This window comes from Panthera pardus, unplaced genomic scaffold (assembly GCF_024362965.1).
Source record: "Panthera pardus isolate Hobbes unplaced genomic scaffold, ASM2436296v1 HiC_scaffold_22, whole genome shotgun sequence".
NCBI lineage: Eukaryota > Metazoa > Chordata > Mammalia > Carnivora > Felidae > Panthera > Panthera pardus.
In genome coordinates this window covers 67,181,154-67,253,242 of record NW_026526788.1, presented here as the reverse complement: position 1 = coordinate 67,253,242, position 72,089 = coordinate 67,181,154, and the positions used below count along the sequence as shown (strand labels likewise).

Below are 72,089 nucleotides of genomic sequence, written 5' to 3'. Positions count from 1 at the left end.
GTGTGTTTTGCCTTTCTCTCTTTTTTTCATTAGGTAAACCAGAGGTTTATGTATTTTGTTGTGTTTTTCAAAGAACCAGCATTTGGATATGTTTACCATTTCTGCTGTTTTCTTCTACTTTTTAGTAGAAAAAACACATCAGTGAATTTTTGCCACATCAGCGAATTGATGAGGATCCGGTGGTCTGGGGCCCTGCCAGGACATCCCCTCCGAAGTAAAAGACGAATTATTGTGTCTCGCATCATCTACCACCAAAATGAAACACAACCTTTGCTTGCCCTCTTTGAGTCCTGGAGGCAGCATATTTATTTTACACTTGGGATACTGCTCTGATCCAGTCATGTATCAGGTGACACATAAGGCTGCCAGTTGTGTTATGTTTTTTGTTTTTAAGTAATCTCTATACCCAGAGTGAGGCTCGAACACGTGACCCCGAGATCAAGAGCCGCGCGCTCTACTGACTAAACCCAGCCAGGCGCCCTAAGGCTGCCAGTGTTGAACAAGGCACTGAGACCAGGGGAGGACTCTTCAGTAGGTCCAGGCTGTGGGGCAGGTCACCCTGTTGCTTGGGTCACATGACACAGGAGACCCTATGGTGCTAGAGGGGTTTGTGGAAGGAAAAGATACCGTGCAGAATTTACTATAAGCCGCAGTAGGAGAATCGCAGTAGACACACGTGAATTCTGGAGCAAGCCATGGCATGTACCACAGAGAAGTACACACCATGTGAAAAATAGCCAGGCCCTGCTAGAGACAGAACCTCTGATCCTGCTGACCATGGGATATCAAGTGACTACGTGGCAGAAATGCTCTATTATATTTCTACTCATGTGTAACGAATTATCACAAATGTAACAGCTTAAGGGAACACAAATTTATTAGCTCATAAACACATAGGTCAGAAGTCCAGCGTGGCTCAGATGGGTTCCCCTCTTAGGGTATCATAAGGCCAAAATCAAGATGTTAGCCAGGCTGAGTTTTTTTTTTTTTTTTTCTTCTTCTTTTTGAAGGAGAGAGAGAGAGAGAACAGGGATAGGACAGAAAGAGAATCTTAAGCAGATTTCATACCCAGTGTGGAACCCAACCCACGCCGGGCTTGATCTTAAGACCTTGAGATCATGACCTGAGCTGAAATCAAGAGTTGGCTACTCAGCTGACTGAGTCACCTACGCGCCCCCAGGCTGAGTTCTTTTTTCAACGTTTTTTATTTATTTTCGGGACAGAGAGAGACAGAGCATGAACGGGGGAGGGGCAGAGAGAGAGGGAGACACAGAATCGGAAACAGGCTCCAGGCTCTGAGCCATCAGCCCAGAGCCTGACGCGGGGCTCGAACTCACGGACCGCGAGATCGTGACCTGGCTGAAGTCGGATGCTTAACCGACTGCGCCACCCAGGCGCCCCCCTAGGCTGAGTTCTTATCTGAATTCAGGCTGTTGACCAAATTTAGTTCTTTGTGGGTGTAGGACTGGTTTGTTTCTTTTTTAACATTTTTTTAACATTTACTTTTTTTATAAAATCTTTAAAGGTTTATTTTCAATTGAGAGAGAATATGAGCGGGGGAGGGGCAGAGAGAGAGGGAGGCACAGAATCCGAAGCAGGCTCCAGGCTCTGAGCTGTGAGCACAGAGCCCCACATGGGGCTCGAATTCGTGAGCCGTGAGATCATGACCTGAGCCAAAGTCGGACACTTAACCAACCGAGCCACGCAGGCGCCCCTGTAGGACTGTATTTATTGGCTGTCCACCACGGGCCTCTCTCAGCATGTGAAGGTCACTGCGTTCCTTCTCACGTGGCCCCCCCATCCTCAAGCCAGCAGCACATCGAACTCCTCTCATATTTCAAATCTCTCTCATTTTTTCTTTTGCTGTCAGCCAGATAAAGCTCCCCATTTCGAAAGGCTCAGGTCATGAGAGCAGACCCACCCGAATAATCTTATTTTACCGTCAAATGTGCTATATAACATAACAGAATCACAGGAAGGATATCTTGTCATAGTCACATATTTGCACTAACAATCCTCACTCGAGGGGTTAGGGCAGGACGTCTGGGGAGCCGTTCTGGAACTGGTCCCTACCACCACTGCCCATCATGAGCTGGGTTCTGGTCACGAACTGATGAACTGATTCATGCCCATCATGAACTGATTAGTCAGGGTCCTGGAAGGTGGATGGATGAAATATCGGGCACAAGGAGGTCTCGGGTAGAGGCGTGTGGATGAACCTACGGAAGTGCGCGTTAAGCGTGATGATCATTGAATCATATGAAAGCCACCCCTTCCGGCCGAAAGCATTCACCGTGGAAGAGGCACTGAAGAGCCAAGTACCCAAAATGACTTGGTGTGGGGGGGGGGGGTTGAGATCAGTCAGCCTCTGTCATCGGCCACCCCAGTACTGTCCAGTGAGTGTGTCAGTGAAGTATCCCGAGTTCCAGGGATGGAAGTCATTTATGAAACCACCAACACACGCTCCCAGTCATCGAGACGGATCTAGCTACTGCACTGCTAAATATCCAATGCGCCGCCAACAGAGACCAAAGCTGAGCCCCTGATATAGCATCATCCTCCAAAGAGAGCAATCCCGGGGAGGCAAACGATCTTTGCGGGCCATTATCTGCTTACCACAGATAATGAGGGTCAGTTGCAGCTGTAAGACCAGTTTCAGCAGTGAGGTCTGTAGTTTTCTCTTGCTAACCTTTCTCTTGCCAGTTTTTCCCAAAAAGAAACTACCAAAGTCCTGAAGGAGCTGTGCCAAGATGGGATAAGCAAGTGGAACTGTCAGATACAAGGAGCCGACTGCTGTGGTTGCCATGGTGCACCGCCTGGGTCTCCCTTTCAGGACCCCTCAGCTGCCAGAGCTGTCAGCTTCTGATGGCTCCCAACAGAGTCCCTGTCTGGAATTGCCCCAAACTGAATGAAGTGCTCCCCCCCCCCCGGGAAAGCCCACATCCAATAAATAATCAGTATAGGAGTATAAAGTCCTGGCCCCCTTGCCTTAGGGCGGGACATCCTGAAGAGCCATCCAAGCTCCAGGGCTCCCGATAGAATCAGGAGGGTGAGGCCACTGCAGTGTGGTTCAACTTCCCCTCTGCACAATCCAGCTTCCCTCCCTCCTTACAGATTTTGTTGCTGATAGTACTCCCCAGTAAAACCCCCTGCACACAGATCTCAGTCTGCTGTCTGAGAAACCTGACCAAAGGTACCTGCCTTTGTTTTTTATAGAAGCTGTATAGAATATCTAAATAGGTGCCAGGAAGATTATCTCCAAAATAATGGCTTTGCAATACAATACAGTGAAACCTTGGATTGCGAGTAACTTGTTCTGTGAGTGTTCCACAAGACAAGCAAACATTTCTAATCAATTTTAACTTGATTGACGAGCGATGTCTTGTAATATGAGTAGTACGTGATGTCAAATGTCCCACGATCACAACTGAGCCAATGGTTCTTCTCTTTCTCTCTCTCCCTCTACGGGATTGTGGGTGATCATCTCCCATGCTCAGATGCTCGGTCTCAGGCTGCAGTGTTTGGCAGAAATTAGTGATTTTTCAGAACATTGGAAGGTGCCCACAATTGACATTAAGGTATTTTTTGTTACTTCAAAGCACCAGTGGATAGTCCTTTGCTTTTCCATACAAGAGTAAGCTTAGGAATGCTTTGCTTCATTCTAGGTCAGGCTGCCTGCAGATATAGACCCTTTCTTCTGCTGCCTTATTGCCAGTTATATTAAATACAGTATATGACAAGAGTTTCTTAATACTGAACTGGGGCGCCTGGGTGGCTCAGTCGGTTGAGCATCTGACTTCGGCTCAGGTCATGATCTCATGTTCTGTGAGTTTGAGCCCCGCGTTGGGCCCTGTGCTGACAGCTTGGAGCCTGGAGCCTGCTTCGGATTCTGTGCCTCCCTCTCTCTCTCTTGACCCTCCCCCGTTCATGCTCTGTCTCTCTCTGTCTCAAAAATAAATAAACATTAAAAAAATGTTTAATACTGTACTGTAGTCAACATCCATGCAAGCATATACAATGGCGCAGGAAAAGATCCCATTGAGCCAATAGATAGCAGTGGTTCCATTAATGATAATGAAAGTCTTCCTACATAATAATCCTCTTCTCTCATCTCCCTCACACCAGCCATGAAGGTTTTCAAAGGTAAGTGCAGGTTAATTTGTTTACTTTTCTTTATATTTTGTATTTTCTTTATTATTTTGTATTATATTACAGTATTGTAATCATTTTATATGAATATTTTGGGGTTGTGGGATGAATCATCTGAGTTTCCATTATTTCTTATGGGGAAATTCGCCTTGATATACAAGTGCTTTGGATAACAAGCATGTTTCCAGAACAAATTATGCTCACAAACCAAGGTTTTACTGTACCTCCATTTTTACCATGGCTGCCAGGAAGCTCAGAGCCCCAGCTGAGCAATCACAGCAACCACTTTACATTGGTTTAAATTCCCATTCTGTAGTACCTCTTTTTAAGCCATATTGGAATGTGTTTATTGTAAGCCACCTCAAGCTCTCTATTAAAAGGGGCAGGGTGTATATACATTATAAATAATAACCCACCTTGACGGTAAAACCAGCACACCCTGACTGCTCTTAACACATTAAGCGGTATAATTCTGTGATTAGAGAATTGGCTCCTTCTAGGTTTAGGGCTGAGCTTCTATATTAGGCTGAGCTTGAGCAAGTTACCTAACCTCTCTGATGTGGTGATGACCTAAAAACCATGAAGCTAGCAATACCACCTCACAGGGCTATTGTGAAGATCAATGAAATAACATTTATAAAGCACCTGACACGTGAAGATGCTCAGGTAACGACAGCTGTCAAAGACAGCATCAGCATCAGCACCATCGTCCTTGTCATCAACAAGGACAATAGAGACATGAACAATGAATAGAGAATGGACATTGCTGTTTTAGGCCCCTTTGGGCAAAAGAATGGCAAACAAGCTTTGATGAAGTTACCATGGGATGAAAATAGTTTGGGGCTCCAAATCCTGAAGTAGCTGAGCCCCTGGGAACCCTGAGTTCCCAAGTTCCATCAAAGGGCCATGAGTGGTTCATGTTTGGAGGCCATCATTGATTTTGCAGAAGATAAAATGGTGGCCATGCAACATATTCTAGTCTTCCTGGAGTGATGGTCCGTGGCCTTAATTGGCAGCTGTTCTGACATGTGTGGGGTGGGCTTGGCTCCCTGCTCTGTGCTATCATTGTATCTGGACTTCCCCCATCACCACCCTGCCTGTGATCGCCTCTTGTGGACTACGTCCCCCAGGAGGCTGTGAGCTGCTCTGTGGAGGCAAAGTGTTTTTGTCTTATTCACTATTGTATCCCCTGGATCTAGCACAGCACCTGACAACATAGGAGGTGCCGATTAAATATTTGTTCAACAAATGAATGAGTAATGCCTCCTCCCCACCAGCTCTTTTAATCATCATACCTAACAGGGGGAAAAGAATTAAGTAAATTGGGAAACATTAGCAGGTAGCAATTAAAAACAACAATCATGAACATTATGTGGGAAGGTAAAATAATTATGTGAGAATGTTAAGTGAGTTAAATTCCTTTTGGCCTCTCCTGGAAAACGGGGTCATTACCATCTCTTCTATTTGTTTGTTCTGATGCTTAAATGAGACAGAATAGGTAAAATGTTTAGCATAGTGCCTTCCATGAGCACATATGTATTTGATAAATGGTAGTATTTTTGTTGTTGTCATTTACAATAATAGTGAGAGAAAAAATAGAATAAAAATAATTTTTTCAGGCTGATTATATATAACTAAGAAAACAACAAATTTCCACCATTTCTTTTATTTTTTTTAATATATATTTTTTTTAATTTTTTTTTAACGTTTATTTATTTTTGAGACAGAGAGAGACACAGCATGAATGGGGGAGGGGCAGAGAGAGAGGGAGACACAGAATCGGAAGCAGGCTCCAGGCTCTGAGCCATCAGCCCAGAGCCCGACGTGGGGCTCGAACTCGCGGACCGCGAGATCGTGACCTGAGCTGAAGTCAGACGCTTAACCGACTGAGCCACCCAGGCGCCCCATCCACCATTTCTTTTAACCTAACAATAATATGTTTTCTATAATTTCAAAACTTTTGTGATTAAAGTAACGTAGAGACCTGGGTTTATTACCAGCTCTCCAAGCCTTATTAATAAAGTAAAAATAAGTATTATGCCCTATTTGCTTTATAGGGTTTCAGTGAATTAAATGAATTTCCAAATGTGCAAATGCCTTGAATATAGTCACCTACCTTTTTCAGTTCTTTCTCTCTTCCTTTAATGTTCCCCTCTGGTGTCCTTGTGAAGGGTGTCCTGGCTGCAAGGGAGACCCTGAACAAGAAGGGAGAGTAATTCAAGTAAAAATCTGCGTGGGGCTGGCCATGACCTTGGGGTCAAAGGTGGCCAGAGCTGGAGGGGAGCCAGTGTGTGCCTCCCCTACAGAGGGACCCACAGGAGAACCTTGGAATGACTGCCAAAGAGAGACAAAACCACAGTGCTGGGTCCTGAGTTTGGAAGGGCTTCAGAAAACTACATCAAGACTCAGGACATTCAAAAAAAAAAAATGCTGGGGGCGCCTGGGTGGCTTGGTCAGTGAAGCGTCCGACTTCGGCTCAGGTCATGATCTCACGGTCCGTGGGTTCGAGCCCCGTGTCGGGCTCTGTGCCGACAGCTCAGAGCCTGGAGCCTGTTTCAGATTCTGTGTCTCCCTCTTTCTCTGACCCTCCCCTGTTCATAGTCTGTCTCTCTCTGTCTCAAAAATAAATAAACGTTAAAAAAAATTAAAAAAAAAAAATGCTGGAGGTGAGCAGCCTCTGATCCCCACCTGGACTTACCTGGGGCATTCCCCCACCCCCCTGACCCCCGCATTGTTTGCTCAAACCAACTCAGCTTCCCACCTCTCATACCTAAGCCTCCGATGGCCCCCAGACTATTATTACTACTGGCTGTTTGGATCTGACTGACAGAGGCTTTGGACTCTGTCCACCCCAGTGCCCCAGGCTGAGAAAGACACACGTCTGGCCTCCTTACTTTCTGTGAGTTACTGGAGCCCCAGCAACTGGTCAGCACAGGAAGTTGATTCCTGTCACTGGATTTGTCACTTTCTGACACCAGAATAGCACACATGTTCTGGCCTCTGTATATTCTGCTTACTGCTTCTGAGAACACACAGAAATGGATTAAGGGGCCACTCCTACTTAATGTAAACAGTCACATGTATTTGGAGTCCTTTTGTTTTAAAAGTCCGGCAGCCTCCTTTGCACCTGTTGGCAGAGTATCAACTTGCTTTATGTCATTCACACTGCATGGGAGAGTCAATCAGAGCTTCAGTTACAAAGTCAACAACATTTGGGAAGCCCTGACAGGCACTTTCACTTAATCCTCACAAAAACTCTGCAAGGGAGGTGTTATTATGCACCCCCCCCCCTTTTTCTTAAACAAGAGAACTGGGTCTCAGAGAAATTCAGAAACCTCTGAATTTCTGAACATGGAAGAGCTAGGATTCAAAACTGGGGCTCTGGCCTGCTTAGAGCCTGGCTCTTTCTACTACGCCAGAATTTACACGCAAAATGTTGGCCTTTATTTCATTTTTTCTTTTTCTTTTCTTTCTTTCTTTCTTTTCTTTCTTTCTTTCTTTCTTTCTTTCTTTCTTTCTTTCTTTCTTTCTTTCTTTCTTTCTTTCTTTCTTTCTTTCTTTCTTTCTTTTTTCAAGTAAGCTCTATGCCCAACATGGGGCTTGAACTCACGACCCCAAGATCAAGAGTCTTATGCTCCACTGACTGAACCAGTCAGGTGCCCCAAGAATGTTGGATTTTAAGTGATTGCTTTATAAATTCAATACTTCTAAGGCACCACTGCTGCTCCAAGCACATTAGAATAGATAAAATATTTTAAAAATTAATCTGCTCAAAAGCACAATGAACAAACATCTCCATGGACTACACAAAATGAGTCTGAAAACCAGCATTTTAAGCACATGAAAATATCTAACCCTAAGAAAGAAAGCTAATAAAATCAAAGAATAGGGGGGAAATTTTAGGACAGAGTAAATTAAAATAATGGGATCATCTGACATAAATTTTTATTTAAAAAAAAATTTTTTTTTAACGTTTTATTTATTTTTGAGACAGGGAGAGACAGAGCATGAATAGGGGAGGGTCAGAGAGAGGGAGACACAGAATCTGAAACAGGCTCCAGGCTCTGAGCTGTCAGCACAGAGCCCGACGCGGGGCTCGAACTCACGGACCGCGAGATCGTGACCTGAGCCGAAGTCGGCCGCTTAACCGACTGAGCCACCCAGGCTCCCCTGACATAAATTTTTAAATGACATGTTTAGATGGCATTTTTTCTCATTGTATCGGATCCAGTGGTGCATGATTTCAATTTGTCCCATTCCCAGTGATGTTCATTTTGATCACTTAAGATGGCATCCGGCAGTCTTCTCTATGGTACATCGCTAACTATGTAACTAAGAAGAATTTTGAGGGGAAGCCACTGGGATGCCTTCTGCATTTGTGCAGATGAGAGTCAATGGTGGCTTCAACGGGGATAATGGCAAAATGGCAGAGGAGGGGGCATATGTCATAAAACTCAGCAAGGAAAGTCATATCTAAGCCCTGGAAGCTGCTTGGATCTGAGGAATGAGAAAGGGAGAAGCTAATCACTATAAACATTCTGATCTGGGCAGCGGGGTGATGGAGGTGAGTATGACGCATAGGACAGAGAGCAGGCAGGAAAGATGGCAAGTTCAGTCTATGTGTAGGTTCTTATTTCCAACTTGAGAGTCATTATTCTTATTTTAAATTTATTCTTTATTTTTGAATAGGTAATATATTGGTGTCATAGGAAAACATGAAGAATATACAGAGTATTTAGGGGTGCCTGGGTGGCTCAGTTGGTCAAGTGTCTGACTCTTGATTTCAGCTAAGGTCATGATCTCACCATTCGTGAATTTGGGCCCCTGCATCAGGCTCTGCGCTGACAGAGCAGAGCCTGCTTGGGATTCTCTGTCTCTCTCCTCCTCCATGCCCCTCCCCCACTTGTGGGTCCTCTCTCCTTTAAAATAAATAAATAAACTTAAAAAAAAGAATAGACAGAGTACTTAGGAAAACAATAACAACACGGACACTTCTAAATAATCCATGAGTCAAAGTATAAATCACAAGGGAAATTAGAATATATTTAGACCTGAATGAAAATAAAAGCACCACACATCAAAATTTGTGGGATGCCGTTAAAGTGGTGCTTAGAGGGATATTTATAACTTTAAATGCTCATGTTAGGAAAAAAAGAAATATCTAAAATCAGTGATTTAAGCTTCCATCTTAAGAACCTACTAAAAAAAGAGCAAATTAAATTCAAGGTAATTAAATAGAAGGAAGGAAATAATAAAGAGCAAAAATCAAATAAGAAATGGACAAATGGATAAAATTCAATTAAGCCAAAAACTACTACTATGAAAGGTTCAGTAAAATTGATAAAACTCTAGCTAGAAAAATAGAGAGGATACAAATGATCAATGTTAGAAATGAAAGAGAGGATATCACTACAGATGTACAGACACTAAAAGGGTAACAAAAAAACATCGCTGGTGACAGATGGTGACCATAATTATCATGGGGAGCATTGAATAATGCACAGAACTGTTGAAACACGATGTTGTACATCTGAAACTAATACAATATTTTCTGTCAACCATACTTCAAAAAATTTTAAAAACACATTATAAACAATGTAACGATTTATGACAATAAATTGACAATATGGATGAAAATAGATAAATTTCATTAAAGACACAAATTGCTGACTCAAGAAGAAATAGAATATGTAAATAATCCTATATCTATTAAAGAATTTGAATTCATAATGAGACATCTTCCACAAAAGAAACTCCAAGTTGAGATGGCTTTACTGGTTAATTCTAGCAAACATTAAAGAAAGAAATAATAGTAACCCTATGCAAGCACTTTCAGAAAACAAAGACTAAAGAGATATGTCCAAGCTCATATTATGAGGCTAACATTATTACTCTGATGCCAAAGTTACACAGAGACATTCCAAGAAAAGAAAACTACAAACATCCCTCATGAATATAGATGCAAACACCCTTAACCATGTCCGGAAAGAAAAAGAAAGGCATAGAAATTGGAAATAAAAAAAAGGAAAATTATTCAAGGGGAATGTGATTGTGTGTTTAGAAAATCATAAATAATCTACACAAAAGCTTCTAGAAGTAATGACCACAGGATACAGGTTAATATACAAAAATAAATTATATTTTTATATACCAGCAAAAAAAATTAGAAAATGAAATTCCAGGGGCTCCTGGCTGGCTCAGTCAGAAGAGCGTGTGACTCTTGGTTTAGGGGTCATGAGTTTGAGCCCATGTTGGGTGTAGAGATTACTAAATAAATAAATAAATGAAATTCTAAAAACAACATTTGCAATAGTATTGAAAACACAATATACTTGGGGCGCCTGGGTGGCGCAGTCGGTTAAGCGTCCGACTTCAGCCAGGTCACGATCTCGCGGTCCGTGAGTTCGAGCCCCGCGTCAGGCTCTGTGCTGACAGCTCGGAGTCTGGAGCCTGTTTCCGATTCTGTGTCTCCCTCTCTCTCTGCCCCTCCCCCGTTCATGCTCTGTCTCTCTCTGTCCCAAAAATAAAAATAAAAAAACGTTGAAAAAAAAAAATTTAAAAAAAAAAAAAAAGAAAACACAATATACTTAGTGATAAATTTAATAAAATATGTGCAAGACTGGTACATGGATTACTTGTAAAGATTGATGAGAAAAATTAAAGATCTAAATAAATGAAGAGATATACAAAATTCATGGATCAGAAGAACTCAGAATTATCTTTTTAATTAAAAAAATTTTTTAACATGTATTCATTTTTGAGAGACAGAGACAGAGCCTGAGTGGGGGAGGGGCAGAGAGAGAGGGAGACACAGAATCCCAAGCAGGCTCCAGGCTCCGAGCTGTCGGCACAGAGCCCAACTTGGGCCTTGAAATCAGGATTGGGAGATCATGACCTGAGCTGAAGTTGGACGCTTAACCAACTGAGCCACCCAGGTGCCCCAGATCAATATTTTTTTTAAAAAATATATATTTGTTTTGAGAGAGAGAGAGAGCACGGGTGCTCTCACCCATGAGTTGGGGAGGGGCAGGAAGTGAGGGAGAGAGAGAATCCCAAGCAGGCTCCACGCTGTCAGCATGGGGACTGGAGATCAACACAGGGCTCCATCCCATGAACCGTGAGAGCATGACCTGAGTCAAAATCAAGCGTTGGACACTTAACTGACTGAGCCACCCAGGTGCCCCAAAGACTCAATAGTCTTAAGATGTCAATTATCCCCAAACTGATCCATAGGTTCAATGCAATTCCAATGAAATTTCTAGCAGATTTTTTTGTAGAAATTTCCATTCGGATTGTAAGTTGTATCTAGAAATTAAAAGGACTCAGAATAGACAAAAACAATTTTGACAAAGGAACACATTTGGAGGACCAACACTATAGATTTCAAGAGCTGCTGTTTAGTGGCAATAACCATGACAATGAGGTGTTGGTGTAAGGATAGATACATAGATCAATGGATGAGAACAGAGATAGGCTCATACATCTATGGTCAATGATTTCAGTGGTGTCAAGGTAACTCAGTGAAGGGAAAATACAGTATTTTTAGTACATGGTGCTGGATCAACAGGAGGCCGTATGAAAAAAACAAACCTTGACCTTCACTTCATATCCTATGTAAAAATTAATTCAAGGGGCGCCTGGGTGGCTCAGTCGGTTAAGCGTCCGACTTCGGCTCAGGTCACGATCTCGCGGTATGTGAGTTCGAGCCCCGCGTTGGGCTCTGTGCTGACTGCTCAGAGCCTGGAGCCTGTTTCAGATTCTGTGTCTCCCTCTCTCTCTGACCCTCCCCCGTTCATGCTCTGTCTCTCTCTGTCTCAAAAATAAATAAAAATTAAAAAAAAATTAAAAATAAATTAAAAATAAATAAATAAATAAATAAAAATTAATTCAAAATAAGTCACATACCTAAGTGCAATTGCTGACTATAAAACTTCAAGTGGAAAATATGGGGAAAATCTGTACAAACTTTAAAAATTGGTAAATTAGAATTCATTAAAATGAAAACCTCAGCTTTGCTTCAAAGAAACCATTAAGAGGGGCACCTGGCTGCCTCAGTCGGTACAGCATGTGACTCTTGATCTCTCGGGATTGGTAAGTTTGAGCCCCACGTTGGGTGTAGAGATCACTTAAAAATAAAATCCTAAAAGAAAAAAATTAAAAAAAAAAAAGAATTCTGGAAGAGGCAAATCTAATTTATAGTGACAGAAAGCAGATCGGTGATTCCCTGGCATAGCCATACTATTTAACCATACTAAAATGGGCGTGCAGTGGTAACTCCTTAAATGATTTTAATGTTACATTTTCTGAAGACTTTTCAGTGTTGTATTGGCTCTGAATATAATAAAAAAGACTGTTGAAGTCTTTTGCCTGGTTTAAAAATTAAATTTGGGTTGTGTGTCTTTTCTTCTGATTATATTATAGAATTTCTTTGTATATTGGAATTGAGCCATTTCTTGAACATAAGTATCAGTATATCTTCCCTTGCTGAGCCACTCACTAAATATCAATATATCTTAAATTTGTATTATTCCTTTTGTAAGTGAAGTTGAACACCTTTTCATATGCTTAGGATCTGTTTGTACTTATTTTTTCTGAGAATAGTTTTCATCGCTTGCCCATTCTAAAATCAGGTTTTGGTCTTTTTCTTATAAATGACTAGGAGACTTTTATATATTGTGGAGATTGGCCTTTGACCTTTGGAATACAGTAGCAATTTTTCCCCTAGCTTGTCATTTTATTTGGCTTTGCCTATGGTGTATTTTTTGGCCATGCAGGTTTTTATTATTATTTTTAATGCAATTGAATTTTTGTTTTAATGTAGTTGCTTTGGGTGGCTTTTTTTTTCTTTCTTTTTTTAAGCTTATTTATTTATTTGGCAGGAGGAGGAGGGGGAAGAGAATCCCAAGCTCCCAGGCAGGCTCTGTGTGGTCAGCACAGAGACCGATGTGGGGCTGAAACTCACAAACCATAAGATCATGACCCGAGCCGAAATCAAGAGTCGAATGCTTAGCCAACTGAGCCACCAGGCCCCCCATAATGCAACTGAATTTATCGATCTTTTCTTTTATGATGTGTAGTCGTTTTTAAGTCCAATTTCCCCATTAGATACCAAGGGAAAAAATGATTTTAGACAAGGTCTAGCCATGTTGGACTAAGCCTAAGAAGGGCCTGAGCTTGTGCGGAGGGTTCAAGCCCCTTCTCTGCTACTTATTAGCTGTGGATTCTGGGGCAAGTTACCCTACCTCGCCTTGGCTCAGTCAGTTCTTTCGCCTGCAAACTGGAGATAATGAGGCCTAGTTTAAAGAGTTGTTGTCAGTATGACACGAGATAGTGTATGAAAAGCACCTGGCACGTGCCTAGCACAAACCTTCCCTGCAGGGTTCTTCTGTCTCTCCAAATGCGTGTACACAGAGGTGTGTGTGTGTGTGTATAACAGGTGTACATATATATGTGTATTTGTGAGTGGGAAGAGGCAGGGCCCAGGGCCGCCTGTGGGATTCAGCTAACAGCTCAATCACTCATGGCCTCAAAATAAAAAAGCTGCTCCAAGGGCCCAGGATGATTGTAAATCCCACAGCCCTGGCCCCGGGCCAGAACACTCCTTGCCCACCCTCCGTAACCGCCTCTGCTGATGGCCAGAGCCCTGCTGCCTGACTCTTTCTCCAGGATGGCCTGCACCGTGGATGTCTAAGCGCTAGTAAGCCCCAGGGCATCAAGGGCTCCAGGATGGTCCCGAAGGGTCAGGGGCAGAGGGAGACCACCCCCACCTCTGGGCTGCTTGCCTACTCTGGGGACCTTTCTGGATAAGGAGATTGATCTAGAATCACCAAGTAGATGCACAGCCTGCCTCAGCCACGGGTGCAAATCTCAAGTCCCTCCCACACTGGAGCTCACAGAGCAGTGGGGTACACTTCAGGCCTCAGCTTTTCCGAGAAGGGTCTGGGAATCCCCGTTTTTGCACACCCATTCCTGCTCTTACACTTGGGGTCTCCATTTTTACAAATCCATTTCCAAACAGACCAGCCACCTCCTCCCTGTTGAGCTCTGTAAAGCTGTTTTTCCGTGGCTCTGCTAAAGGTGAGCGGTACACAGACACCTCTGGAGGCCGGCACGAGGCCAGGCAGGTCTCAGTTTCCCCAGCAGTGCCAGTCAGCCCCGCAGGATGTTGATCCCTGGAAAAGATGCCATGGCACCAAGCGCAACCCCCTTCTCACCCCACTGACCAGGAAAGTGGGGTGCTGAGAAGGGAGGCGACTTGCCTGACATCACCCACTTGAGAGGCAGAGGTCTAGAATCCAAAACTACTCTCTTCCTATCTCTGTATTCCTGACATCAGAGCTTAGGCCTTGGCAGTAATAGGAGCTCCAAAGATGGGGGACTGGACTCAAACCCAGGTTTCCTGGTCGCCAGCCCTGGGCTCTTTCTACTCCCCCTAAGTGCCACTGGAAGAGCTTTACACAAAGAAATACTTTGTAAGGTCCTATTTTTTAATGTTTATCTATTTTTGAGAGACAGAGAGAGAGAGAGAGTGTGTGTGTGTGTGCGCATGCACACACAAATGGGGGAGGGGAAGAGAGAGAGGGAGAGACACAGAATCTGAAGCAGGCTCCAGGCTCCCAGCTGTCAGCACGGAGCCCAACATGGGACTAGAACTCACAAACGAGGAGATCATGACCTGAGCTGAAGTCGGATGCTTAACTGACTGAGCCACCCAGGCGCCCCGGCAAGGTCCTATTTGAAGGTGTCTGTCGTAAAATTGTGGCTCTTCCTTCCGTGGAGAGCTGGGGGCCAGGTCCCTTCACCTTGGAACTGGGCCAGGCTTCATGACTTGCTTGACAAACTGAGTAATATGGCCAGGACTCTCAGGGCTAGTTTCCCCTAACATCACACCAGATGTGGGTGCAGGAGTGAAGCCACCTTGGACCCTCCGGGTCAGCCCATCTTCCAGGTAAGTCCCACTTAGGGGACTGCCACTGAGACCATGTCGGGGCAAAGAATCAGATAGCTGAATCCTGCTCGAATTCCTGACCCACAAAACATGAGATATAATAAAACGGTGGCGGTTTTAATCTACTGAGTTTTGGTGTCCTTTGTTACACAGTAGTAGATAACTGTGCAATAACTTTGCATCTCAAACATACCAGTGAAGATCGCAGGTGGCTATTGAGTCCTTCCTAAAAGCAAGTACACACACTCCTGAATTTTATACACTTTGTAAGCATGGATTGCTCTCAAGCTTTTCTTGAGGCTGTCTCTGGCCCCAAATATTACAAATATAACTTGGATGCCAACTGACATAAACAAAATAAACCTAATTCTTACGGAGAAAGCACTATGTGCAAGGCACTTGGTTCTCCCTTAATTCTAGAACCACTTTTTAAGATAGTTTCATGTGGTGTTTCCATTTTACTGGACAAGAAACGGAGACAGAGGTTAACAAACTTGCCCATGACCACACCACTAGAGAACGGCAGGGCTGGGATTCAAAACCCCTGCTCCTTTCCAGAGCCTACATGCAATGTCTCCCTTGGCAGATGAAACTTCCCTGGGACCCTCCCCACATGAGACAACATGCCTGGATGGGCTGCATTGGTGGCACTAGGGACTCTGGGGTCGGTGCTGGAGTGAGGGTCCCAGCACCCCGGGGAGCGCTGCCTCCAGGATGATGAATGAGCACAAACCCCCGGCCCAGCCTTCCTCCATCTGCCCAAGCCCCCTCCTCAGGCCCCTGCCGCAGCTGTCACCATCACAGCCCCCGATCCGATTACAGACCCCAGAGCCCCTGGCTGCCTCCTCCTCCCCTTGCCAGTGCGCACGAGGGCAGAGTCCCATCCTGCCTGGGAACAAGGCTGAAGTCGGAGGACGAATCTGTCAAAGGCACTGCCAGCTGCAGTCGTCCCTGTGGCCCCCGCCCTCTGAGCTCATTCCCAGAGGTCTTAGGCGGCTGGTGCTGAAGAGGGACAGGAATGAGGGCCCTGCAGTGGGGATGTGTGGAATCCCGCAGTTGGCTTTGTTTAGACGTGTAAAACCGCACCAGGCCTGGGCTCTGCACCTGCTGCTAAAGGAAGTCACCTCCTACCTCCCACCCAGTTCACATGTGCATGTGCGCGCACACACGCACAGAGGAAGTCACCTCTACCTCCCACACACACTTGCGGCTCAGGAGACCCAGGCATGGATTAACTCTGGGCTTCACCAGACCCCCGGGCCTGTTCCTCACCCAAGCTTCAGTTCCCTCATCTGTAAAACGTCTCATCAGAGCACCTAGGTCATAGGTTTTCATATACCAGGTCCTTACCAGACGCCTGTTGAGAGAAACCTGTCATCCTCCGAATCCATCTATTCATTGCAGGACCGGACTCCCGCTCTCCTCCACCCTCCGCTCTCCTCCAACCACGGGCTCGACTGGCTTGACCAGAGCTGCTTTTTGTTAGGCCTCCCTTTTTAACCCTGAGGGTCCGCGAGCCACGTTCCTCGAGGTCATGCTTCTGAGGACTGGGGTGGACGTTCAGAGAGGCTTCGAGTATTTAGAAAAATGCATCCAATACTTGGAAATAAAGCAACAAACCTACTGGATGCTTTTTCAAAGCCACATTGGAGCCCTTGGGTCCCCGAAGGGTCATCTGACTCTCTAAGGGCAGGTCACCCATTTTTTTCCACTGATTAGGAAATTGGTAAAATTAGATGCTAACTTACAAAGAAATAGACGACTGGGAAGTTAGAAATGATTCATGTGGTCAGAAAGATAACCCCGAAGGTTATGGTTTAACTGACCTATAGAAGTCTGGGTGTCCTACTGGTTCCCTCACTAATGAGATAAATAAATCTCTAATACACGCTTGCTAACCTGTGTGTGAGAATCATGTTTCCAGCTTCTCAAAATTTATGCTTCAACACAGATCTCGTGTTCTGGGATGCGGCCAGAGTTGGGGTGGAAGCGCCCCTGAGGGTGGAAATTGGGAAGAAGGTTGAAGCCACCGTGGACGATGACAGGCCACAGGATGGAGAGGAAGGCTGAGCTAAAGGCACAGAGCACCTGTGTCCTGAGTAGCGGGAGTGATCGCAGGACGATAGTGCTGGGGCCAGGAGTTCAGTGGTCCCTCTTCCTAAACCTGAGAGAGGAGGTAAGTGAGAAAATGTGTTCTTCATCAAAAGGATTTCAAGGGTGAAAGATCTCAGAGGAAATCATCAGGGGGTAAAAGGAAGTTTCAGGTGTTATGATTGAGGCTGAAGTTTCTGGAAGGCTTGGTGATGAAAGGTTTTTGGAGGAGGTGGAGCAAGTATGGAAGATGAGTTGAGGAATGAGGAGACGGGTCGCCCTCTGGACAGGAAGTAGAGCCATAACGAGGTCTGTGACAGACTGGACGGGCCTAAGGGCTTCCTACCAGAACAGAACAGAACAGAGCCTGGTATGGATTCAGAGGTCAGGCATGCTCAGGTCTGGATTCTGGCTGCCAGGCATGAGCCAGGAGGAAGGGAGGGGCAGTTCTCAGTGGCCAGACCCACACTGGCTAGGCTAGAGACTATCACTGAGCTGGTCCCTTCATCCTGGGTCCTGGCTCTCAGCTTTCAACAAACCCCCAAACCTACCAGTATACAAGGGAGACATCAGGGCGGCGGGGAGTTGTAAGGTCCTCCAGCTCACGTCCTGTAACCCCAGAGCTGCGATTATCCCCCGAATCCCAGAATCCCATGCTCAGAACTGCAGGCAGGCATCAGCCCTCCGCAAGGAGCCTGGAGGTCCCTTCTTAAGGAGGCCAATGAGTCAAGCTGGCTAAGTTTGTAATGACTCTCCCCTCAAGATAGGAATTCCCTAAAGTCCCCAAGTAAAACGGGGAGGTGGCTCAGGGTGGAGGCGACTCTGGTTTATTGTCTCTGTTGCCGCAGCCCCCTAGTTTGGAGGCCTTTCTGTCTCAAGTTCTGCCAGTTTCAGGAACTCCCCCCCCCCCCCCCAACCTCCCACATCCAGAGGCTGTACGCTATTTACCTTAGTTCCGATTAAGTTTCATTTTCTGTTTTGGATAAAAATAAAGCCCTCTCAAAAATAAATAAAACGTTTAAAAAAATATTTTAAAGGGGTGCCCGGGTGGCTCAGTCGGTTGAGCATCCGATTTTCGCTCAGGTCACGATCTCACAGTTTGCGGGCTCGAGCCCTGCGTTGGGCTCCTTGCTGACCGCTCAGAGCCTGGAGCCTGCTTCGGATTCTGTCTCCCTCTCTCTCTGCCCCTCTCCTGCTCACATTCTGTCTGTCTCTCTCTCTCAAAAAAATATATTAAAAAAATATTTTAAAATACATAAATAAAACCCAAAACCATCTGGTGCTTTCCTTTGCATAGATGCCTCAGGAAGATCTCCCTGATTCACAGACCATCCTTTGTTTCAAAGGTCAAAGATTTCAACAGGCCTGACCTTTGAGATCCCTGGCTAACAGGCATCACCTGTGGCCCTCCTGGGCCCTGCCCCAGACCTGCTGATTCGGGTTCTCCGGGGGGGGGCGCGTCGCGGGAAGGCTGGAGAATGTGCATCTTCAACAACCACCCCAGGTGAATCTGACGGTGAGGTAACAGTTCAGATTGGAAGCACTGTTTGCTCATGAGATAGCATACGGGGGCCTGCATACATGTCTAGACAAAGTTCCGGTGAAATTATTCTAGATTCTTACCTAGCCACTGTGTTTATCCCAAGAGTAGGGAAAGCAGGCCCCAGGACACACAGCTTCTCTCGAACACCCACCGCTCCGGGGAGAACCTCGTGAGAGAGAACGGCGGTGAAGATAGAAATAGAGTCCGTGGGAGAAGTCGCTGAGGGCCAGTGTGGGCTGTGGCAGGAAACGGCCCCTGGCAGGTGGCAGGCTTAGCGACGGGGAGTGACCACGTCGCTGTGGACCCAAGAGGAGGAAGGCCCGCTGGGGCCCAGCTGCCACCACTCAGGGATGAGAGGCCACGTGAGGGCAAACAGTTTCTTTGAGGCTCGGTGGCTTTCTTTGGAAAACCAGGGCAACAGCTTTTCTCTCGGGGTCGTAAGGTTCGTCCGCCGTAATGAATATAAATCACTCAGCACAAAGCCTGGCGTATAGGAAGCGCTCAGTAAGTGCCAGCTGTGTGTGTCATCAATCATTCACTCAACAAACATTCACTGGATAAAAATGACAAACAACAAAAGACAGACATGGTCCCAAGGCTCATGGCTCTTACAGAGTAAAAGGTCTCGAATAGATTTCACTTTAAGATAAATAAAAGTTTTCGTTTTGAACGTGACAGGGGGAAATGAAACTATGGGCAAGAGCACAGCTTTCAGAGGACAGAGTTCTCTGCTTTAGATTCAGTCTGTTGGAGCAAGAAAAGACTGTAGAGGTTCCCAAAAAGGGGATGTGACTTCCTGAGACCCCAGAGCCTTCAGCCTTGTAGAACAGACTCGTCACCTTCTCCACCTGCCCCTGCACTACTGTATTTAACAACTTGGTGACCTGGAACTATTCTTAGTTCTATCAACTTCCATATCCTTCTCTACCTCAAATGTCTCAAGTGTCTGCCTAAAACCCCTCCTATATCTGCAAACCACAAAGTGAGGAATAATTAAATGGATTTGAGGACCAAAAGAGAAAAGGGATGGTGTGGTGGGGGTTAAGGGGTCAGTATCACAGTTCTGTTCTTCAGAACTGGAGGGTGAGAACTGAACCCAGGCTCTTCTTTGGGAAAGCTGAGCTCTAAGCAGCATGGTCAGGGAAGGGGGGTGAGGTAGTGGCATCGCTCAATGTGCAACCTTTGCCTTTTAGAAATTGGGAGCAGAGGATAGGATTGTGGGAGGTGAGAGGAGTTAAAGGTTAATGCTAGAGAATTCCAGAACCAAAAGCCCTCAACCAGCACCATACTCTGCAAAAATGCACGTGAGTCATGCAGAGTGAGAGGAATAAGGGGGCACCTGGTTTGGGATTTGCAAATTTGGGTATCACCTGGAAGAGCCTGCATGGCCCAGGATCTTGTTGCAATAAAGCCTTCTGCTTTTACAGCCTGGCGTTTCTGGGGGGCAGAGTGGGATGGAAGTTGGGGGGGGGGGCTGCAGGAAAGGACAAATACTCCACAAATACTCCTCAGACTTGTAGACAGCTCTGAAACCAACTGGTTCAGAGGTGACTCTCACTCTGTATTGTGGCTGGTCAAGCTGCAAGTTTTGGTATCAACTTCATTTTGAGTTTTTCCTCTTTCAGGTAGGCTCCACACCCAACATGTAGCTTGAACTCATGACCTCGAGATCGAAAGTCCCATGTTCTACCGACTGAGCCAGCCAGGAACCCCCTCATTTTGAGTTTTAAAAAGGAAGCCAGAGAGATCTGGTGGACCCTGGATAGACCAGGGTTCTATTCTGAGCTCCACCACTTTGTAACTGGAATTTTTAGGCAAGTTACTTCACCCTCACAAAAGCTCAATTTCCTCTTCTGGAGGTTGGGGTTAACGCCACCCACCTCTGTCCTTAAGCGAGATGATAAAAGGGCCTGTCGGGTACTTAGTAGGTAACTAGTAACTATTAAGTCACACAAACAAGGTTAGCTTGTATGAATCAATATGCAGCAAAGACACAGTCTCTGAAAGACTGTAATCTTCATGCTTCTGCTCAAGGGATCAAGACTGTCACCAGAAATCAAACGTCTCAGCTAAAGGCGGGGGTTAGACACCCCAGGAGCATGTCCACAGGAAAAAGAGAACAAAGGGTCATAGGAAAGGCCTCTTTGGCATCCATGTCAGTAGTTTCACTATCTTGGAGGTTCCTCAGAACCTTCCTCAGAACCCTCCTTCTCAGAACTGAAACACCACACTGCATATTTATCTACTTGTACCTTAAACTCCCATCCATCATAAGGCCATCCATGCTCAGTGCCAGTATTCACAGCAGGGGCAGAAAGTCAGCATCATTCGGGATAAGATTTAGGCCACTGTGCGACCCCAGGTGAGAAACAGAAGGCAGGGCTGTGTGTGCACATTGTGCTCCTGAACACCGTTCATAAGTGGTATACAAACTGGACTTCTGGAACAATCCTAAAGATAGGATTTTCTCCCGGGCTACAGGGGTTCTAATAAGACTTCTAACAAGAAACCAAATCAGCAAGTATTCCCTCTGTGAGTCACTCTGTGAGCAAATTAACAGACCCTAATTCGGACTCAGTCTTGTCAGGAGAGGATTCAGAAATGGTAAAATGAAAAGCAACATAATAAGTGAAGCCGTTTCAAGTAAGGGATGCCGGGTGAGTCAGAAACAGTATGTAAGGAACACTAAGACGATCTCTTTTGGGTGTATATGAGATTCAGAAGGAATGGGCGGAAAAAGTGCTGTTCTGAGAAACAAAGAGGGACTGTTGAAGAAAGGGTTGCCATTTTGTTAGAAGGTCCCGTTAAACAGCTGCTGCATACCTTTCAAAAATAGCAATACAACCTGTTGTTAAGTGCTAGGTACCTTGGCTAAAACATCCAATTTATGACTGAGCTGCAAGCAGTTATCACTTAGCTCATAAACTCCTGTAATAGAGAAATCTCAGGAATATCACATCTCGACCTTCTCATTGCTCCTGGAACTCTACTAATGAGGAATCAGAGAGGAAACTGGTTTGAAAACTAGACCGAGAAAGGCCAAGGAGGGGCTGGCATGTGTCAAGGGCCCCCTCTAGCGGTTCTGGAAATAAATGAAGTAACTCGGGATTTGAGACTTGGAGAAGAAAATAGCAGCATAGACCACACTGACAAAGCCTCAACCTTACCAACCTTTGCAGTCCTCGTTCTACTTCTGAGGAGGTCTGACAGATTCCTGTTGGGAAATTCTCTCCTAGCAAAGGCTTCTGCCTTAGAAGTGGCATGGTCCTTTACAATGTTACATATGGTCTCTGTGAACTTCGTCCCAAATGATTTGGCCTTAAACCCATGTCCTTCAATTTTCCTTTTCTTCTCTTTCACCTATACGTACACTTCCATGTTAGCCGTCTTTATAACCATCATTGTTAACGGCTGAGTAATTTCAGACTTTAATTTCGAGGCTAAGGCTGGACTTGGTATCACTGCACACTTGAAGCGTTTGTGTATTACGTAATCAACATACCAGGCACTGGCCTGAAACCACATGGAATCCATAAGAGAACACTCAAATGCTAATAATGTTCTCTTTGCAATAGACGTTACCAACCAATGCGATGACTGGAGTAAATATATCCACGTTCCCTTTGCAAACCTAACCTCTGTGCTGCCTCGTATCCCTGTGTGGTTTACTGGCTGCCACAAGGGCTCTTACACCCAGGAGACTCTCTGTCTCTAGGAAGGGGAGACTGAGTGCCACATGGTGGCAGATTTATGGAGCAACACTGGCATCTTCCATGCAGAAGACTGGCAGCTAGGAGTAATCCAGTCCCCCTAGGACATTAAGTGAGACAAATGATCAGACTCCACCTAAATAGGTGAAGTCTAAAGAAAAAGGGAGGAGGGTATGGAGGGAAAGGGTAAAGAAAATAAAAGAAGGTGGTGACTCACTCACCCTTAGAATCTGTTACTCTGTATAACGTAGAGGATCAATCAGCACTGTACAAATGTGATACTTCATTTTCATAGTTAACTAGGGAGAACTAAGTCCTCACTTACCGGAAAGTCTGCTCTACCGAGGCAGGCAAGTCAGCTGTTGTGTGTCTTCAGTCATTTGGGCCCCACTTACCTGGGTGTTAACCTGGGCTTCAAATTTTCTCATCTACAAAATTAAAGAATCAGACTAAAAATAAAAAATCTTGTGTCTTTTAGGTCTAAATAATATATCCTATGTGCAAGGTCCTGATATTTTTGGCTGAAAGTGTTGACAAAAAAAGCTATATTTAAGGGCAAATGCTTTACAAAATCTTCAGCTCCTGCCATACTCAATATCCCTTCTAGAAATGTTAACTGAATCAATCTACTTTGTTGAAAATTTCTTCACGTGACCAGAACAAAGGCCGTAACACATTTGTAGGCAAAAGACCAATGAAGCAGATCCCACCATTTTTCCCAGAGGGAAAGGAAAGCTACTGTTTTCTCCCCAAAAAGTATGAAACCTAGGGAACAAGGCAATCACTATTGCTTAATCTTCACACAAAACTAGAGGATAATTTCTAGCTGATTTACATAGAATTAAAAATCAAAAAGGAGAGATCCTCAAACAGGGAAAGAAAAACCTATTTTCCAGGCATTGGGTTAACAGTGTGTTGTCACCAATTTTAACTGCATCGGTTTTAATGCATCGGTTTTCCATTTAGTCTTCCCCTGCTTTATTAACAGGGCAGACTCAGCAGAAACACACAGACTTGGGTGGTTTGTGTTCCAGGATAAGAACTTATGCCTGAGTAAAAGGTAAAGATGAAGAATCCTTAAGACAGAGCATACTTTCCGCACCTTTGTGGCAAGCCTCCCAGCAATGCCATGCTGCTCCCTGTGCAAGGAGACCATCTGCTGGTGACAGTGAAATCTTAATACTGTTCTCTTTTCCTCAACACTGGTATTCTCCCTTTGTCAGAAGCTGACAGTCCTCTATCCAGTTAGGAGAGAAACTCCTTTTAAAAATTAACCAAATGTGGTTTTTTTTTGTGTGTTTCAAGTTTTTATTTAAATTCCAGTTAGTTAATATATAGTATAATATTAGAATTAACCAAATGTTTTTAAAAAGTTATTACTTGGTTGAAAAAAAGAAATCCTTCAAAACTCATCTTTCATCTTTTCTATACTTCTATTATAAAACATTATTCAAAGTAAACTCAGCTTCTATAAATTCCATCATTTTCTTAGAAAATCAGTACTTTCCCACATTTTTCTATTCATTAGAATTAGTGGTTTCTATTCATTAGAATCTTATGTCATCACTAAGATTTAGCAAAGAATATGGATTTTAAAAATATTTACTTTCTATGTTCCATTGTTTAGGTACTTATTGTTACAAACTCACTGGAGTTTCATTATATATTGGATATCCTTGGGGAGATGCTTAAGAACATTAAGTTCTAGAATGATGCTATACATGTAACATCCCTTGCCAAAATCTGTATTATGGAGGTTTCCCATATCAAAGAACAAAGCTATATATCATAAACTATACACCAACCATTTCAACCTCTATATGTAGTGACTCATAATGAATATTCCTGGGGAGATGGCTAAGGAACATTTTAGGAATATTGGAAAGATACTATGCCTACATAACCCTTTAAAAAAATGTTTGTTTTTGAGAGAAAGAGAACACACACACAGGTTTGCACATGAGTAGGGGAGGGTCAAAGAGAGGGAGAGAGAGAATCCCAAGCAGGCTCTGGGATGGAGAGCCCGATATGGGGCTCAATCTCACAAACCATGAGATCATGACCTGAGCTGAAATCAAGAGTCCAACACCTAATGGACTGAGCCATCCATGTGCCCCTTACATAACCCTTTTGAATGGGGACCTACACAGAATATTTCTTACACCCAATTCTGTCAAGGAAGATCAATTATATCATAGCAAAACTATAAACAATATACTGAACATTTAAACTCTAGATTAAGCTAGTCAAAATGAAAACTCAAAGTGAATGTAGATTTTTAATTTAAATTTACAAAACTACTTCCTCATTTTAAAAATGCCTCTTTAGGGGGCACCTGAGTGGCTCAGTTGGTTAAGTGTCTGACTTTGGCTCAGGCCATGATCTCACGGTTTGTGTGTTTGAGCCCCGCATCAGGCTTTGTGCTGCCAGTTCAGAGCCCGGAGCTTGCTTCGTATTCTGTATCTCTCTCTGTCTCTGCCCCTCCCCGCTCACACTCCGTCTCTGTATCTCAAAAAATGAATAAACGCTAAAAAAAAAAAAATTAAAAATACCTCTTTAGGGATTTCTGGCTTCCACTAATGGGAGGAGTAGCTCCTAACAAACCAGCCCTCCTGCAGATGACTATAAACTCTAAGGGGAAAAAAAATCAGCAAGGAAAAATACAAGGTATATATATTGAAGAAGAAGAAGAACTAAAACTGTCTCTGTTTACTGATAACATGATTTGTCCATGTAGAAAACCCCAAAGAATCTACCAAAAAAACCCTACTAGAATAATGGGAGATTTTCAAGGTCATAGGAATAGCCTTGACCGAACTCGAGTGGGGCAGGAGCAGAGAGAGAAGGAGACACAGAATCTGAAGCAGGCTCCAGGCTCTGAGCTGTCAGCACAGAGCCTGAGGCGGGGCTCGAACTCATGAACCATGAGATCATGACTTGAGCCGAAGTTGGATACTTAACTGACTGAGCCACCCAGGTGACCCTCAAGGTCATAGGAATATCCTAATGTGGACTGCACTTAGTGAATTGCTTCCAAAGAATAGAGTTAAATAGAAAAAAAAAAATGTGACTTTACAGGGAAGAAACTGGCAAATGATCTTAGGAAGGTGATTAAGGTAAACATCAAGGTAAAACATGTTAATAATAGGCACCACTGATATGATGTGTTGGGAACACTTCACCCCTGTTGTATTATTTAACACCAGTCTATCTAGGAGAAAAATAATCACAGAAATCCCAAATGGGAGACGTTCTATAAAATACATGAAAAGTACTCCTCAAAACTGTCAAGGTGGGAAAACCAGACTGAGAAACTGTCACAGACCAGAGGAGATATGACAACTAAATGTAATGTACTGTAAATCCCCCTGAGGAATCAGAGAAAAAGGGCATTAGTGGAAAAACTGGCGCAATCTGAATATAATCTGGAGCTTAGATGATAAACTAAATGCACCCATGCTGAGTGACAAATGCACCATGGTAATTGTTATGGGCTGAACTGTGCCCACCCCCCCCTCCATTCATATGTTTAAGTCCTAACCCCCAGTACTGCTGAACTAATGGATGGATAAAACATGGCATATATTCCTAAATGCGATTTCATTCAGCAATAAAAAGGAACAAATTATGGATATGTGCTACAACATGGATGAACCTTAAAAACACGCTAAGTGATGAGGCACCTGGGTGGCTCAGTTAGTTAAGTGACCAACTTTAGCTCAGGTCATGATCTTGCCGTTTGTGAGTTCAAGCCCCGCATTGGGCTCTGTGCTGACAGCTCAGAGCCTAGAGCCTGCTTTGGATTCTGTGTCTCCCTCTCTTCCCCTTCTGTCTCACAGTCTCTCTCTCAAAAATAAATAAACCTGTAAAAACAAAACAAAAACACATGCTAAGTGAAACAAGTCAGTCACAAAAAGGCCCCACACTATAGGATTCTATTTATATGAAATGCCCAAAACAGGCAAATCCATAGTATCAGACAGAAACTCGATTTATGGTTGCCAGGGAATGCAGGGAGGGGGAGGTACAGAGTGAGTACTAATACGTACAGAGTTTCTTTTTAGGGTAATGAAAATGTTCTAAAATTAGACTGTAGAGATGGGTGCCCAATTTTGTGAATATACTAAGAAGTATTCCATCACACAATTTTAACAGGTGGACTTTATAATGTATGAATCTTAGCTCAACAAAGCAGTTTAAAAAACATAATAAAAAAAAAAGACCTCATCTGAGGGGGGGAAAAAAAAGTTTCAAAAATAAAGTTTCCCAAACGTTTACTTAATCAGTAAAACAAGGAAATTTTATGGCTCAATGTTTTGGCTTTAGTGTTCTTAGCTACTCTTAACACTATGTTCCCAAATTCTAGTAAATACATTTTCCTCTTAAATTTAAAGTAATTTTTAAAGGACTGTTACAATGAGTTAAAGCAACTGTTCTAATCCTCACCAAAGGTCATAATCACCTGGGAGAACTTTAGAACCAACAATGACCAGAACCCCACTCCATAAAGATTTCGATTCAACTGGTCTAGGGAAAGATGTCAGTCAGCAGTGTTACTCCAGCAGTTTAAAGCTCTCCCATGGATCTAAGCATGCAGCCAGGATTGGGAATCGCCGATGTATTTTAACAGAATATGAAGCCGTGTTTAAAAAATCTTTTAGGTGAGGGCAGACCTTTTCTTAGGCAAAATAAAAAGCAGATATTTAAGAACAATTCGTTTCTAGTCACATAACTATAAATAAAAAGCCACATAAAATACTAAATTAGTCATAAAACCAATTTAATTGAAGCTATAAAAAAAGAGGCAATATAATTGATAAAATAATTAGCAAAGAATATTTAGCATGTTTCAAAAGATTTAAAACGGGAGCAGGACACTTTACAAAAAGTTGTGTGGGAAATAAAATTCTTAAACTATAAGTAGAAATGTAACATTACAGAGTATCTTATAAAATACAAGGACAGAAATATAAAAGGGCTGTATATGCTCTAAATCTGAAAACTATTAATAGTGACTAGATATTTAGGTTTAAATGTACAGTTCCTGGGAATCAGAATCATATTACTATACACATCTTCCAAACCAGTAGGCAATATTTTCCAATTAACCATGAGTAGTATCATCTTCTACAAAGTCTTTGGCCATCTCTGCTGTGATCACATCAATATGACTAACCTGAAGAATAAATGTTAAAAACAAAGTCTGTTAAATCCTCAAGACAAAATCAATGTTCTCACTGTATAGAGTAATATTTAAAACACATGGCCTATCACCTATAAATTTTATAAATCTAGACAAATGATTCTAAAACACTGACGGTAAGACTTTTTATAATGGTGTTTGTTCAGTACATTTGTTTATAAAATATTCTTCATTTTAATACTCTGAAGATCCAGGTAAGTACTAAGTACTATTGAGCCACATTTTTTCAGTTTTTATTATTTTGCTATTTCAAAGAATCTTGAGGCTGAAGAGATCAAGAAGAGCTACATGGGCAAAATATAAAGGAGTGTATCTAACTGTTAAAAGCTGTGCACTAAATAGACAAGACAGGAAGATATTGTCTCTTAATGCCAATGAAAATAAAATCAATGCAATGGATGCTATAAAACTAATTGCTAAACTTCGTAGCCATTTGAAGGAAAAGCTTTTTCTTTACAAACTCATTGTAAGAGAAGCAATAACCTTCTAGGTTTTCTTTCATGATTTAAGTAACATAAAACAAGAATTTGACAAATATGAACTTAAATTTCATGTAAAAAAAATTTACCTTATTTCTAAACTTTACACCATAGAATTTGTCAGCTGACTCAAGCAGTTCAGGCCTAAAAGTAGTTGTAATAAATTGTGCATGTACGGCAAGTTCCATAATCATATCTGTAAAAAAGAAATAGTAACTTAATAAAACCCTTTTCTCAGATCTGAACATTTAAATATTATTTGATTTTATTTTATGAAAGAGAGAGAGAGAGGGAGGGAGGGAGGGAGAGGGTAGGAGCACATGCGTAAGGGGGGAAGGGGGGCAGAGGGGGAGAGAGGGAGAGAATCCCAAACAGGCTCTATGCTCAGCGTTGATCTTGATGCTTGGATCATGACCTGAACCAAAATCAAGAGTCGGATGCTCAATCCACTAAGCCATCCAGGTGGCCTTAAGCAGATCTGAACATTTAAAAAACTATCTTTACTCTTTACCTAAAATCCAAAACAGCCTGTGATTTTATTTTTCATGCATACATCTGCAAACGTTACCAACTTAATCTTTTAAATTAGGGGTAAATCTTTAGTCCACGAACTTACAGAATATGAAGTAGCAGCTACTTACCAACACAGTATTAAAAACGTCAGAGCAAAACAAGCTTTCTCACAAAAAAAGAACAACCAGGGCACCTGTGTGGCTCAGTCCGTTGGGTATCTGACTTTGGCTCAGGTCGTGATCTCGTGGCTTGTGAGTTTGAGCCCGGAGACGGGCTCTGTGCTGACAGCTCGGAGCCTGGAGCCTGGAGCCTGCTTTGGATTCTGTCTCACTCTCTCTGCCCCTCCCCTGCTCATGCACTGTCTCTAAGATGAACAACAATAACAACAACAACAACAAAAGAACAACCTTCCCCTGCTGCCCACTTCTCCAAAGAGGTTTTGAGTTTACTAAAGATTAAATTTAGGTTTTTAAAATACAGAATCAACACTTTATGCCAGGAGCTATTCAAACATTAAGAAAAGCAATTTTAATATAAGAGACTTCTGTGTAAAGTTTAACTGAAGTTAGGATTTTCAACAGACTCCAAGAAACACGTTGGCTTTTCACAAAACTAAGCTTTGTAAACTAGTCTAAAACTAAATTTTTAAAAACTTTTAAAAGAAATTTTATTTACTGAATATATACCCTGTCTAGTCCCAAGTATGTTAGGCAACAAGAAGTCACAATCAAAAGAGGCAAGCTATCATTGTTAAGTTCTTGTCCAGTATAACCCAAAATTACCTGACACAGCCTTTCTGTGCTGGGCATCCAGAGCCTGGTCAATCTCATCAAACAGGTAAAAAGGAGCTGGGTCACATTTCTGAATGGCAAAAATCAGAGCAAGAGCTACCAAGGATTTCTGTCCACCGGAAAGCTGTTGCATTTCTCTCATTTCGCCTTGTTTTCCTGTAAATGATACCTAAAAAAACCATTTAATTAGTAACCAAAAAGGGTAAAATCATAATCTCCTCCTAAAATTAAGTCACATACAACAATGCACCAATTTAATCTATAAAACATTCTACAAATCCCACTATGGTAGTACTGAGGGAAACTGGATATAAAGGTTTGTTACCCTAATTCCAACTCCAGTGAACTGGTCGACTGATGGGACACTGCTTTGTGACCCAGAACCCCTCTCACTTTCACCGCTTCCTTCTCCTTCATCCTGAGACTGACTGCCCTCCACGTCTCCTTTCTTCATCACCAAAGTAGCTTTGCCACCAGGTACCAATTTCTGGAATACTTCACTGAAGTTCTTAGATACCTTAAAATGAAGGAAGGAATGAATGAATAAGTGTCAATTCAAATATAAATTTTGCTTAGGTGGAACTGCACATATTATTTCTTAAAGCAAAGACAAATATTTAAAAACAATCATAAATACTGTTTAATCTTAAAAACAAGAGTAACAAACTAAATTCTTTTAAGAGCTGTGCAGGATATTCTAGTTACTGTGTTAGAAAACTGTATGCGGGGATTTGTTCATGTGTATTAGATCCACCTATCAGTGGAAAAAAAACCTTTAAAACCTTTACAAACTGAATAATAAACTAAAAGCTGAAGTTTTTGTCTTGTGTACATATTAACTACAAAATAGAAACATACCTGTTTGAAAGTTAACTGAATAGCTTCATATTTTCGAAGTTCAAGTACATTCATCAGTTCCATGATTGATTTGTATCCCCTATCCAATTCTTCTTGTCGTTTTATTAACTTTTCTTTTTGCTCAGAGAAATTTACAAACTGATCTAAAGCTTTTTTGTTAACATGGCTGTACTTCTTCAATTCTGTGTTGCACTGTTCAAGTTTTCGAAACAGCTATAAAGAGGAAAAATGTATAAATAAATTCACATGCAGAGAAATCTGCAACAAGACTTCACATTTAAAACCAAGAAGATTTACCTGTTTGAGGCTCAGCGTCTGGTACTTTTCAAATGCTTCCTGGGGAAGTGACCCAAGTTCACGAATTTTCTTCATGCACTCTTCTTTCTTCTTCAGCAGCATGCCTTGTCGATTTGTCATCTTTTCCAGTTCCTTAGTATCATGATTTATAGCATCCATGTGTTCTTTTTCCATATTTTTCCAGCGTTCCATACTCTTCTGAAGCTCCTTAATTCCAGCTTCTGTTTTATCAATGGAATTGTCCAAATCTAAAATGGGGGAAAAAACCAAATTAGGCCATAATACCTATTTTAAAGCTAGACTGTTATTTAACCAAAGATTTTAATGGCCAAATTTATCAAAATAAGTAGATTTTAGTTTTTCATAATGTTTGTTTAAATTTTACTGTGTAAATCTATGAAACACTTAATTCAGGACAAAATAGGAGTATACATTAGTCACTCAAGTATATTATTTCACATTATTGAATGTTTATGTTTATAAAAAACTAAAAAAATAATTTTCTTCTCAGCAACTAGGTGATAAGAAACTAGTTCGGCTATTTCACACTTCTGGCAATAAAATTAATAATTACAGTCTCTCACAAAATTGTCACAAACATTTTCCAACAAAACAGAGATTACAATTTATAACCAACCCACTAAATTCCATCCACTATAAATTATTTATGCTGATGGAAAACAGAAAAAATATTAGTATATGCTTTTGCCTATTTGGGTATTTCATTGTGTAGTAAACAATTTTATCAAATAATCTAAATTTAACAAACTACAAAAAAATTTAATTTTTTAAAATGTTTACTTGAGAAAGAGCATGTAAGCAGGGAGGGGCAGAGAGAGAGAGAGAGGAAGAGAGAGAATCTGAAGCAGGCTTGTGCTGTCAGTGCAGAGCCCGACAAGGGGCTCAAACTCATGAACCATGAGATCATGACCTGAGCCGAAATCAAGAGGTGGATGCTTAACCAGCTGAACCACCCAGGCACCCCCCCAAAAATCTTTCTACTAAATAAAAATTCACCTTCTGATCGTGCCATAGTATCTTTTACTCTTTTATTGATTGCTTCAAGTTCTGAAGTTGTAGCAGTGAGAACAGTACCCCCTTCTGTCTCTCTCAGTTCATTAAGTTCCTGTAACATAAAAGGAACTTAAAACCATTAAACCACAAAATATGAATTCTGTTAGTTTCAAAATGTTATGACTTCAACAGGTTCTGATAGCGGTTATGTTGAATAAACATTCAGGAGAACTAGAAAGTACACTCTGTATAACTACAAATATTTACAGTATTCATTAAAAGGGGGAAAACAGTAATATAATTAGAAAATTTCTCAGCATGGGACTACTACTGAGAAAACATTAATAACTAACATTTACTGATCACCTAGAATGTGCCAGGATAATCATACACAACAGGCATTACTGTTATGCTTATTTTTCACAAGAGGAAACTGAGGCTTAGTAATATTAAAGTACTTGCTTGCACAAGATCATACATTAGATGGCAGTGCTAGAACTCCAACCCAGGGTAGGGGGGGTCTTTCTGTCCCCAAAGCACATGCTCTCAATCAGAGCCACTTGTGTGTAAGTACTTTCAAAAGGTTACGGTCATCAAAGAACCCTCAAAAAAGAACATACCTGTTCCACTTGGTCCAAGCGTTTTCTCAAATTCTCATTCAGGTATGTCTCCACTCGAGTAATAATACCTTCTAATTTAATTCTTTCATTCAGCAACTGTCTGTTTTCCTAGAAAAAAAAAGTATTATCTGTCTACATAGGAATTCACATTTCCCACACAGGAATGCTGTTTATTTGCTGTCCTCTCCATTACTTGTGTTCAAATGAGCTGCAATCAAGTTTTACATCCTTCTAAAAAGCCCTATATTTTCTTCATTTTTCTCTCTTATCTCTTCAGAATGTGAAGTTTGTGTGCTTGGTTCATTTTTTTTTTCTTTTTAAAGATTTTGTTTTTAAGTTATCTTTATACCTAACATGGAGCTTGAACTCCCAACTCCAAGATCAAGAGTTATATGCTCTACTGACTGAGCCAGCCAGGCACCCCAGCTTGGTTCTTTTTATAAGACATCTGCAAAAAATACTTTACCTACTTTTCATTTTTTGGACTTAGTGTTTACATCTCCATATTCAAAAATCAAATGCTATTAAAATGTTTAATCAAAACAATATTATTACATGCGTAAAAGTGGTCACATCAATAAAGACAGCAAAACTAACAAGTCAATCTTACTAATAATAAATGTACATTAAATAAGATGGAAGAAAATGAAGATTTCTGCATAATCCTAACATACCCAGAATGCTTCAGAAAAACCTATTTACTCTTATGGATATTAGAAGTCCAAGTCTCACATACCTATTTTCTCAAGGTTCCTTTTTTTACAATCCCTTAGTAGCAAGAAAATTTTCACAATAGCCAATTATTAATTAGAATTTCGTCAGTTGTACTTGCCTGCTGAAGTTGACGAATTTCATCATTGAGTGCATCTACTCTCTTCTGATCTTCCAGACTAAGTTGAGAAAGCAAGTCCGTTCCTAGTTCTGCTTTCAATGATTCTCTGGTGGACTCCATAGCATGCAAACTTGCCTCCAAACTTTGTAAGCTACGTTGCTATGTGACAGATCATACATTTACTAATAAAGGTATTAGTCTGTATTACTTACAATAGTGAAAAACTGAGAACAATCTATATTTGATGTTAAAGTGAACTAAATCATATCAACTCAAGTAACTATTAGGTATCCACTAAATTTGAATAGAACTAAATAGCAGTAAGAAAAATATTTATGATATTAATACTAATACAATACTATCAGGGTATGTGGAATAAATCATATTCCATGACCAAATTGTATAAAAATCTTCTTGAATATTAATAAGAACAAAAAGAAAAGACTGCTAGAATGTGTTAGGGTGGTATAGTTGGAAAAATTTTTTAAAAAACTGTTTAGTACTAGTGATCATCTAAACAGTTTTTGTCAAAACTGCTACAAGTTTCTGAGACATACGTATTATCACTTGTAATTCAACAGTAATAGTTTAGTTTCTACCCTGTTTTAATATAATCTGGATAAAATGCAACCACATATTCAACTTCATAAGCAGTGCTTAATAGACAAAAATGATTACTGACAGGACAACCAATATAACACGTGGTCCACCCCAATTCTAAGTAATTAAATCTGTAGTGAATGGGATATACTTACGAACCTTTGGCATAAAGGTTTTCTCTGACTGCTGCCTCTTCTCTTTGAGCATCTTCATTTCTGATAATATGCTATCTCGAGATGCTTTAAATTTCCTTTGCTGCGTCTCTATCTGCTGCATTTGGTTCATCAACTGATCAATTTCATTATTAATCCATATACAAGGCTAAGGAAAATGCGCTCTAAAAACATCTCTTAAAAACACTGTGTATCCCCTTCCTTTTCTTTACCTCCAAATAAAAGTTATTTCCTCAGATTTATGGACCATAACAATGCTGAATTAAATACTACACCAAATGTGTTTAATCATAAAGAAGCTTAAAACATTTCATCCCACCACTTCTCTCTCAAAATAACTTACAGATTTTCCTTAAAGTTACATATAAAATATATATATAAATATATACAAATTTATATATAATTTTACTTACATAATGTTTATAAATTTTATATATTACATATATGTATTTTATATATATTACATATATATATTATATATATTACATATATACAATAAATATATAAATTCTTGGGAAATCCAAGGAGAATCTAAATATTATCTTTTACATCTCTCATTCAAAAAATATTTACTGTGTAATCTATTATGTTTAAATCACCACATAAGGTAGTTATGTATGAAGAGGAGGCCCTGCCCAATGTAGACAAATAATACCACCTCACTGGATTATTAAATACAGAAGGTAGTGGATGTATGCTGTCAATATCCTCCTTTCTTAGTGTTTCCCCATGTTTTCTTTGTGCCAACATCTTACCAAATTTGGGCAGTTCTAAAGATGCTCTACAGACCCTTGCAGAGTCCAGACTAACATATTTATTTACCTTTTTCTCTGTGCTGCTGCTTGCACTGATGACACAGAAGCTATAAAATCACTTAAAAAAACTGCCAGTTTCATTGAAGAATATCCCAATGATTCACTCACTCAGTAAAAATGATTGTTCTTGATGCTGGAATACCTATATATATATTTTTAAGTAATCTCTGCACTCAATGTGGGTCTTGAACTCATGACCCAGAGATGAAGAGTTGGATGTTTTACTGACTGAGCAAGCCAGACACCCATCAAGTACCTACATTTTTCAAATTGTGTGACATAATGTGAAGTACATACTGAGCACTTTTGCCTTACACCAAAGTAGCATGGTTATCTTAAGAAAATGCACAAGTACAACGCTCCTGCTGTGAGCTAAACTAGCCACTCGTTATGGAACACCAGCTTTATTTAAAAGAACGGAGAATACTGTTTACTAAGACTTGGACTTTGACAGCCATTTCCTCCACGAATACTAAATCTGTATCAAATGACTCTGAAGTAGTAAAATCGAATGCACATTTTCAACCCCTATATTTAACTTCTTTGCAGTATAATGGTATTACTGATGCCCCCAACCCTTCTTCCTTGAAGCAATAACCTGGTTTTCCTTCTACAATTCTGATTGATCTTCTTCAGTTTCCTCTGTCCCCTTAAATTTTAGTGTACCTCAGGTTCTTTGCTCTCATAAACAGACTCACTGCTATCACCTATTTAATAGCTAATCAAAGAATCAATGTTAAAATAGTTTTTTCCCCGTCTTCAGGAGTTAATAAGTTTTGACAAATAAGCTTCTATGCTTAAAGAAAAGTCAAATATGAAGAATCTTTTTCTCACTGTATGTCTGTAAGAAAACACACCTAACATGCAAAAGATTATATATTCTAACCCAAACACAGTTCTCCACAGCAACACAGGACAAAAAGATATTTTCAATATTTCTGCGAAGGTTTTCATTGAGCTTTGCTTCAAGCTCACCTAGTTCTTCTTCTGCTTTTCTAACATCTTTCTGCAGTTCAAGTCTAGATTTCCTTGTGTCGTAATAACCTCCAGTGAGAGCACCCCGATGACTGACTTGGTCACCTACAAACAAAGCATAAGAAAGGTAGATATTCTGTATAACAACTTCTTTATTCAATGATAAATTGATTTATAATCAAACAACTATTCTAAAGCTTTGTTTATTTAATGAGAATTAGAAGGGATTTAAGTCAGCCTGAAAAACTTTTCCTTTCCAACTGTTAAAATCTTTGTTTAAAAAATGTGCCTTCTAGGGGCACCTGGGTGGCTCGGTTGGTTAAGCATCTGACTTTAGCTCAGGTCATTATCTATAAGCAGTTCAAGGATGTAGGCCCTGTCTCCGGTTCTGGGCTGACAGCTCAGAGCCTTGGGCCTGCTTCTAATTCTGTGTCTCCTTCTCTCTCTGCCCTTCCCCCACTCATGCTCTGTTTTTCTCTCTCTCTCAAAAATAAACATTAAAAAAAAAAAAAGTGTGCCTTTTAGATGAGTCTGAACATCTGCCAGAAAGGAAAGAAGTGCTAATAAAAACTAATGGGGACATGTCAACAGGACACAGGACTTGGGAGCTTGGAATTCCCACTGGCCATATTTGGGAAAATTTGAACAGCAAACAATAATGGCAATGCAGTAACACAATAAAAAAAAAAAGTCACGAATCACAGTGCTACTTAAAAAATAAAAAAAAAAAGGGAAGAGGTTCTTCTTTACAGAAGAGTGACAATTAGTAAATACAGAAACCTTGACAGAATTTAAGAATCCCGATTTGGAATCCCCGGTGTATTAACTGAGTCAGGCAAGGGCTAGCAAAGGAAGCTAAACCATTGGAAAAAAAGTTGTCAAGGAACCTGATATTCATGTTTTCTTAAAGGATAGTCCCACATATCACTTACTAATTATGAAGAAGAAACGGTACCTTTATAACTCAGAGATTGCTACTGGTCAAACTTAGCATGATTAACAGTGGGACGGACATTGTGTGATGCAAGAAGTATACACCTTGAATGTTTAAATTGAATCTAATGATGAGGAAGCAATAAGACAAATCCAGAAAATGGAAGATTCTATGAAAAAGTCAATTTCCTGAGGGTATGAGAGAACAGGAGGAGCTGTCCTATACTGAAAGAATCCAAACAGAAGACATTCCATGCATCCTTGATTAGATCCTGGACAGAAAAATATTTTGGGACAACTGGGGAAAATTTTACTGTAGATACTTTTTAGATGATATTATTGGGTTAATGTTAAATTTCTTAGGTGTAACAGTTACGATACCTGTGGCCATTAAGGAGAATATCCTTACTCTTAGAAGATACACATACTTAACTTTAGAAATAAAGTATCATAACTGTATTTATTTTATAACTTATTCTCAGAGGTAGTTCAAAACGAAAAAAAATTGTCTATAGAGATAAAGCGGAGGGGGGGGTTACTTTCTTTCATTAACATATAAATTATAAAGAGAAGGAAAAAAATTAAAAAATGAAGGCAGGTAAACTTATACACCAGAGGTTCGTAACCTAGACCCTAGACTTCATGGATAAAATTCAGGAAATCCATGACTTGGTAGGAAAAAAAATTTACTTGTTTATTTTTATACTAACTTCAAAATGAAATTTACCAATTCCCTCTGTAACAAGAACTATAGTGCTAGTATCAGTACTTGTAACTTTGTTACCAGGAGAAATAACAGCTATTTTCTATATAACAGCTATAAGATTATACTTGCTGGAAATCTCAAAATATTGTTTACATGTATCAGTACTTCAAAATTATATTAGATTCACTGCTAAATCTTGTTTCTGAATACCTTCAAGAATAAATTACTATGTCATATTTGAAAAAATACTGTGATTACCATGCCAATACAGTTTCTTTAGTGATCCAAAGTATTTTATGCACTTAAAAACATTTTGAGAAAGGGTACACAGACTTTACTCAAGAGCCAAAGAAGTCCACAGTGCAAAAAAGGTTAAGAACCCCTACTATAGACCAAATGATTATACTTAAGACAGACATCAACTAAATAAAATTGTGGAACCTGTTTGGACTCTGACTTAAACCAACTATTTAAAAATGACAAAGGCACATGAATTTTGAAATACTTAAAACTAAAACTGAATTTATTTGTTCAAAGCCAAGAATTACTATTACAAACCTTCCAGGGTAATGCAGTCCATAGTGAAAGCACGTGCTAGCTGGGTTGAAACTTCCATGCTACGACAAATAAGTGTTTTCCCAAACACGTGTTTGAAAGCTTTGTCAAATCTGGGATTGTACCTCAGTTTACTTATCATAGGAATAGCATCCTAAAAATGAATATTTTGGTCAGCAAAAAGATCACAACACAGTTAATTAAAACATGCTAACAGAATTACGAATTACATCTTTATGAAATACAAAGAAACATAAATGCCTATTTCAAAACTATTTTTACTCTGAAGGAGTTAGAAAAATCATTCTACTGAAATATCTGGGAAACTGTATTCATGTACAGATTTTCAAGATCAGGGCATAGTGACAAAGAATTCAGTGGTTCCACAGTCAGTGGCACAAGTTCAAATCCTAGTTCTGACACTCACGAGATGTATACTTTGTGGACAAGCTGCTTAACTTCTCCATTTAATAGTTATTTCACCTACAAAACTGTGATAATAGTACCTTCTTAAGTTGTTAAGACCAGACAAACTAATAATATGTAAAACACACAGGACAGCATCTGTCACATAGAAAGGCCAAATAAATGTAAACTAATAGTATTTCCTCAAAATGTTTTCATTATATATATGTCTTAGATATTCAGAAAAATATTTTTTCATATAAAATTTTCTTTTACACTCTTCTAAACTGTTAGAAAAAGACTTATAATTTTCACATTAGGAAATATATCCTATACACAGAACAATGCAACAAATATGTTAGGCTTAAATCAGTAATTATAAAGAGAACACCAATATAGCTACCATGGAAAACAAGAAATAAAACACCGTGGACACTTAGTAGTGTGGACCCTTTAAGAGAAGAAAAAAGAAGAAGAAAAAGCTGGACCCTGTAAGTAGCTTATAAGATTCTCACTGTTCCACCTAAGTTGTTATCATTCTCATAGACTTTCAGCTTTAACCTTAGAGGATAGAACCGTTGCTAATACATCAACATTCCGAAACCAAATACCCTCAAAGCAATTACATTTTTTTTTAAGAATTGTATCTGAGGAATATTTTGAATCCATTTATAAATGTATACTAGCAAGTAACAAAAGCAACATTATGCTTTCAGGTCCTATCATCTTGGTAGACATTTTTATTTATAAGTCATTTAAAAAGCATATTCAGAAAACTTAGAATATATTCACTTCAAATGATAGTTCCTCAGGAGTTTCTTCTTAATTTTGTCACCTGGGATACTCTCTCAAAGTACCCTGTGCTTATGTATTTTAACATTTTACACATTTGCAATGATTTGTTTCATGTCTTGGCTGTGACCTGTCTCCCTTCCCATCCCTATGCTACATGGGAAGAAACCATGCTTATCTCACAGATCAGTGAATCCTAATGCACAGTGCCCGTGCACTAGCATGGACTAACCATGAGAAAAAATGACTTATTGAAAGGTAGACCTTCACACACACCAACTCACATTGGTCTCAGGATAGGCAGTATCCCTGACATCTAACTTGTTAAGAGGCAGAAAAGTGACCTCTCCAGGAAGATTCATTTTATTGAACTCCATCAAAATCTTCGTGCTGACTTCATCCGAATCAACAATGTGATAAAATAACCTTACAGGTAAACAAAACAAAACACATTTGTATTGCTAGACTTTAAAGTGCTATAAACATTTAAGCAAACAACTCAGTTTTTTTCTATGCAACCCAATTTGAACTGGGGTAGGGTGGGAGGGAAACTACTTAGAAAATTCCAATGGGGGTAGGGAGAGAACTACAATTAGGAACACTTAACGCCTACATCTTTAACCAGAAAGTTAAATAAGCAACTAGGATAAAAGGCAATGGGAGATATACTGTACTAAAACTCCAAAAAGCTTTTTATTCTTATTCCTTCTTTCCTTTAAAAATTCAAAATACCAAACAAAAACCTCACCTGTTGCCCGCAGTGACTTCCACGCATGTGTAGAAAGCAGGCTCACATTCGAAGTTATTCATCACAATGCCGTGATAGCCATTTTGAACATGCTGGTTTATTCCTTTCCTACGAAAGTGGTCCAGTACTTTGTTTATGCTGTCTATTCCATTTAAAATAGCCTGTTAAATTGTCAGAGGTAAAAATTTTTTAAATAATACTGCCAATGGCACCCCTCTGGTAAGAAATAAACCCATTACTCTACACGTTAAAAAATATTCCAGAGATTAAACTGAACACCCTCCCCAACAATACCTCACCCCCTTGAAAAATGCCAACTACATGAAATACTTTTATATTATGGGTTCTAGTCTATGATACTAATATTAAAAATAGGCTCTTCATCTAAACATCAAAAGTGCTAGAATTAACAGTATGGGTGGTAGTAAGGCTGCTTAAACAAGACCCATCATTTCAAGTTTATAGGACAAGTGATTTGCACTCTTATTTACTACCTGGAACCAATGACTTACAGCTTGAAAACTAATACTCTTGTGTAATAACTGGCTCATTGTAAAGTGAAGTAATGAAAAGAACCTGCCCACCTTTCCTGTTGCTGCTCTAAGAAGTTGCTGTTTCTTTTCAAGATCTTCTCTTTTAGCAGCAAGCGCTTGCTGTTCTGCATTCTCCTCTCTCCACAAATAACTGATCAATAAAAATTAGACTGTCTTTAATTACAAAAGCATTAAGAATAGGCACCAACAGTATATAATTGAGGATAAAATACTGAAAAAAAAAATCAAACTTGAATAGTTCATTTATAACTTTTTTTTAGATTTTAAGTAATCTCTATACCCAACATGGGGCTTGAACTCACAACCCCGAGATTAAGAGTCGCATGCTCCACCGACTGAACCAGCCAAGGGCTGCTAGTTCATTTATGACTTAACGACCATTTAACACCCAGTAACTTGCATTACTCAAAAAAATTAAGGCATATTTTAGTCTATACTAACTTTCTTTCACTTTGTAATTCATCTTTCTTATTTTTTACTTCATAGTATTTTCTGTCCAGTTCTTCTACTCGAGCTTTGACTTCATTAAGATCCTGATCCAGTTTCTATGGAAATAAAAATAATCCAAATTTAAAAACCAATTTCATGCAAACTAATCCACAGCGACAGCAAGATCAGTCATTGTTGCTAGGGGATAACACAGGAGAGAGGAATGGGAGACATGTTGGGGTGATGAACAGGCTTGTTATCTTAATTGTCGTGACGATTTCATAGATGTAAACACATATCAAAACTTATCAAGTGGTACATTTTAAACACATGCAATTTATTGTATGCCAACTGTACCTTAATGAAGTTGTTAAAAAATCCAACTCTATTTTTTTAAAAATGTGTTTAGACAAGTGCACATCAAGAGAAAACATAAACCACAGAATGAATTACTCTGTAAAATACTGCTAAAATAAAATTAACTTGCTCACTAATGATCTAAACCTTTCTACTTGATAGTATACACCGCAGAATTTCAGAAGAAAAAATACATTCACAAATTCTCAAAATACCGCAGTCAATACTTTTCACACCACTCCCTCTACACATATACAATAGAACACAAGAATTAGGATTATACTAAGAAGCAAAAAGTTATTCTGCATAATGCAATCAGCACTATAATATTATCTCTATCCAGTATAAAGGTCAGACTTCATCAGTGGAAGGAGTGGCTGCAATACTGGAAAATAATGAAGTTCAAGCTTGAGAAAGAATGAATAAAAACTGAAAAATCTTCGCTCATCACCAGGCTGTTTCAAAAAGGCATTTGTTGAGGTTGTTTCCATGAACTCAAGAATAATACATTTTCTTCATTCCAAGAAAGGACATGTAGCTATCACAGCTAAAAACTATACTAATCAATTTCCAAATAACTAACTACTGGGATCAACTTGTGCTTTCCATTCCCTCCATAAAGTATCCTGACACTGGAATTTTGAGCCTAGGAGATATTTTCTATTACCCCTGATCACTTTTCTACCAGTTATTTGAAGTTTGTTTATTTATTTGGAGATAATGTGCATGTAAGCAGGGGAGGGGCAGAGACAGAGAGGAAGAGAGAGAATCCCAGGCAGGCTCTGCACTCTCAGCACAGAGCCCGAAGTGGGGCTCAATCTCACAAATCCATGAATCCAGAGATCAGGAGCTGAAATCAAGAGTCGGACGCTCAACCTATTGAGCCTCCAGGGGCCCCACTACCAGTAATTTATGATTACAGAACCAGTTGTGTTTGCTCCCACTATGTTTTCATTTTGTTGTTTATGCTGTGATTACATTAAATATTAAACTGAGAATATGAAGACAAAGAAAAGAGCTGTTTCTTTAAAAACCTGATTCAGTTTTGGATATACTTAAAGATGACTCCCTAAAAACTGAATTAAATGGGGAAATTAACTCTAAAAGACCAGGGTAAATAACTATATAACACATAAATGCATGTATTAACGTGTAATATAGAATACATAGCAGAAATAAGACTAGGGAACTGATCCAGATTAAAAAAGAGAACAGAAACATGACAACTAAATGTAATGTATGATCCTAGACTGAACCCTGAATTCTGTTCTCATCCAACTTTAAGGAGAACTATATTTACACGTGTGGCTCATAACAAAAAAGTCCCTGGCAACTCCAATCACTACTCATACTCAAACATTGTGGACTCTACATCAAAAGACTGGTACGTACTCTGGTGGGGCGTGTTGATAATGGGAGAAGCTACGCATGTGTGGGGCAGAAGGTACATGGTAAATCTCTGTACCTTCCTCTCAGTTTTGCTGTGAACCCAAAAATGCTCTAAGAAAGTAGTCTTAAAAAAAGAAAGATTGGAAAAAAAAAGATTAGTACATGAGCATACATTTGCCTGTTTAAACAAAATACTTAAGATATATATAAATATATGTATGTTTTACATGTGCATAAATATATGTAGTACTCATAAAATATAAATATACATATGTATTAAAATTTTATGCATTTATGGCTTTTCTGAAAAATCAAAAACCAATTGGGTGCAGATCTCATGGGTAAGAGGGTTCTTCTGTGTATGTACATATATACCTACCTCACCCTACACTTACTTGTCCTAAACACTCCCTTCTCATCACTTCTATCACCCTCAAGTTATCTATACATAGCCACACATAACACTTACCTAAGCATTTTCCCCCTTTCTCATTTTGAATGTCACATCTTTTTTACTCTAGAAATGGTTTTATCTTCTACTTCAATTTTTAAGGAAATACTAAGTAAATACGTAAATAATGTTTAATTCATTTAGAAAATGTTGTAAAATCACCATTACTTTAACAAAAAATATATTCTGTAGTAATTTTTAAATTGAAAGAGAACTGTGAAAGAATATAAAAATGGAAAAAAAAATTTAAATAAGTTATTCTGAAGTTGCATTTTAGACTTACCATGTTAAAATTAAGGGTAGTTCAGGTACATTCTACCAATTCATAAAAATATATTTTAAAATACACTCTATCTACATGAATACTCACGGATATGGAAAAAAAAAACTTCCTTGAAAAGGAAAATTAACATATAAATATTAATTTATATGTATAAATATTGTTATATGTATAAATGTTAAAAAGTGCTGGTCTTTTTTTTTTTAATGTTTATTTTTGAGATAGAATGCGAGAGGGGGAGGGCAGAGAGACAGGGACACACTATCGGGGCAGATTCCAGGTTCTGAGCTGTCAGCACAGAGCGGCATGTGGGGCTTGAACTCAGGAGCTGAGAGATTATGCCCTGAGCCAAAGTCAGATGCTCAACCAACTGAGCCACCCAGGCGCCCCTGTACTGGTCTTTTCTAAGTACCTGTGTCTTGTATATTTTAAGAATAGCAATGTAAACTGTTTGAAAATAAAACTTAACTACATGCAACTGTACACGTTTAGGTCTTCTGAAAGATTGTCACAGAGCAGCTATAAAAGTTCTTACATTGTATTGCTCCAGGTTTTTCTCTTTATTTGCCTCAGTGTCTTCCAGATCCTTATGGATAGCAGCAATCTGTCTTTTCTTGTCGTTAATAGCCTGATCTAACGACTTGAGTTCCTTTTTAATCCATTTATCCCTTTCTTCTTTTGATGTAAACTGGCTTCCTCGACCTTGCTTTGCATAAAGATCTGTTCTTTCCTGGGTAGCTTGGGCCAATCTATACAAGACAGAAGAAAAGAATGATTAAAAAGAAAAATAGGAAATAAGCAAGTTTAACTGCAATCGATATGTCAAGAATACATAGAGACAATAACCATTTTTTTAAATTCTATAAAAAAAATATAAAAAGGAACTGGTATCTAATAGAGCTCCTCGAACTAGTACTATATAATATACATTTTATTTTGAAAAGTCACAGTTAAAGGTGAAATAGCCCATATCCTAAGGATTTCAGGCAGACAATGTATTTACTCCAGGTCTGAGTTAGTCACTAAATCTAGAGACAGGTTCTAATAGCCTATCTCAGGAATTTTAAAAAATGCTCCAACTATATGTAACTATATAAACACTTCCAACTCCTTACAATAAGACACTATCCAAGGTTAAGAGGCAAGGGAAAAAAAAAGGTTAAAAGGCAAGAGAAAGACAAAGAAAACATTTAAAACAAGTAGAATACAAATGTCTAGATTACATACAATCCTACCAAACAGCAGGGGGATGCGGGGATCAGAAAAAAATGGGCAAAAGAAATAAATAATTCAACAAAATATAGGTGGCATAAAAACAGACTAATGCCCTAAACCATGAAATGAGCAAAAGCTGGCATGTCCAACCTACAGCTAGATATGAAAATGTCTAGCTACTAAAACAACAGTGAAAAAAGGAAATAGGATGAAACATAGAATAAGATGTTGAGTGGGTAGAAAAACAGAAACGAAAACAAACATCATTCGTGTTTTAAAAAGCCCAACAATATCTCACTATGTTGTCTCAGGTGAGTTAACTTCTCAGAGCCTCAAGTTTGTCAAACCTACAGTGATCTCCTAAAGTTTCCGAATAGAAAAAAAATGTATGCAATATGTATACAATAACGCTTGGCCCACAATAGTTTTTTAATATAGCCTATTACTTTGAAATGGAGTTTAACTTTTGCCCTCATTGTCTTAACTCATAAGTATTTAAGTTTTATAGAGGAACTATGTAGAAAGTTAGAAATGTTGGTGAAAGAAATCCCATACCGAGCAATTCCTCGCTCTTCTTTTTCTTTCACACTGTTGAATTTAGGTTCTGTTTCTGCCAGTTCTTTCTGCTTTTCTTCTATTTTTTCAAGCAGCTTCTGCCTCTCTTTTAATAAGCGTTTCTGTAAATAAAGGAGAAGTACAAATGTAATCTTTTTTTTAATTAAAAAAATTGTTAAGGTTTATTTTTGAGAGAGAGAGAGTGAGCGAGCGAGTGGAGGAGGGGCAGAGAGAGAGGGAGACACAGAATCCAAAGCAGGTTCCAGGCTCTGAGCTGTCAGCACAGAGCCCAACATGGGCGCGAACTCACAAACCGCGAGATCATGACCTGAGCCCAAGTCAGATGCTTAACCAACTGAGCCACCCAGGCGCCCCAGTAAAAATGCAATCTTAAATTTTTTAAGATTTTGTGCTTAAGTCTAGCATAAAATATTTTCTCGTGAAAAGAAATCATCAGAAAACTGATCCTTCAACACAAAACTAATATTTATTTGCCTATTTATTTAAAGATTTTATTAAGTAATCTCCATACCCAACATGGGGCTAGAACTCACAACCCTGAGATCAAGAGTTGCATGCTCCACCAACTGAGCCAGACTGGCCTCCCACAAAGCTAATTTTTAAATGAAAGAAACAAGGAGACAGTACAGAGTTGCCACTTGAGTAGAAATTATTTTAATGTGCCAGATCTTTTACAAAAATTCAAGCATACATCCTTGTCACAGAAAGGATGGTCTTCTGTAATTCCTATTCAACTGATGTTTATGTCTTTCATGTTTAGTATTTTAACTCACCCTTTGTTCACTATTGCCAGCCAATTCATCTTGTAAGTCCTTGGCTTTAAGCTCCAACTTCGTCCTCTGCTTAATTTGTTCTTGTCTTTCAGCGCTGAGCTGCTCCTTTTCTTCTTTCATAGCTGAAATTTTTGTTTTCAGCTCTCTAACTTGACGTTCAATATCCTAATCAAAAAGTATCAAATAGAAATGAGTCAGACAATTGAAAGTACAACAGCAGAGTTTGGACACCATTAGTTCTATCCCTTCTTTTTCTTTCAATTACACTTTCAGTACTATTCTGTCTTTCCAATACTCAATCTCAATGACATTCACTTCAAGTTACCATTTCATAATTGTTAATTTTGTTTAATGTTTAGAGAGACAGACTTGAGCGGGGGAGGGGCAGAGAGAGAGAGGGAGAGACAGAATCTGAAGCAGGCTCCAGGCTGTCAGCACAGAACTTGATGTGGAGCTCAAACTCATGAGCCATGAGATCATGACCTGAGCTGAAGTTAGATGCTTAACCAACTGAGCCACCCACGTACCCCTTTAGCTTTTTGTTTTTGTTTTTTTTTTAAACCATTCCATAATTCTGGTACAAAAGGGGGTTTACTGTGGTCGAAAAATATAAGCTAACCTAAGCCTTGTTTATAATCTTACCTCCATTTTATCCCTTGCATCCTGCTGGGCATCTCTTAATTGTCTGGATTTTTCCCCACTAGTCTCTCGCTTAGCAGAAAGCTGGGGGAAGAAAAAAAAGCTATAATTTCTAACTCATTTTATATTTGTTTCATACTTCACAACATAATAGTAAAATTTTAAAATATCTTCTAAAATAAAATCATTCACTTAAAGAGTTTTTATAAAACAATTTTTAGTGGTTTTAAGTAAAAAGTCCTTTAAGTATTACCTAAAGCAATTTTTGGACAAAATATCAGCAATATTTACAAAATACATTTTAAAAAGCCAACAGAAAAATTCATGAGGCTTTTTCTTTTTATTATCAAGTAAATTCTACCCACAACATGGGGCTCGAACCCACAACTTGAACTCCAAGATCAGGAGTCCCATGCTCCCCACTGACTGAGCCAGCTAGGCACCCCTTCTTCATGAAGCTTTTAAAGGTGGCTGCCCTCATTTTGGTTTGTCTTGCATCACCACCTGATTATATTTCAGATACAACTACAGCAAGGACCACACAGACCTAGGCATTTTCCTTGGAATAATTAAAAGAACAAATTCACTGACCAATGAATTTATTAAGATTAAAAAATTTTTAAGGTCCTATTTAAAAACCATTGAAAAGTATAAATATAGCATGAGCTTAACTTACTCATTCAAATAAAATCACTCACGAATTTAAGTGACAAAAGTATTTTACCTCATCAAGTTTAGCACGAGTCTCATTAAGTTCCTGATTGTAAATGGTATATTCCAGGGCTCGTCTCATTTTATCCCACTTCTGATACTGAGCCAGTTCTTCCTTTTCTTCTTCTAAGGTATGTAATCTCTCTTCAATGTATTTTAACAACTCATTGATTTTTTCGCGTTTGCCCTCTTAAAAAATGAGAGAGGAGTGAAGAAGTTGAATGAAATTTTGATGTAATATCTTCTCAAATATACCATGAGTTAAAATTAACCTTAAGAACAATAGCATTATTTGAAAGTATGTGGTAACCAAATCTAAAACTAAAATGACACGATGCTTCATTATGAAAAGCATCAGAGAACAGTTACACATGGTGACACTTTAAAACTTTTTATTTTAGTTGACATACAATGTTATATTAATTTCAAGTGCACAATAGTGATTTCATAATTTTATACATTACACAATGCTCACCGTGATAAGTCTAGTTACCATCTGTCACCATAGAACATTATTACAATATCATGGACTATATTCCCTATACTATACTTTTCATCTCTGTGACTTATTTTATAACTGGAAGTTTTTCCTCCTAATCCCTTTCATCTGTTTCACCCATCTTCCCCCTGCACCACCACCTTGGCAACCACCAGTTTGTTCTCTATATTTATGAGTCTGTTTCTATTTTGTTTGCTGTTTTTTTTAGATCCTGTATATATGTGAAATCATGTGGCATATGCCTTTCTGTCCGACTCATTTCACTCAGTATGATACCCTCTAAGTTCATCCATGTTGTCACAAATGGTAAGATCTCATTTTTTAAAAAATGGAGTAATATTCCCTTGTATGCATATACCACATCTTTAAACATTCATCTGATGGACACTTATCTGCTTCCGCATCTTGGCTACTGTAAATAATGCTGCAATGCACATACATACGGGGGCATATATCTTTCCAAACTAGTGTTTACTAATTCTTACAATACATGTAGTAAGGCCTCTGTTTAAACATCCTTTAAAGGCAACTATGCCTTCCCACAACATTACAAAATTAAAAACCATAACATCATTGGTGTCACTGATTCTCAACTTTTACTACAATAGCATTATCCACAGCTGCCGTATATTGAACACCTACTATATTCCAATCATGGTACTACTTTGCTCCTCTATTTATCACCATAAACTATGAAAAAGAATTTTACAGATGGAGAAGCTTTAGACCAGAGAGATCAAGTCTAAAGTCACATCGTCAGTTAATTATTAGTCAGATTTTGAACTCAGGACTATCTATGGAATGACAAACCATAGCAATTGAAAAGCAAAGAAGGGTTTCCATCATAATGTACTAAGGAAAATTCTTAGTTTAAAGTTTTCCATTTACTTGCTCCTGAACAACTTAAAACCTAATGCCAACTGATACTTCCAGAAATGCTTTTTGAGGTTTGCATCCAAATCTGTTATCCTCACTAACAATGAGGACGTTAGAGGCACAAAACAGTTGACCTATAAAGGCATCATTATCTAACAGTAATTCTTTATTTAAAGAGAGAAATCACTGGAAATCTCAAACCTTAAAATGTGTCAAACTAATTTTCTCTCCATTCAGTACACAGGCAAACTATCAAACAGTATACTCTTGAGAACAGATTGAACTCCCCTCAACCATCATAGCACAATGAATATGTAATTCACAACAAAAATAAGGCAGAATCACATTCATTTTACCTGTTTCTTTCATTAAAGATATGCTTTCTTCTTTTCGTTCATCATACACTCTAGTACCAGCTACTTCTCTTAATAGTTTTAGTCTCTGAGAATCTGGTGCTGTGGCCATCTGGTTGATCTAAAAATTTTAGAAAAATAATTATTACGTAGCTATAGACTGTTCTTTAAGAACTCTACTTTGAAAGAGTACTCACATGCTAGGTTTTAAGTAGAGCATGACTTCAATAATGCAATTCGTACAGTGCATTTACTTACAGACCTCTATCTCATTTAAATAAAATTTATTAAATAAAAATCCAAATAGGATTGATACATTCATAAGTCTAATTTATGAATAAGACTCTCTAAATTAAAAATAAAGGAAAAACGTGGCTCCTGGGTGGCTCAGTCAGTTAAGGATCCGACTCTTGATTTTGGCTCAGGTTCTGATCTCGCGGTTTTGTGGGTTTGAGCCCCACTTTGGGCTCTGAGTGCTAGCTTCCTGAAGCCTGTTTGGGATTCTCCCTCTATCCTTCTCTCTCTGCCCCTCCCCTACTTGCGCTGCCGCTCTCAAAATAAACTTTGTAAAAACAAAACAACAAAAACAAAAACGAAGAACATTACATCACCATTTTTCCTCAGTCAATATGATAAAATATAAAAGATGAACTCCAGGGGTGCCCAGATGGCTCAGTTGGTTAGGAGTCCAACTTTGGCTTAGGTCATGATTTCAAGGTTTACGAGTTCGAGCCCTGCATCGGGCTCTCTCTGCTGTCAGCACAGAGCTCGCTTCCAATCCTCTGTTCCCCTCTCCTCCTGACCCTACTTCGCTTGCATGCATTCTCTCAAAAATAAATAAACATTAAAAAAAAAAAAAAAAAAAAAGATGAACTCTGTTCTAAAAGAACAGTATTTTTACAAGGGGAAACTATCACTCTACATTTTAAAAAAGTTATGATACTATTAAAAGTATAGCAAAAATGGTATGCTTTATTATTACTATTTAAAAAAAATGTTTAATGTTTATTCATTTTTGAGAGACAGAAACAGCGTGAGTTGGGGGAGGGGCAGAGAGAGGGAGACAGAATCTGAAGCAGGCTCCAGAATCTGAGCTGTCAGCACAGAGCCCAATGTGGGGCTCAAACCCACAAACTGTGAGTTCATGACCTGAGCTGAAGTCACATGCTTAACTGACTGAGCCACCGAGGTGCCCCATTATTACTATTATTTTTTAAGTAAGCTCTATGCCCCCAAGATCAGGAGTTGAATGGTCTACCAACTGAGCCAGATAAGTGCCCCCAAAATGGTATTCTTTAAATATAGATAGGTAAAAATAACTGTCTATCACAGGTAGTAACTAACATTAAATAAAACAAGCAAAAGCATTTTAAAAATCTTATTTAAAAATATATGGTGGGGCACCTGGGTGGCTTAGTCGGTTGAGCATCCAACTTCAGCTGAGGTCATGATCTCTCAGTTTATGAGTTCGAGCCCCACATCGGACTCACTGCTGTGGGCACAGAGCCTGCTTTGGATCCTCTGTCCCCTTCTCTCAGACCCTGCCCTGCTTATGCTCTCTTTCTCTCTCTCAAAAACAAACAAACATCAAAAAAAAATTTTTAAATATACGGCAAAAAAACACAGAGTGGTACAAACTAAGTGCCATGCAACTTTAAACAACAAGCGTGAGTTTAACATATTCATAAAAATAAAGTTAGCCACTAAATGCAAAAAATGCTGTCATGGCATTAAAAAAGTGAAGTTACTCTAACACTTTCACATAAAGACAGAAATCAACTCTGGGAAAAATGTGGTCTATCAAAAGTATAGACATCAAAGAATCTCCTTTCAGATCCTTATCACTGGTTACCCCAATTATGCATGTTCATTCAAGTTACTCACTTCAAAAATATTGAATAAATGTTTACAACATATATGCCACTCTGCTGGGCACTGGGAAAAGAGCAATGAACAAAACAAAGTCTTGCCCTCATGGAACTTACATTCTAATGGAAGAAGAAATAAGTATACCAATACAGTATAACTATTATGAAAAAAATCAAATTAGAAAAAAGTGAAGTGCCTTCACTGGGGTGAAGGCAACATTCTTTTAGATGAAGTAACTTATGGATGGCTTAATATGAAATGACATGAATAGAAACTGAGAGTATAGGGGCCTATGCTGTATGTTTGCAGGGAAGACTCAGATTAATTAGTCTTTCGTAATCAGCCTCTTTAAATTTTTTGTTTATTTTTGGAGTAGAGACAGAATGTGAGCGGGCGAGGGGAAGAGACAGAAGGAGACACAGAATCCAAAGCAGGCTCCAGGCGCTGAGCTGTCAGCACAGACCCCAATGCGAGGCTTGAACCCACGAGCTATGAGATCTTGACCTGAGCCGCAGTCAGACACTTAACCTACTGCGCCACCCCGTCACCCCGTAATCAGCCTCCTTTTTTTTTTTCTTTTTTAATTTTTTTTTAACGTTTTATTTATTTTTGAGACAGAGAGAGACAGAGCATGAACAGGGGAGGGGCAGAGAGAGAGGGAGACACAGAATCGGAAGCAGGCTCCAGGCTCTGAGCCATCAGCCCAGAGCCCGACGCGGGGCTCGAACTCACGGACCGCGAGATCGTGACCTGAGCTGAAGTCGGCCGCTTAACCGACTGAGCCACCCAGGCGCCCCTCAGCCTCCTTTTAAAAAAACTCCTTGCTTCTAAAGATGGTCTTCAAAAACTTGTTCTGCATTTCCCAAATGTGAAACACCATACGTACTCTTCCTAATCAGTTCGGAATGCTAAGTTTTCAACACATATCTAAAAATGTCTCCAATATGAAATAAGAAGTGGACATTTAAAAAGAACTTTCCCCTAGTCCAAAAAAACACTACAGCAAACTATGTGAACAATGCAGGGTATGTTCTAAGAAAAAGAAGTTATCTTAGATAAAATTTAAAGTATATGAGGAAACAGAATAATCAGCTGAAGTATGCAACTACTAAAAACTATAAAGAATATAATCTCTACAAGCAAAAACAATATACAGCATTATGGTAGATTTCTGGCAATGTAAGCTTTCCACCATTTTAACTCTGTGATATATTAAATAACAGAGTATTACTTTTAGGAAGTAATTTTTTTCAAATGCTATTTTTAAAGAATTTCTACAATATTCTTAAATATTTCCATTGTGACTTTCACAAACCAAAATGTCTTCCAGTATAGGACACCTTATTAAGTGATACAGGTCACAACGAAAACAACATCCACTAACTGCTGAAAAAATTGAATCCCATTACACAGTGGATCTACTTTGTAATTTTATGGCCACATAAAAGGTAATACTAATATCTATACAAAATAAATCAATGAAAACAAGAGACAGTAAGGTCCATTTTTGCTTCAACTTAACCACTAGAATCTATAAGCAAATTCATCATTCAAGTGAATATACTCAGAAAACATTCTATAAAAAAAGGACATACAATATTTTTACCTTTCCTTGTTTTACAATATAATAAGGATTGCTTCGAGAAAAACCAGCACTTTCAAGGAGATTCATCACATCATTTTTCCTGTTAATAAACATTGAAAATATTTTTTCAGATTAATCGCCCAATAATAAGCAAAAAAATGAAGGGTAACTGCTGGGTTAAGGAACATGAGGGAGTATAGAATAGTCATGAAACCATTTATTCTACTGGCCTCAAGAATCTTGATTCTTCTGTTAATGTTCTAAATATTGGTTTGCTGAACACGAGGCATATATAACCCATACAGGAGTTAAGTAAAATACTTTTACTCTTTCATAAAGAAATTATAAATGTAAAGAAATTGCTTACGTGACCATTTTCTTGTCTAAGAAATACTGATCCTTTTTGGCACCAATAACTCTTCGAAGTGAAACTTCTTCTTTATCAATCTAAGAAAGAATGTAAAAGCCTGAAGTTAATTTCATAGTAAAAATGGAAAACTTTTCAGTTAATAAGGTCATTCTAGAGTCTGTAACCATAACACTTATTTTGAAATTTCAATTCTCACTAAAGATTTGCTATGAATATCAATTCTTATGACAAAGATATTTTTTCACAACAACTTACACACCCTATTTGCTAGAATGTTCATTACAATTTTAGGACAAAATGAATATGTAAACCGTATAGCTATTTTAACATAAACTAAATTATAAGAACTGTATTTAATACAGTTATGAATGTTTCAAAGGTTGGGAAAAAAATCAGCTGCATCAATAAAATTCTCAAAATTGTGACTAGAAAAAAAAAAAGCCATTACTCACTGGCAACCGGTTGTCCGAATTATCAAAAATAATCTCCACAAAAGCAGAAATAACACGAGGACCAGTACCCTCCTAAAACATGTAAAAAATAAAACTGTCATTTAAGTGGTATTTTCACATTCTTTTTTTTGTTTTTTCTTTAAACACCTTTAAAGTTTAGTGCATGGCAATAAGCCTAATTCAATGGAAAACAATTTCTATTGGGCTAGTATATATCCTAGAGCAAAGACACTGGATGAGGATAACAATACTTGTCAACCAAATGGCTTTAGATTCTGACTAAAAAAATGAAAACTATGCAAGAGATATCAAAGTCAGATGTACTTAGGTCTTGTTCTGAAGACCACTTTATTAGAACATAAGACCCCATGCCCACCTAATTCTACTTATTTGCTAATATCAACACCACTTTGAGGCTTTTCTCTTACAGACTCACTTAATGCTGGAAAGGAACCCTAACAAATCATATAATTACTGGAACTCGGCTTTTTTTAATTTTTAAGTTTATTTATTTATTGTTGAGAGAGACAAAAAGCGCAGGTGTACAAGAGAGCAGGGGAGGGGCAGAGAGGAGAGAGAATCCCAAGTAGACTCCACACTGCCAGCGTGGAGCCCAACGGAGGGCTCGATCTCACAAACCAAAGATCATGACCTAAGCTGAAATCCAAGGTTGGATGCTTACCGACTCAGCCACCCAGCTGCCCTGGCTTTTAAAACTAATTATCTATTTTTATTTACTTGTTTAAATTTGCTATATCCTATATAATTTTAAATCTGCTATGAAAACACACACAGTTAATATGTCACATATACACCAATTTATGACGCTGCCACTCCTTTACCAAGTTCAGATAATTTCCAGATTCTAGAAACTGTTACTACACAGTGATTCAATATAATAAAGAATGATACCTAAAGAAGTTATTCTTTCAATGCCTATCTTAGAAACCTAAAAAAAATTTTTTCTATAGGCAACCAGTTGATAATGGTAAGAAAACAAACAAAATAAACCACCTTCCTAAGTGTGAGAGACTCTGTTAAGATATACTAAGGAATCTCACTTTCTCATTTTAAAACTAATTATGTCATATTCAAACCGACAATAAATTTATTATTTTGTTATAGCCTTTTATCATTTTTTATCCTAAAATTTCTTTAGTTCATTATTCATAATGATCCAATGAAAAATTCTAATAATTTTCATTACTATAAATATACTTATCTTTCATATTGGGAAATGATGTGACCATTTGAGTTACAAATATGGATAAAATTATAACATGTTATGCTGTTTAGTTTGTAATGGTTCCTTCTCTATGCTCCCAATTAACTTCTGGTTCTGAGTCTCAAAGTTCCTAATTCCCAATTTCAAACTCTTTTCTCTTCAGCAGCCTGTTTCCAGAGCATCACCAGACCATACTCTTAATAAAGAATCTGTATTTATGGGGTGCCTGGGTGGCTCAGTCAGTTTAGTGTCCAACATCAGCTCAGGTCATGATCTCATGGTTTTTGGGTCCGAGCCCTGTGCTCTGCGCTGACAGCTCAGAGCCTGGAACCTGCTTCAGATTTTGGGTCTCCCTCTTTCTCTGCCCCTCCCCTGCTCATGCTCTGTCTCTCTCTCTCAAAAATAAACACTAAAACAATTTTTTAAAAAGAATTTCTATTTATATGGAAGACACACCTATTTATAGGAAAGTCCTACAATTTTATTACCATTTACATAAAAATTAGGCCCTTATCATGCATTAATATAGTAGGCTAAATTCCATAGAATTAACACACTTAAGAGAGACTGTACCATGTTTACTAAGAGAGATTATATCATGTTTACAAAAGATCTGAAACTTGAACAAGTGATTTTATTTACCAGAATCAACAATATAGTTTTAAAAATACATAATGTCAACATGTATTGACAATCTCAAAGCAATCTCACTCACATGCAACAAAGCCAATCGCTGTTCCGGACGAAGATGACTGAACTCATCACTAAGAACAAACTGAATTGCTAAAAATACAAAAACATTAACTATTAGTATAGTCTCAAAGAAGCTTTATGCCTTAATTTATAACTTCCCATACCTCTATCAGGTAATGAACAAGGCAGATAAAAACAGATTATCTATTTCATATATGCAAAAAATTGCTTGTATTTTAGACTAATCAGCTTAGAAATGACAAGAAAAATACTAAGAAGTTTGCACTGAAACATTTAAGGGAAGAAAAAGAGAACACTGAGGTAACAAAAAGAGGTAAGCAGAACTAAAATCTACCTCTTGATCAAAGTATACACTGAGTGATTAACACTTTGCTTTTATCCACTAGAAGTAAATAATATACATCAAAATATTTATTAACAAAATAGGACATATTCTTACCATATCCTTAGCAGGATAGTTTTGTCAAAAGAAATTAAACTAAGTGGGAAACAGTTCAGATTCCCACATTCTACTGCACTGTTTGCACTGCTCTTATCTTCTGTAAGAAGTCACTGCTGCTTCCATATAAAGTACCTAACTGGACCACCCTGCCCTAGAAATGAAACTCTACTCAGCTGTCCTGTTACCAGTTCACCCAAGAGACCTTTGACATTCCAAGAGTTGAGTACGCATGTATGAATGTGTATGTTGAGGGGAGAGTGTTTATCTTTCATAATCACATAATCACCTTAGGGGAACAGATTCAAAGTGCCTTTATCCGCCTGGAGATCATGCAATACTTCTACTCCAATCCCACTCACTTATCATCACCAAATTACAACCACTGAAGGGCTATAGATTTGTGAGCACAGAGGGATAGAACCTTTGCTCCTGCTAAGACCCACCCCCTTTCCCTCAAGCACTACTCAAACAAGAGGTTCAAAATTTTTTCAGTCTACTTCTGGTATAGTTCAAACCTGTTCAGATGTTTTCTCTCTCCAAAGGATTTGTTAACAGAGGCATTATACTTAAATGTATTTTATCTTTAGAATTTTCAAAGCTATTTACTATCTTCAAACTGACAATAATCTTTGTGGAGTCTCTAATTTTTTACACCCCTCTATCTTTCATAAAAATGATTTAGAAAACATTTTTTTAAAAGACGAAACAGAGGGATGCCTGGCTGGCTCAGTCAGTAGAGCATGCAGTTCTTGATCTTGGTTGGGATTATGAGTTCAAGCCCCATGTTGGGTGAAAGGCTTATTTACTTACATACATACATAATGAAACAACAAGATGAGTCATTTTCCAAAACAATATTAACTATGTTGTTGCATTTACACTTGTATAAATATGCATCTGCAACATTTACATACAGCATTCAAGTTTAAAAAGCACTTCCATTAGTATTATCTCATGATTCCCATAACCCATCAAAGTAGACAGGTCAAGTACACTTTTAAATTGCAAAGAGTACCCTGAAAGATTGTTTTGCCCAACCTCTCAGCTACTTAATCACTAGGTATAGAGTAGAACTCAGATCATTATACTCTACACTCCCTACACTAAACTGCAACCCTGTACGAGAAAGTATTTCTTGAGTTTCATACAGACATAATCTCAGAAAACCAATCTTTAAAATAAACTACGCGAAGATACCCAGGTCTTAATATATTTAGAATTGAAAAAACAACACTTACCGTAAAAAAAGTTACTTTTTCCAGATCCATTTCTGCCCACTATAAAATTTCAAAAAGTACATGTTACTTTCTATAAAAACCAATAAAATTAAAACTTTACCGTAAGTATTAAAAAATTTATATTCAATTTTCTAACTTAACATCTTAATATCTGAAATTAAATACAAAGAACAGTGAACAAAAGAAATCCATAAACAAAACAGCTTTAATCACCAAATGAATGCGATTTTTGTAGAGACTTCAGGTATTTTTTTTTCTTAAATTTACTTCATTGTTTATTCTTTTGCTTTTTCCTAACAAATAATATTTGGAATAACTAATATGTTACTAGGTTTTCATAATTTACAATCATTACTATGGACACGCAATTTTTTTTTTTAATTTTTAATGTTTGTTTATTTTTGAGACAGAGACAGAGCACAAGCAGGGGAGGGGCAGAGAGAGAAGGAGACAGAATTCAACGCAGGTTCCAGGCTCTGAGCTGTCAGCACAGAGCCCGACAAGGGGCTTGAACTCACTGACTGAGATCATGACCCGAGCCAAAGTTGGACACTCAACCAACCAAGCCACCCTCCCACTACTTGTACATGCTCTCTCAAAAGAAGTAAATTAAACAACAACAAAAAAAGGAGACATCATTCACTTCCAGATATAATATATTCAGAAGGACACGTCATTTATGTAGTATTTTTTAAAAACAATGTTAAAAAAGACAAAGAAAGGCTATGGAAATGATCCAGATTAAAGAGACTAAATAGATATGACCACCAAAAGCAATACCTGACCCTAAATTAGGCCCTGTACTGGAGGAAAAAATACTATAAAGAAAATTTGGGGGTCAATCAGTACAACTGGAAAATAAACAGATTATCGTATTAATGTCAAATTTACGGAAATTTACAAACTCTACCGTGATTATGTAAGAGAATATCCCTATTCTTAGAAAGCATACATTGAAGTCAACGGTAAAGGACAAAGACCTACATAACTTACTCTAAGAAAAAAAGTGTGAGAGTGGGTACAAATGATAAAGCAAAAGAGGAAAAAGTTAACAGGTAGATTTGGGTAAAGGAGATCAGCGTATTCTCTGTACTGTTCCTATTTATACAACTTTTCTGTAAATTTGAAATCATCTCTAAATAAAAGTTTAAAAAGAGAATTTAGCATTCAAAGAATTACATATAGTTAAAACTGTAATCTATTCATAAATAACTTAAAACTTTAAATTTCCCTTTAATTACTTCTACCCATCAGTGGAATACTGTAAAGCAATTTCAAGGATGTTGACTATTTAATAAGGAAAGAGATTCAAGACTTATTCTTTTTAAAAAAAATTTTTTTTTAACATTTATTTATTTTTGAGACAGAGAGAGACAGAGCATGAACAGGGGAGGGGCAGAGAGAGAGGGAGACACAGAATCGGAAGCAGGCTCCAGGCTCCGAGCCATCAGCCCAGAGCCTGACGCGGGGCTCGAACTCACGGACCGCGAGATCGTGACCTGAGTCGAAGTCGGACGCTCAACCGACTGAGCCACCTAGGCGCCCCAATTCAAGACTTATTCTTAAAAAAAATTTTTTTTCTTTAACGTTTATTTATTTTTGAGAGAGAGAGAGACAGAGCATGAATGGGGGAGGGTCAGAGAGAGAGGGAGACACAGAATCTGAAACAGGCTCCAGGCTCTGAGCCATCAGCACAGAGCCTGACGTGGGGCTTGAACTCACAAACCGCGAGATCATGACCTGAGCCGAAGTCGGACACTTAACCGAATGATCCACCCAGGCACCCCAAGACTTATTCTTAAGTAGAAAAAAACAAATTACCAAAAGATTATACTACAAGCCCACTTTTATTTTATTTTAAAAGGCTTATTGTGGGGCACCTGGGTAGCTCAGCTGGTTGAGTGTCCAACTCCAGCTCAGGTCAGGATCATCCTCATGGTTCAATTTGGGGATTCCAGTCACCGGGCTCCCTGCTGTCAGCACAGAGCCCACTTCACATCCTCGGTCTCCCTCTCTCTCTGCCCTTCCCTGTTCTTGTGTGCACGCTCTCAAAAATAAATAAAAATTTTTAAAAATTAAATAGGGGCGCCTGGCTGGCTCAGTTGGTTAAGCGTCTGACTTTGGCTCAGGTCACGACCTCACTGTTCTGGACCTCTAGCTCCACGTTGGGCTCTTGTGCTGAGAGCTCAGAGCCTGGAGCCTGCTTTGGATTCTGTGTCTCCCTCTCTCTCTGTCCCTCCTCCACGCATGCTCTGTCTCTCAAAAATAATAAATGAAAGATATTTTAAAAATTAAAAAAATAAATAATTAAAAATTAAATTAAAATGCTTAGGGGGAGCCTGGGTGGCTCAGTCCGTTAAGCGCCTGACTCTTGATTTTGGCTCAGGTCATGATCTTACTGTTCATGGGAATAAGCCCCACGTTGGGCTCTGTGCTGACAGCTCAGGGACTGCTTGGGATTTTCTCTTCCTCCCTGCCCCTCCCTCACTTGTGCTTTCTCTCAAAATAAACTTAAAAAAAAAAAAAAAAAGGCTTATTTATGTAGATGTACACAAAGACTGGAGGCATATGGGGGTAGATCCACTTTATATGTGCCCCAGAATCACCTGCCCCAACCCAAGCCTTAGCTGCCTGTCAATGGAGAGATTGAGTATTCCATCACCTTTAGGTTGTTTCAGCCTACCCTGGGTGTGCACTCAGGTCAGACCTGTGAAAATCCAAAAGACACTATATAGTTCCCTGACTACTTTAGGGGGTTAGTCCCCAGAGTAACACAATCCAAGAGCATGGAGGAATTAATTAATGCCCTGTGTGGTAAACTCTGACCAATCAGAGAACAGGAACTAGCAGACAAAGCCGTCTCCATTCCTTTCCAATCTGATCTTTCCCAGGCGTGGTGGGTTCACAAAGTCTGTCTGGAAGTTATCCAATATGACCACAAACCAGCTGAACCTTCTTTATAAAGCTATGACCAACTTTCCGTTTTACTCTTGCCCTCGGACTGAACCTTCCCATTAAAGTCTTATTAGTTGCTGAGTGGGCCTTGGATTCTGTTTTCTAGGAAACCAAGGCTAATACAAGCATAGGTTGTTAATATTAAGAATGGCTATTGCTGGGCAGGATTACAGTTTAGTTTTTTCCTTTCAGCTTTTAAACTCTTCCATAACGTTCTACAATTAACATATTTCTTTTGTTAAAAAGCTAGAGACAAAGTAACCTTAAAAAGGTGTATGTTTGGTAATTCAAACATCATTCAACTGTTCAAGCAAGAGATTAAAACACTGAAGATCACCAGAAGATATAGTTGCCTTCAAATCTTTTTTTAAGGGTCAAATCATTAAATAATCAAAGTACTATGCTTTCACAGGATATTTTTAATGTCAATCTCAGTCTACACTACTTTGGGTCTTTCCTGTCTTTAAAACATGTTTAAGCAGTGGGGTGCCTGGGTGGCCTACTTGGTTAAGTGTCCAACTCCTGAGTTCAGCTCAGGGCATGATCTCACAGTTCCTGAGATAGAGCTCTGAGTCAGGCTCTGCATTGACAGTGAGGAGCCTGCTTGGGATCTTCCCTCTCCCTCTCTCTGCCCCTCCCCTGCTCATGTGGGTATTCTCCCTCTCTCTCACTCAAAAAATAATAAATTTTTTAAAAAAGCTTAAAAACCTTAAAAAAAACATGTTTAAGCAGTAAAATCATATTAGGTTTGTTAAAACAAAAGAAAAAACACTTAGACAATTTACTCTGTAACTGTTACTATTAACAATACTAATGTAAACAAAGTAGTAAAACAGTGGTCTCTTAATAGCTAAAACAAAAATACTTGATAGATTCTGCAAACATAATCTAATCATCATAATAAAAGTCATCATTTTACAGCTCATAAAATTATACCATTGATCTAATTAAGATATTCATCTAGTTTAACCTGTAATATAAATCTAGCAATTATATTTTAATAGAATATATAATTTTTAAATAATTTATATCTAGTAATTATTCATTTTTTTCCATTTCCAAAGATTTTCTGATTGATGAAAATCAGAAGGCACTTGTAATCAAAATATAAATAAAATACCAGAACAATCAGGCTATCCTTGTGGCACTTTAATTAAATTAACTATTCAACAGGTACAGCAGAGGGTAAATAGTGTTTTTTTTTTTATAAGTTTATTTTGCACATGCGCACGGGGGTGGGAGGGACAGAGAGAGAGGGAGAGAGGATCCCAAACAGGTTCTGCACCATTAGCTCACAGCCCGATTCGGGGCTTGAAACCTCGAACCGTGAGATCATGACATGATCCAAAACCAAGGGTCAGATGCTTAACTGACTGAGCCACCTAGGCGCCCCCAAAGTGTTTTCTTTATTCTCAACTACAAGGCTGCAACTAATGTACTGAGGGCAGGTTTTGTTTTTGCCTCAATTTTTATTTATTTTTTATTTTTTTAATATGAAATTTATTGTCAAATTGGTTTCCATACAACACCCAGTGCTCATCCCAACAGGTGCCCTCCTCAATACCCATCACCCACCCCCCATCAACCCTCAGTTTGTTCTCAGTTTTTAAGAGTCTCTTAAAAACTCCTCCTCCTTTTTTTTTCCTTCCCCCCCCCCCCATGGTCTTCTGTTAAGTTTCTCAGGATCCACCTAAGAGTGAAAACATATGGTATCTGTCTTTCTCTGTATGACTTATTTCACTTAGCATCACACTCTCCAGTTCCACCCACGTTGCTACAAAAGGCCATATTTTATTCTTTCTCATGGCCACGTAGTATTCCATTGTGTATATAAATCACAATTTTTTTATCCATTCATCAGTTGATGGACATTTAGGCTCTTTCCATAATTTGGCTATTGTTGAAAGTGCTGCTGTAAACACTGGGGTACAATTGCCCCTATGCATCAGCACTCCTGTATCCCTTGGGTCAATTCCTAGCAGTGCTATTGCTGGGTGGTAGGGTAGATCTATTTCTAATTTTTTGAGGAACCTCCACACTGTTTTCCAGAGCGGCTACACCAGTTTGCATTCCCATGCCTCAATTTTTAAATTTTATTTCAAAGTACAGTTGACACTTTTGCTCTCAATTTTTAAAATTTATTATTTATTTCAAAATAAAGTAGATTCTCTGGGAACATCAGCATTTAGTGTTTGCCTATTACTGATCTCTATATAAATCTCACCTTATCCCATGCTACAGAATGAACTGTGTCACCCTCTCATTCATATGTTGAAGCCCTAACCCCAAATGTTATGGTATTTGGTGGGGGGGGGGGGGGAGCTTTGGGAGGTAATCAGGATTAATGAGATTGTGAGGGTGGGGCCTTCATAATGGAATTTGTGCTCTAATGAAGAAGAGGGAGAGAGAATCAAACAGTCACACGAGCCTGATGACAAAGATGGTGACTTTCAGGGGATGCCTGGGTGGCTCAGTTGAGCGTCTGACTTTGGCTCAGGTGATGATCTCACGTATCACGGGTTCGAGCCCCACGTCAGGCTCTGAGCTGTCAGCAAAGAGCCTGAAGCCTGCTTTGGATTCTGTGTCTCCCTCTCTCTCTGCTCTTCCCCCACTCATACTCTGTGTCTCTGTCTCAAAAATAAACATTAAAACATTAAAAACAAACAAACAAAAAAGATGGCGACTTCCAGAATGTGACTATGCTGGCAGCCCGATCGTGGATTTGAGCTACCAGAGCAGTGAGAAGATAAATTCCTGCTCTTTAAGCTACCCAATCTATATTTTATGGTGGACTCAGCAGTCTAATATACCAATATACCCCTCAAGGAAGACAATGTATAGCTTAAGTCCATTTATAGCACATTGTTTCATCTAGCCTTTAAAAATTCACCAGAATGCCAGAAAACACTTTTGCTGGCTGTATCAGCAAAAAATGGACACTATCAACTGAAGAGTCTTTAGACTAAATACTGTACTGCAGGACAATAATCGTTTTAGTCCTTTATCCTCATACGTATACTTTCTCATTTAATTTTCCCAACAGCCCCTATAAGATAGGTATCATTAGCTCTTCATTACAAATCAGAAAACTAAAGCCCCTCAAGGAGTCAAGTTTGAAAAAGAGTATGTGTCAGAACTGGGACGTGAAACCCATTCTGTTATGCTCCAAAGTTTATGCTCTGCCCACCAAGCTGCATGGTCTGACCTTAAATATTAGGACAGGAAAGAAAAAACCCAAGAACAATCAAATTTGTGAATAAAGAATGGTCATCTCTGAAATTAGACAACAGTGGGCGTTTTAACCAGGAAATGACATATCAAGAGGAGTACAGCTCAAATGCTAACTTTAGTGTCATTCACTATAAACGTAAAGCTATTAAAAGACACCTTCACACCTACCAGGCTACCCAAACAAAAATGAGTAAGTTGTGCAAACATTTTAAATGTATAAAGTAAGCAATTCATCAGTGCAGATTAAAAAAAAAACATGTTATTTCATATAGAAGAAACATTATAAATTCATAGAACATTCAAAGCCAATTCCCATCTCAAGCCTAAATATAGACCGAATTTAAATGGCTCTATAAATATAAATCTGATCTTGGAAACCATGAACACTTACCAATAACATTATGCTTTGAACTGAAGGGATCTACAATTGTTTGATCTCTGTAACTCCGAAAACCCTGGATGATAACCTAATAAATAAAAGATACTTTTCAGAGAACACACACTACCAGAAGAAACTCCTAAACATTCTTCCTTGGCACTTCTCTCTCTGGTTTCTCATTTAATGCAAGATAGAGAACTTTCCATTTCATAGAAGAAAAATTCATTTTGGAAAGTGGCGATTAAAAAATCTTCTAAAACGTCCGCGTTTATCGGTAGCCAGGGCCAGTGTTGTAAGTCACCTGTTAAGGAACTCTCAAGAGCAAGTACACTGTGTAAGTAAGGTTCGCTGGAACGCTGAACATCCCCGAGCTACAGCGAAAAAGTGTGTCAAGCAGGCCGGTCGGCCCCAAGCTTTCCTGACTCCAGGAGCAGTGGGCGCTTCTCTCGGACACGCCGACCGGCCAGAAGGAGAAGACGTTCCAAGAAAGGGGTGCTGAGAGTCCAACACATCCAACAGAGAAACTTTTCCAAGAGTGCGGATGGGCTCATCTTTGGGGTGGACTCTTGCGCGGGAAGACCATTTTGACAGAAGTAAACAAGTGAACGAGGCGGCGCTACATACTCTGCAAGGAGGAGGGTCCCTTTCCCGTCTCCTGTAATTCGGGGACAAAGACCCCGGGCTAAGCTGACACCCCAACCTGAGCCCCCCCCCCCAGGGATGCCCCCGGGCCCGGGGGACCACCTTTCCACACACCCCGCGCAAAGGGCCCGCGCGGGGCTGGCCCCGGCAGGACGACACAGCTTGCCCGCCCCGCCGCTGCCGCCCCCAGCCCGCCCCCGACCCACTGGGAAGGCCCGGTCCCTCCAAACCTCTCGGAGATGCTACTCCCGGGGACGGGCGCCCGGCGGGGAGGCCCGCGCCGCGGCCCCGCGCTGGCGGGGCGGGGCCTCTCCCCTCCCCCGCAGCCCGCGTCTTGGGTCCACCCTGCCGGGAGGCGGGAGGCCACGGGTCGCGCCGAGACACCCCCGCCAGACGGAGCTGTCCTCACAGGCCCGCGAGGGAGTGTGCGAGACGCACAGGCCTCACCTGTTTTATGTACATGATTCCGCGCCCCTCGCCGGGGAGAAGGCCTCCCCACCGAGAAGCAACAGCGCTGCCGTGGGGTCCAATGAGGCGCCTACGAGACCCCTCCCCCAAAGCGCCGCTCGCTCCCGTCCAGCCAAACAAAATGGCGGCGCCCGCGGAGGCGGAGTCCGCGCCTTGAACGGAACCATACTCGCGGTCCCCGCAGAGCGTAGGGGGAGCCGGGGTCCCGTCTTCTCTTTACTTTTGGCAAAAGAAGCCTTCTAAGGCTCTATTGAGTGGACTTCATTTGGTTGTTGAATTTGTAGCTGAACATTTCCGGAGAATCAGTCTGAAGCTTCACTCGAGAAAGCCTTGATCGTGAGATTGGCGCAGAGTCCCTCCGAGCGCGGAGCCAATGGTTGTGCCCACATGGGGGGAAAGGTTCGGCGCCAAAGCCAAGTGTTAGAGTCGGGGGGCCAATAGCGGAGCTTGCCGGTGGCCACGTGGTCTCGGGCTGTTTAAAAGTGGGCACCCCCGTGCTGCCGCAAGGGTCCCGAACTGGTGGAGTATAGGATTCGGCGGTCCGAATCCCGGCTGCTCTATTATTCTCCGTCGCCTTGGGAACTTGTGTAAATTTAGAATGGCTCCTCTTAGCTCTCGACTGGACACTCGTAGGACAGCCCATAAGGAACTTGGCGCAAAGTCTGCTTTAATAATGTGATCATTAATAATTCTGGAGCTCTTACTATGCCATTTGCTGTAAATCTAGGCCGACTTGAACAATTGCAACAAAAAGAGGTTTAGTTAAAATTAAAAGCTCTTTTTTTAAAAAACAGCCTGAAAGAGGTGCTAGTAGCCCCCTAGATGATTCTAATCTAATCAATCTTAGGGGAAAAATATTTGTTAGAAATTGGTAATTAAAATTTGTTAGAAATTGGTAATTAAAATTACCTGCCATTTAAGTCGGTAGGTCCTTGCTTCCCCTCCTGCTGCCGCGAGCTGTTCCAGCCCTAATTATTTCTAGATTGAACTTTTTAATAGTCTGCTAACTTCATCCTTGTCAGTACCCCTTGGTGCTGGCAGAGTCAAGTCCTTTCCAACCCTTGGTGTAAACAAAAAATCCCAAAACTTTTTAAAAACTTTTTTCTTTTTAATGTTTACTTATTTTTGAGAGAGCGAGGCGGGGGTGGGGGGGGGGCGTGGGGGGGGGGGGCGGGGGGGGGCGGGGTGGAGCAGAGAGAAGGAAACACAGAATCGAAGCAGGCTCCAGGCTCTGAGCTGTCAGCACAGAGCCCAATGCAGGGCTCGAAATCACTGACCATGAGATCGTAACCTGAGCCAAGGTCAGACGCTTAACCGACGGAGCCACCCAGGCGCCCCCAAAAAACCCCAAACTCTTAAACATTTCTCTGGGATTAGTGTCTCTACTCTGGATTTCTAGCTGTGGGCTTATAGGCATAATAATATTGAACGTTTGAAGCCCCTACTTCCTATTCTATAAAATGAGGATAATAAAAATCACTTCATGTTTAGAATTAAAAACAGGATGCATAAAATCTATTTGCCCAAATTATAGAGATGGATGCCCCTTAGGCTAAAATAAAATTGCAGCCTGACTGACATCTTGATTTTAGCTACATGAGACCTGAGGAGAGGACCCAGTTATGCTGTGCTGACTGCTGACCATATTTCTAAGAATTCTGAGGCTGTAGACTTTCTCACAAAAATTCAACCTGGTGTACAGTACCTGAAGTAGTAAAGACTCGAAGGACAATGAAAGTGAAGTACAGGACAAGGGCCAAGTTACCATGTAAGACCCCGGATGTTATAGTTTCTCATTCTCCTCCTTATACCCCTCTATTGTTAAGACATTCCAAAATAAAGCTTTGTCTCTAAGCTATTTTCAGTTCACAATCTTTTACCATCCCAGGAAGGGATCACAGACTGATTTTATCTATTTCTAAGTTATTCCTCCCTATCTCTTAAAACGATTCTTTTTTAATGTATGCCCTATCTATCTTCATTCTTAGGCTAGGCAGATTTTCTGTGGGTATCTCCCAGTCCAGTGATTAGGAAGGAGATTTCTCATTATCACTCAGTTCATATTCTTTAAGCGTGTTATTTTGAGAGAGAGCGCTCACACAGAACGTTAGGAGGGGCAGAGAGAGGGAAAGTGAGAATCCCAAGTAGGCTCCGCACTGTCAGTACTGAGCCTGATGTGGGGCTTGATCTCGTGAACCCTGAGATCATGACCTGAGCCAAAATCAAGGGCAGACACTTAACCAACTGAGCCACTCAGGTACCCCTTATATTCAATTCTTATCATCCCCAAGAGATAGAACTGGCACCATAGGGATGATCCCAAATTATAGTTTTCTCTTGGTGACTCCTGGGACTTTCAAATGCCAAATCGCTTAAGAGGAAACCTAGAAAATTCTCATCCAAGCAGGATAGAACCATAGCACTGTGGGAAGATGAGGCTCACAAAAGACAAAATCTTTTATTGCTTCCCTCATGGATATAAAGGAGACATCGCAAAACTTTTTTTAGGGAAGCTTAGGGAAAAAACTTGGGAAGAAGCCTTTTCAGGTACCAAGCCCTAAGAGCTAAGACTAAAACCCTTAGTCTCTCAGGAAGTAAAGATGCTCATCCCTCTACTGGATGATGTTGGGGAAATTGTTATTATTGGAAAACCCATTCAAAAAACAACTGCCTGAAAAACCACCAATAACCTTCACTTTGCTTCCCTATTTTTATTATATTTATGCCACCATACTCTTCATGTTGTTATTTTTTAAAAAACTCTAATTCTCACGTAAGCTTGTGTCAACATTGTATTTAATTCATTAAGGAGAGATTTGGTAAAATGACAAAGCTGGCTTAAAAGATACGAGAAATTGAAATTTAGATAGTCGTTGGGGGAAAAATGCTAAAATACTATTCCTAAACTAGACACAAAACTGATAAATACTCTACCAGCTGATAAACTATAACCTTTAAGATTATCTAGTCTAGGGGTACCTGGGTGGGTCAGTCGGTTAAGCGGCCGACTTCAGCTCAGGTCATGATCTCACGGTCTGTGGGTTCGAACCCACGTCAGGGTCTGTACTGACCGCTCGGAGCCTAGAGCCTGTTTTGCGTTTTGTGTCTCCCTCTCTCTCTGTTCCTCCCCTGCTTGCATTCTGTCTCTGTCTCTTTCTCTCAAAAATGAATAAACATTAAGATTTTTTTTAAAAGATGATCTATTAGTCAAAAGAGATTCATCACATATCAGTTTTCTTCCAGTTTTTACAGAATAGTCAACTGTTTGGGCCCTAATCAATTGTGAATACCAAGTTGTTAGTAACATTAAAAGGTCCTGCAAACTTGTAGCTACAAGTTTGGGGGCATTTTTCTGAATAAGGACTCTGAGAATAAAAATAAGAGATTAGCTTTCTTGGGTACCTTAAATATTCCCAACAAGTTGAACTCTTACACCTTAGAAGAGGTACAGTCACTGTCCCTCCATAGAATCAATCATGCTGGGGAAATTGGACCTGTTATGAAAGACCTGATCAGTGGAAAAATAACTTCCTGACTAAGCCTTGGTACACCTCCGTAAGCGGTTTCTACACTTGCACCAAATCCCCACGGCCTCCATATTCCGTATAAATTGAATTACAAAATATGTGGCCTTTTGTGTCTGGCTTCTTTCATTTAGCATAATGTTTTCAAGGTTCATCCATGTCGTAGCCTGTAGCATATAGTAATGGTGCAGGCTACATTCTCTTTTATGGTTGAATAATATTCCATCGTACGGGCAGATCACATCCTGTTTGTCCATTCATCAGTTGATGGACATGTGGGTTGTTTCCACTTTCTGGCTATTAGGAAAGCTATGCTATGAGCATTCATGTTCAAGTTTTTGTGTGGATGTGTTTCCAGTTCTTCTGAGTATATTCCTAGGTGCTGAAGGGATGAGTCATATGGTAACCTTCTTTCACTTTTTTTTTTAACTATGATATTTATTGTCAAATTGGTTTCCATACAACACCCAGTGCTGATCCCAACAGGTGCCCTCCTCAATACCCATCACCCACCCTCCCCTCCCTCCCATCCCCCATCAACCCTCAGATTGTTCTCAGTTTTTAAGAGTCTCTTATGGTTTGGCTCCCTCCCTCTCTAGCTTTTTTCCCTCTTTGGCTTTTTGAGAGAGTGCCAAAGTGATATCCAAAGGGGCTGAACCATTTTATCTTCACATCAGCAGTGTGAAAGTTCCAGTTCTCCTTGGCAAAGCTTGCTATTGTTGTCTTTCTTATTTTAGCCACCTAGTAGGTATGAAGTGGTATCTCATTGTGGTTTTGATTTTCATTTCCCCAATGACTAATGATATTGAGCATCTTTTCATGTCTTTCATGTTAATTTTTTTAAGCTTATTTATTTTGAGAAAGAGAGAGAGATAACAAACTGGGGAGGAGTAGAGAGAGAGAAAGAGAGAATTCCAAGCAGGCCCTGCGCTTGCCCAATGCGGGGCTCTATCTGATGAACTAAGAGATCATGACCTGAGCTGAAATCCAGAGTCAGACACTTAACTGACTGTGTCACCCAGGCCCCCCCTTTCATTTTAATTTATATATTTTATTTGGAGAAAACACTTTGTCCATTCTTAGACTTGTCTTATTGTTGCATTGTAACAGTTGTTTATATATTCTGGACACTCGACCTTTAGATCGAATATATGATTTGCAAATATTTTCTATTTCTTTGGGTTGTCTTTTTACTTTCTTGATAATCTTCTTTGAAGTACACAAGTTCTATATTTTAAGGTCATCTATCTATTTTTTTATTTGGCTGCTCGTAGTTTCGGGGTCATATCTAACGAATCATTGCCTAACTTTTAGAAGTTACGCAAATTTGAGAAGTGGAATCTATGAAAGGAGTCACGTGACTACTTCACACTGCTTGGAAAACACTTCCATCAGAAATCTCCAAAACTCACCCCTCATCTCATGTAGGCCTTTGCTCAATTGTCAACTTTCCAGGAAGTTCTCCTTTGACCACCTTACCTAAAACAACACTACCCCTTGGTCACTTACCATACTTTATACTGCTTTATTTTTCTTAGAGTACTTCCTGACATTCTTTCTCTCTCTCTCTGTCCCTCCTCTTGTTTATTTTCATTTATTGTATGCCCCTGCTCTCACATTGGAATGTATGCTCCTGGAAAAAAGGAATTTTTGTTTGTCAACTGCTGGTCACTCAGTGTCCAGCATAGACTTGTTATAGGTGCTCAATAATAATTTGTTAAGTTAATGACTCCCCAAATCTCCGATAGAATATTCACAAATTTTTTATCTTTGCCAATTTGAAATATGAAAAATGATATTCCAACATTTTTAAAGTTGCATTTTTATACCTGTGAGTGAGGTTTAGCACTTTCTCATACATTAAAAAAATCACTGGGGTGCCTGGCTGGCTCAGAGGGTAGAGCATGTAACTCTTAATCTTTTTTTTAAGGAAAAAACCTCAATAAAAGAATTAAACAAAGATAAACGATATGCCAGATAAAGAATTTAAAGTAATGATTATAAAGATATTCACTGGGCTGGAGAAAAGAGTGGAAGAATTCAGTGAGACCTTCAATAAAGAGATAGAAAATATTTAAAAGAACCAATATTAAAAGAACCAGTTTGTTGAAAAATACAATAACTGAAATAAAAAATACACTAAAGGGAATAAATAGTAGATCAGAGAATGCAGAAGAACGTATCAGCAATCTGGAACACAGATTAATGGAAAATACATAAGTTGAACAGCAAAAAGAGAACAGGATTTTTAATTTTTTTTTAATTGTTTGTTTATTTCTGAGACAGAGAGAGAGGCAGAGCATGAACAGGGGAGGGGCAGAGAGAGAGGGAGACACAGATTCCGAAGCAGGCTCCAGGCTCTGAGCTGTCAGCACAGAGCCTGACGCAGGGCTCGAACTCACGGACCGCAAGATCATGACCTGAGCTGAAGTCGGACGCTTAACTGACTGAGCCACCCAGGTGCCCCAAGAACAGGATTTTTAAAAATGAGGATAGATTAGGCTTAATCTGTTACGCCTTTGACTCTTGGTTTCAGCTCAGGTCATGGTCTCAAGGTTTTGTGGGTTCAAGCCTTCTGTATCAAGCTCTGCGGTGACAGTGTGGAATCTGCTTGGGATTCTGCGGTGACAGTGTGGAATCTGCTTGGGATTCTGGCTCTCCCTCTCTCTCTGCCCCTCTCCAAGTCACCCTGTCTCTGCCTTTCTCAAAATAAATAAAGTTTAAAATAATTTTTTAAAAAGAAAGAAAAAACATACTTTTCCTACCATGCAAGCAGCAGCAATAACAAAACAAATGATGACAAATGAAAGTGGTTCTGAAGAAATTAAAACCAAAAGAATTTGTACTAGTTTTACTTGGGAGTATGATTCCTCATGTGTTGAGCTCAGTTTTGTTTTGTTTTTTTTTAACTTTTAAATGTTCGTTTATTTTTGAGAGAGAGAGCATACGTGCGATTGGGAGAGGGGCAGAGAGAGAAGGAGACAGAATCTGAATCAGGCTCTAGGCTCAGAGCTGTCAGCACAGAGTCTGATGCGGGGCTAGAACCCAAGAAGCCGTGAGATCATGACCTGAGCCAAAGTGGACACTTAACTGACTGAGCCACCCAGGCTCCCCTTGAGCTCAGTTTTGTAGCCATCATTGATACTGAAGTACTAAAACCATAGTGTGTTATTTGCAGAGATGTGCTAGCTGATCAAGCTCATAAATAAAGCCATCAAACTTAGGTAGCACTTACATAGAAAACAAAAGAAGTAAGTTCAAAATCTCTTTACTTTAACAGAAATACCATTGAATTAAAAAAAATTATAGAAACAGAGGTTCACTATTTCACAGGTAAACATTGGAAATTTGTGTCTTACAAAGTAGCGTTTTCAGATGTGAAAATTAAAAAAATAACAGACGTTAGTGAAGACCATATAAAAGATCTTGGAAATTATGGCTGAATCTGTGGCAAAGAAGGTAATGCAAATATCATTTTTTCATAGCTAGACAAATTCATCAATTAGCTAATGACATGGAAGATTAACTTACAAAAGAAATACAGCCGTCAAAACCACAATGAGATACCACCTTACACCTGTCAGAGTGGCTAACATTCACAACTCAGGCAACAACAGATGTTGGCGAGGATGCCCAGAAAGAGGATCTCTTTTGCATTGTTGGTGGGAATGCAAACTGGTACAGCCACTCTGGAGAACAGTATGGAGGTTCCTCAAAAAACTAAAACTAGAACTACCCTACGACCCAGCAATTGCACTACTAGGCATTTATCCAAGGGATACAGGTGTGCTGTTTCGAAGGGACACATGCACCCCCATGTTTATAGCAGCACTATCAATGATAGCCAAAGTATGGAAAGAGCCCGAATGTCCATCGATGGATGAATGGATAAAGAAGAGATGTGGTATATATATACAATGGAGTATTACTCGGCAATCAAAAAGAATGAAATCTTGCCATTTGCAACTATGTGGATGAAACTGGAGGGTATTATAGTAAGTGAAATTAGTCACAGAAAGACAAATATGCTATGACTTCACTCATATGAGGACTTTAAGAGACAAAACACATGAATATAAGGGAAGGGAAACAAAAATAATATAAAAACAGGGAGGGGGACAAAACAAAAGAGACTCATAAATA

At 39.6% G+C, this 72,089-nt stretch overlaps 1 protein-coding gene across 3 annotated transcripts; it reads right to left on the bottom strand.

Annotated features, from left to right (window-relative positions):
• Window positions 1–27,204: 27,204 nt before the first annotated feature.
• On the bottom strand, window positions 27,205–64,556 carry SMC3 (structural maintenance of chromosomes 3). Of its 3 annotated transcripts, XM_019459408.2 has the most exons (29): window positions 64,402–64,556; window positions 63,325–63,400; window positions 56,748–56,786; window positions 55,069–55,136; window positions 53,129–53,200; window positions 52,674–52,753; window positions 52,328–52,406; window positions 48,856–48,973; window positions 47,138–47,313; window positions 46,417–46,497; window positions 45,775–45,939; window positions 44,981–45,102; window positions 43,746–43,959; window positions 40,746–40,849; window positions 40,335–40,434; window positions 39,751–39,911; window positions 39,287–39,428; window positions 37,809–37,959; window positions 35,564–35,716; window positions 33,808–33,959; window positions 33,049–33,207; window positions 32,217–32,324; window positions 31,600–31,708; window positions 30,583–30,830; window positions 30,286–30,498; window positions 29,753–29,944; window positions 29,419–29,596; window positions 28,213–28,319; window positions 27,205–27,617 (listed from the first exon to the last, which is right to left on the bottom strand). In XM_019459408.2, exons 1-29 carry the CDS (start codon window positions 64,414–64,416, stop codon window positions 27,546–27,548), a joined length of 3,654 nt encoding a protein of 1,217 aa, XP_019314953.1. In that variant the 5' UTR covers window positions 64,417–64,556; the 3' UTR covers window positions 27,205–27,545. The 3 variants fall into 3 exon arrangements, with proteins under 3 accessions (XP_019314953.1, XP_053765886.1, XP_019314954.1); XM_053909911.1 differs by lacking the exon at window positions 53,129–53,200; XM_019459409.2 differs by lacking the exons at window positions 52,328–52,406; window positions 52,674–52,753; window positions 53,129–53,200; ... (2 more) ...; window positions 63,325–63,400; window positions 64,402–64,556 and adding an exon at window positions 50,257–50,407.
• Between the last annotated feature and the right edge of the window lie 7,533 nt (window positions 64,557–72,089).

Excerpts from the sequence above, each read along its gene's own strand:
- SMC3 (XM_019459408.2), bottom strand. Across the intron at positions 47,314-48,855 it reads ATCTTTAATGAAAGAAACAG|AGGGCAAACGCGAAAAAATC; the intron begins GTAAAATGAATG and ends TCATTTTTTAAG. Across the intron at positions 39,429-39,750 it reads GAAGTCACTGCGGGCAACAG|GTTATTTTATCACATTGTTG; the intron begins GTGAGGTTTTTG and ends TTTACCTGTAAG.